The sequence below is a fragment of the Sinohyriopsis cumingii genome, unplaced genomic scaffold, assembly GCF_028554795.1.
Source record: "Sinohyriopsis cumingii isolate HCF-2022 unplaced genomic scaffold, ASM2855479v2 utg001862l, whole genome shotgun sequence".
Classification (NCBI taxonomy): domain Eukaryota; kingdom Metazoa; phylum Mollusca; class Bivalvia; order Unionida; family Unionidae; genus Sinohyriopsis; species Sinohyriopsis cumingii.
In genome coordinates this window covers 86,003-158,091 of record NW_028316073.1, presented here as the reverse complement: position 1 = coordinate 158,091, position 72,089 = coordinate 86,003, and the positions used below count along the sequence as shown (strand labels likewise).

The 72,089-nt window shown below is 36.7% G+C and overlaps 3 protein-coding genes and 1 pseudogene across 4 annotated transcripts; 2 read left to right on the top strand and 2 right to left on the bottom strand.

Moving 5' to 3' along the window:
* The first annotated feature begins 20,302 nt into the window (after positions 1-20,302).
* LOC149771438 (uncharacterized) lies at positions 20,303-61,719 on the top strand. Its single transcript, XM_089948453.1, has 5 exons — positions 20,303-20,528; positions 34,667-34,774; positions 35,483-35,549; positions 39,721-39,798; positions 60,327-61,719. Exon 5 carries the CDS (start codon positions 60,566-60,568, stop codon positions 61,310-61,312), a length of 747 nt encoding a protein of 248 aa, XP_089804579.1. The 5' UTR covers positions 20,303-20,528; positions 34,667-34,774; positions 35,483-35,549; positions 39,721-39,798; positions 60,327-60,565; the 3' UTR covers positions 61,313-61,719.
* On the top strand, positions 27,466-29,802 carry LOC149771440 (uncharacterized; annotated as a pseudogene). The gene is made up of 4 exons (XR_016418290.1): positions 27,466-27,717; positions 28,297-28,583; positions 28,614-28,775; positions 28,815-29,802. The product of XR_016418290.1 is annotated as an uncharacterized LOC149771440 (transcript).
* LOC149771439 (uncharacterized) lies at positions 37,678-61,613 on the bottom strand. The gene is made up of 5 exons (XM_089948455.1): positions 61,448-61,613; positions 59,958-60,211; positions 58,504-58,656; positions 50,720-50,885; positions 37,678-41,765 (listed from the first exon to the last, which is right to left on the bottom strand). The coding sequence occupies exons 1-3, from the start codon at positions 61,611-61,613 to the stop codon at positions 58,630-58,632; spliced, it is 447 nt and encodes a 148-aa protein (XP_089804581.1). The 3' UTR covers positions 37,678-41,765; positions 50,720-50,885; positions 58,504-58,629.
* Positions 61,484-64,703, bottom strand: LOC149771437 (uncharacterized). Its single transcript, XM_089948452.1, has 2 exons — positions 61,780-64,703; positions 61,484-61,584 (listed from the first exon to the last, which is right to left on the bottom strand). Exon 1 carries the CDS (start codon positions 64,240-64,242, stop codon positions 63,400-63,402), a length of 843 nt encoding a protein of 280 aa, XP_089804578.1. The 5' UTR covers positions 64,243-64,703; the 3' UTR covers positions 61,484-61,584; positions 61,780-63,399.
* Between the last annotated feature and the right edge of the window lie 7,386 nt (positions 64,704-72,089).

Sequence of the window (72,089 nt, the reverse complement as noted above, 5' to 3'; positions counted from 1 at the left end):
CACATAATAATGCTTACGGTACTCTTTGTAGTTCATATTACCGTCGTTACATTGTTTTCATGTATTTCTTTTTGTAATACCTATATTGAAAAGTACCATCCAAAGATAAATTAATGTATTACTCACCACTGGCTACAAATGGGACAGCCATCTTGTGTCCTGCAATACAAAATATGTGCTAATCAAGGACTGGTAATGAAATAATTGCTTTACAGATATCACTCTTTCTGAAAAGGTATTTTATATCTCTTTTATTTGGGAACTCTTCAAAGTCAAGGTGCATATGTTGCACATGATACCCAATTTCTGGGAGAATCCTGACTTTAGCATGCTAAACTGCTTTAAAGATATATTTTAAAAAGAACAATGAGTAGTATACATGTTGCTGGTATTAGAGAAATGTAAAATTTAATACCACTACATATATTTCCTAGAAATATATACAAATTAAGAAATACCTTGAAAAATTCAAATTCGATTAATTACACTTTACCGGAAGCTATACCATAGCTGTAATAATCAGAATCGGCGGTAATCTTTCTCCAGTCAGAATAGAGATATTCTTTAACCAATCAGAAGTTCCAACACAACTCAGACTACAAAGACTATTCGGGAAGACAAAATAATTTTGTTTTTGTTTTTCATGCCGTAAATAATGCAATAAACTACATATCATTGGTATCAACAGCTTTGAGAGAGAGATTTTCACAATTTTAGCATGAAAGCAAGCAATATTGATGACTAAGCGTTGTGTCTATTTGTTTACAAATTTAATGATTAATAATGTTAGAAAAGATGAAGATTTACAGAGTACTTGAAATGATGATCAAATCAATAGCGCTGAGAGCAAGGAGATTAGAACAGTATGGGAATCGATAAATTATAGAATTAGTACCCGATGAATATACCGATACTGCAATTTTATAGTATAACTTAAAGATCTCGTACATTTAACACGGTCAGTTTAGAATGATTCAATAAAAGTTGGGAGACAATTTACGGGAAACAAAATGCTTCTAAAGAACACATGGAGACTCAGTATGTAAAGTAGCTTGAGTGGAGATAACCAAAAGAACGGCAAAATTTAATATAAATCTGAAATCATTCAAACATCCAATTAGGATTAAAGAAACTAAATTTGTTCAAGATAAAATCATTTGTTGCAGAGGGTTCTTCTGTATGGGTGTTGATAACACCTCAAGACAAACAAGCATAAAAGATTCTCTGAATGCTTGTATCTGTTTCAAATGACTGAGTTACACAAGTGGAAAGTTAAAACTACAGGAACATAAAACCATTGATGATTTTTTTTTTCTAAACCTTACTCATACGAAAAACTGTGTGTAGTGGAAACATTTAAAAAACACAAAAAAGACCAGAATGTGAAAGGATTTCAATCACAATCAAGCCACAAAACGGGTTCACATTTAATATAATATAATTGATGTCTAAAATAGCACTGATCATAGATAGCTAAAGCCAACTCATGTTGAAGCAAGCGAGGAACAAAGTAACTCAGGCGTAGTTGATAAAGATATTTGCTCATTTGAGAGGTGGTACATTTGGAATTTAGGAGTATCCTATCCTTCCAACTTTAGACATATTGCAAAGCAGACAAGTAATTTTAGATCTTCATTTTATTATTACTGGATGATTTGAAGAAAGAGTATATAGAGACTATGTTTTGCAAGCTAAAGCCATCTCCATATAACATGCAAAGGATGACATTGTTATGCATATTTAATCTGTATTGTTTGTTGGCTTTCTTTTCCTCAATGAGTATATATTAGGTATAACTGTATTTTGTAATTGAACTTAATCTAAAATAAGTTACCGTATACCTAACAAGGTATATTGATTTTGTAAATAACATAATACTTAGCTAAACAACATAATACTAGATTAGAGATTGCAGTTAGGGTGTCTTATGATAGACACAGGGCTAACCAGAAATACCGAAGAAAAATACAATATTTACGAGGAATACGGCCCGTCCCCACTTTCAGAAAGAAGAAAATTTCGCAAACTGCATTTTTCACACAACCGTTTGCAGTGATTCACTATACTATTCAAAATACACTGCTTCTTATATTGGTTGAAGAAACGTCAAGATGCAAATCACGTAATCGACAAGACTTCTCTAGATTAAATGCCAGACTCGACATGACGAAAACAAATATTTCTGTAACTATTATATTCTTATATAGAATACCCGACCTGAAAATATTAAATAGGAAAGCTAGTTCATAAAATTAAAAAAGTGTATTATCCCGCTAAACAATAGCATTCATTCTTCTTGATGGTGATTGCAAATATTCAATTATTTATTCTAGGATAAGAACCAACTGTAGAGACCTCAAAAAAGGAACAGTATGACAATCAACTGATTGACAATCATTTATGCAAATGTTGGGTAGGAGCAGAAAGAGCCTAGTTTTACAGTTTCGTTAGTACTCAATGCACACTGCATAGGCAAAATCTAATTCCTTTTCTTAATGAAATTTTTTTCTCCAGTCCCTACAAAAGGTCTTATTTTTGGCTCAGATGAACTCGTAACTGAACAAATCTTGAGTATCTTTAAGTCCTTTAAAGGCACATTAAGGATACAGTGCGTTTTAACTAATGTTTCTTGTTTAGATTCTAAATATAAAGTGAAGTTTGTTATTATAAATATTGTTCTCTCAGACTGTATAATGACCAATTGATAGTTGATGTCAGTGCATTACACCCTAGATGCTTTTCTTCTCGGAGTTTGGGAACACTACTGTTTACTTCCCTTGGATATCTCTCTTCTTATTTTCAGTTTTACGACCCTTTATACTTTAATCATCCGCTCACCTTATTTCTTGTTGTTGCCTTCTATTTCTTTTTCCAATCGTCATGTTTCATTAGCTTCTACCACTATATTTGTATGCCGGTAAGACTAGTCAATGCGTGAGAACTAATTTAGTATATACGATATGTTTAATATCAAAGTCAGATAACACGGGGCAATGCTCTATAGATGTGTACACGTTCTGTTGTTAATCTTTTGGTGCCTTTCACAACATTGTATGTCTCAAGTCTAAGGGTGATAAAGAAAAAATGTACTGAACAATTATGTTCAATGATTAAATTGGTCATCTTGAACGATTAAAGTGTTTTCTTTTGTTTGTGTATATCTTTCTGCATGTTATCTTAGTATTGTTCATCTATGGTTGTTGCCATCATATAACTTGTGTTTGAAATTAGAAATATACCCATATTTGTTCAGAAACAGAAATGTAGTCAGCACACATAGAATGAACTGACAAATGTCTCAGTTAACATCGCCAGTACATTTAACTTGGATGAAATTCATCAATATCCAATAAAACGTAACAGGTAAACACCGAGTATTTTCATATTTGTCTCGAACTTGATGTTTCCTTTTAATGGATGTAAGCATTTTGCTTTGTATTGTTAATTAATCTGAAATAATTGTGGTATTTTATCTCTAGTGTCCAGTTATGTGATCTCGAGTTTCCTCTGTCCATTATATCTTGCTTTCTTTTCAGCAAACCAAAACCAAAACCAAATTTTAAAAAAAATAGCAATCAGAACAAGAAGAAAACAGTATGTATCTATGGTTAGGCAAGACCTTGAAACAATTAGTTTACAAAAGTCCAAGGATCCACGTAAGGCTAAACTTGGTAAACAACCTTAAAGAAAACAAACGAAATTCCTCCAAAACACTGCAGATATTACAAGAGCACGATGGAAAAAATCTTGAAGTTCAAACAGCAAAAATGAAAATTATTATTTTACAGAAGGGGGTGTAGCGGTTTTAAATACTTTGTTTATTTGGTATAAATCAAATTTATTTACGTTTTTAAACTCGATGAGATATAGAAAGATTACAAAAAGAGCTACGCAAAGCATAAAGAAATTATAAGAACATCAATAAGTCACAGTGATTTCAATACGTTGTATATTACAATCATCAACGGGTGTAACAATATCCAAGAGAAACTATGGAATCATAAATATAATAAATGATACAGAAACCAGACGTTGAATGATAGAAATAAAAATCTGTTCCAGGAAGGGAAGTGAAGACAATTTAAATTAAAGATAGGTTTGAAGAGAAAATCCGTGTTGTAGGGATGTTCTTTACAAAGGAACACAAACAGAACAAACTTGCAGTCATGGGTTTCACTTTTTCGCATATCGTTCTTTTGATGCAAATTTGTTACTGTGTAACTGCTGACACGTACAAGGCTGTGTTCGTGCACAAGACGTTTCCGGAACAAAAAACGTAAAGTTATATTATAATAGATGGTCTCCATGATAAAGAAATATATTCTGGTCTATCCAATTCATAACAAGTAATATTCTTTTAATTGCAGGGAATTTATTTTGCTTTTGGTTACCACAATTATTTCCGATGAACTCAAACCAATATATTATACAACAAAGCGAGCAAATATAAACTTGTATTGTTTTAATTCCTGGGGTGTTTTTCTAACTTTGAAATGCACATAAAAATAGCTAAAGTTGAAATGGCTGCAAATGATGAAAGTGGAGAAAGTAATTAAGTCACTCCGAGTAATAATTAAATAATGTATATCACAACTGCGACGGCCAGAGAGCATGAAGGAATCTGTTGTTTGTGACTTTTGAAACCTGATAATGTACTCCTTTCCGCCATTAGACAAAGAGCCTCAAAACATTCATCTTATGGCTATTGTTCGTGTTGTTTGGAGTCTCTGACTGGTTAGTGTCTGTCATAGTGAATCTGTTTCATACATTGTTAATGATCATTACGAGCTATTACGAAGGGAACATAACAAGTTAAATATCAGTATAAAAGATCAAGATGAAAACATTATAGGCTTTGACAGAATGAATGTAACATATGTGTATCTTGGATAATAACTAGTGAAATGATGACAGAGGACCCCACAACTTTGGTTTACACAATCATAAAAATAATTAATGATAAAGAAACCAGAGCATGAATGATTGGAAGAAAACAAACCTTGTTACAGGAAGGGAAGTGAAGGAAAACTAAACTAAGGACATGTTTGAAGAGTAAGTCCATGTTGCAGGAAAGTTCATTAAAAAGAAATAAAAATGAACAAACTTTCAGTCATGGGTTTCAGTTTCTCTCCTTAAGTTGTATGATGCAAATTTGTTACTGTGTAGTTGCCGACACGCAACAAGGCTGCATTCGTGCATATGCTGTTTCCTGAACAACAAAAGTAAAGTTATATTATAATAGAATGTCTCCATAAGAAATAGTGTGGTCTATCCAGTTCATGACAAATACTATCTGTGTTGTTGAACACTTTAACCTCTGAAGTTATATTTCAAACAGAAGTTAACAGTTATGGATACAACAATGTTACATCCCGATTTGCTGAATTTAAATTATAATCGATATGCTGAATACATCAATATATTATCCAAATTAAAAGGTTATGCTTGTACACGATTGTAGTCAACCTGTATACTGAACCTATGCAACTCGAAATATTGCTTTCAGTGTTGGTTCTAAATTCACTAGCATAAAGGCAAGATCCCTTCAAATTTATAAAAGATCTTTCATGGCATGCGGGATGCAATTTAATTCTACGGGACTGGGGTTCACTACAATTATATCATGTCATATGAGAATATTAGCAATCGTAATTGTTTCATGGATCTACAAAAATTTGAGCATACAGAAATCTTAAATAAAAATATGAATTTAGTTTAGAACAATTTTTATTGAAATTATTGCCTTCACCTAACCTTCCCGGATTTATATGTTTTAATTTAATTTGATATCAGGTTCCTTCGAGATCACGGATTTACCATGTTTGCTCGGGAAGTACATGCGAATTTTCGAAAAATATAATTTAGGAATTCTATCGAGGCCGCTTTGGACTTATCCTTCCGCCTAGTCTGTCATCTTGGATTTTAGTGGCGGTATACAGTTTTTTGTTGTGCATAAGGTTAGATTTTTAAACAAAAGGAATATCCCTTGTTTTCCTCACAAGTTATCCTGGCTGTTTAAAGAAAGACCTTATATATATATATATATATATATATATATATATATATATATATATATATATATATATATATATATATATATAAAGAATAAAAATAATATGGCGAATAACAGTCCATTCAAGCGCACTGGATCAAGCAAGGGATCACGTGTGTCAGGGATATATGGCTAACATAACTCCTTTATTTCGGTCAGGATTGACGGGTGTAATTTCGGTTATTGAATATTCAGCTAGGCCTTACTTTAGATGAGCACTTATAAAATAATTTTAAAAAAAACACTGCTACATCCGCTGGGTCATTGTCACTTCTTGGACTTCATAGTTAAAATGTAAAATCAAAAAGAGCCAGTAACCTTTTTTAGCATTTGATAAATTTGGTGATCCATTCTTTGCACTTTTAGAAGCTGATTTTGTCCAGTCTTGAAAAATTCCCTATTTTAATAACTTCTTAGAGTATTTTAGACTAGTTCAGGATGATCTTTCTAGCATATCAGAGCATTCCTTTTGGTCAGCTGTGTGGATAGAGCAGGTGCAGTTTCTACAATTACAAGATCTAACGAAATTTCAGCAACAGTACATGAAAGTAACATAGAGGTATTCCAGCATTTTCTCAAATCCACATTATGAAAATTCAAACAATTTCACCTTACAACTGCCCGTATCTCAAAAGTTCATAATATTTGTAGAGCGCCCCTTTTACCGCCCTCATTATTTAGTAATACCAACGGATTTTATAGTAAAGTAAAACTTAAATATCCGACATATTTGGTCCTGTCATATTTGGGATAACCTCTGATTTTATCGTTAAATATAATTCGGATATGAACATACTTTTACCGTTCAATTAATTCACAAATTTCGGACAGCCCATGAGATTATTATTAAATCACAATGAATTTGAGATTACATGCGATTTTAACAAAATTAGTTTGGATAACCTCGAAATGTATCGTTAAATCCTATGATGAGTTTAAGAAAATCTCGACCATTATGGGGGGGAGGGGCTTCTACAGATATTATGAACTCCTGAAAGAGTGACAGGTGTAGGGTGAAACTTTTTGCATTTGTAGCATGCACATTTGAGAGAATGTTGGCATACTTTTATGTTACGTTCATGAACTTTGGCTGAAATTTCATTGGATATTGTAATTATGGAAATTATACATGATCTAAGCACATAGCTCACTTGTGGTCTAAAGAAATTAGTCTGAAGTAATGTAAAATACACTCTTCATCAGTAGGGGAAAAGAATGTTGCCAGACATAACAGTACAAGTTTCCGAAAGTACAATCAATGAATTACCAAATACAAAAAACGTAAAAATAGTTTTAGAATTTTTTACAATTTATCTCTGAAGTCCAGGAAGTGAAAATGACCAAGCAGATTTAGCAGTGTTTTGATAAGCGCAAATCCCATGTAAGGCCAAGCTGTACACTCTATAACCCAAATTACAGCCATCAATCATCAAACCACAATAAAATGAATTTAAAGTTCTTTTAACAATACCAAAGGATATACAAGGTCTTTAATAATTAGCCAGCATAACCAGTGACGAAAAGCTGGGTAAACTCTTTCTTAAGCAATTTAACCCTATGCAAAATATAAAACTGTAGAGAGCCATCTTACAGCAAATATGGACATTTGTGCAATTAATTTTCTTATTTTCGTATAATCGTGTATGATGTTCTCAACAAAAGGGTACAGTGACATTGATGTTATGCATGACAACATGCTAATTATGCTTATTTTTCTCTATCTACCAAATATGTCAACTGGCAGTACTATGCATGCAATGGCCTTAATTATGGTGAAATGATAAGCCTTATAACACAGGAGAGTAGTCAACTTAAATCAAAAACTGAAAAACTGTTGCATTGAGCTAAAGAAAGAATATATATATATATATATATATATATATATATATATATATATATATATATATATATATATATATATATATATATTGACAATGTTTACATTTAAAATGAAATCAAGAAATAAACGATGACAAAGCAAATTTGCTTTCTTCCACATTCCAGAGTTTGAAAAATAAGCAAATATTTTACCCTTTGACCTTTGATCTCCATGAACCTAATCTGACACATTCATTTTCACAGTAAAATGTATTAATATGATCTCGAATAACTGTAGCAAGTTTCCTGTTCTTGTCTTTCAGCATAGCATTAGCTGCTCTATTGACAAAATACAATGTGCATTTTTAAAATAACTCACTTTCATCATGGGGTGGGGGTGGGATTGTAAGGGACTTTGCTACTAATGAATACTTCTCTGTGGGCAGAAAACATTATAATTTTTCAAAAGGACTATTTTGATGCTTGTGACTTATATATTTCACCTATACAACGAAAATTAAATAATACAATATTAATACCAATGTGGACTTTATGGGGGCACTCTAAAGATATTATGAACTTCTGAGAGAGTGGCATCTGTAAGGTGAATTTGTTTGCATTTTCAACATGCACGACAGAGAGAATGTCGGCATACTTCTATTTTAATTTCATGTCATGGGGCTGAAATATCATTGGATATTTTTACCTATCAAAATTTTACATGATCTAAGCACAGAGATGACCAAAATAGCTGCTGTCGTGTGTTCAAGAAATCAGCCTGAATTAGTCTAAAATTCAGTACTTATTAAAATAGGGAAGATGAATTTTACCAAACTAGACAGTGCAAGTTTCTGAAAGTTCAATCATGAATTATTAAATATATTAAATATATAAAATGTGAAAAATATCATTTTTCCTGTTTTTACAATTTACCTCTGAAATCCAGGAAGTGAGAAAGACCCAGCGGCGTTAGCAGATTTTTTTTTTTACAGATGCACATCTGAAGCAAGATGAAGTTACTTTATAACCCAGATTACGCCATCAATCATAGACCAATATAAAAGGAATTTAAAGTTCCTTTGAACAATATATATACTTTGCTACTAATTAACTGCACACAATTTAAGCACATAGCTGACCAAAATGACTAAAGTAGTTTAAAAATACACTATTGAGAGTGAGTGATGATATAATCAAACAGGCAAGTCTATGGATGCGATAAACACATGCGGAACGAATCCTGCTTTATATATATATATATATATATATATATATATATCTCTCTCTATATATATATATATATATATATATATATATATATATATATATATATATATATATATATATATATATCAGTTCTGCTGTATATTGATTTTCTTTACAGTGGGTTATATAGCTTCTGAAGTATATAAACATTTATCATTTTTTTATACACAAATAATTAGTCGGGAGGAAATTATTGATTTATAAAGTATACTGAAAATTCATGGAGGTTACAAAGGGCGGCGTACTGCTTCCAAAAGAATGGAATATCAAAAGCGTGTCAGGCATATTGAGATCGTTTCATAAAAGAGGCGCAAAAGATTTACGAAGTTTCCGAAACAAATTCAGGGCGCATTGATATGTTAGTGAATCTGGGAGTCACCTTAGAAATAGAACGAAACAAACTTGGGCAGTTTTTTGAGGCAAATAAAAATAAAAAGGAACTTCAGAATATCGTGAACGAAAGAGTACACCCTCAAAAGAAACATGATAACTCGCCCACTATTACCTGACGTTTTTGATGAGGTCAGTGACGATGTTTCAAAGCAGGCTAATTAGACATATGGGGCAAAAAGTATGTGAATGGTACCCCAACTCTATTTATTTTACAGAGCACATTACCAAGCTGCAAAAGAGAGGCGACACAAATATACGATGAAAGTTTTAGAGTTCTACTCAAGTGACCAAAACCACAATGAAGAAATCTGAAACACTTAACCCATATATCGCTGTTAATGTGTTTGCTTATGACAAAAGTTTTTATCCACTGGCACTATCTCTCCATGGACAGAACGGCCAAACCCAAATTAATTTGTTGTTGTTGAGTTAAAAAAAAAAGAATCAGGATCGGTACCACACTACGTATATATAAAAATCTTGGTCGGCTGCTTAACCAGCATAGCAAGCATCAGAGCAATAAATATCCATGCAGACCTTTCATGCATGTATTTTACACTCAAGAAGTCAACAATGTCAAATGTATTGCATCGCAGCGAAATAAGAAAGTCCCGTATATCATCTACGCGGATATTTAATGCCTGAATTCTGCGCAAACGAATACCCGTCAATCTTGCCCGTGAAAACAACGACAAGGACAAACATAAAAGGCTCATTGAGGACCCGGAAAAAGTCCGGAAGAACAATTTGTGATGGTGGACTTGTTGCCGTTCACAGTAAAATAAAACAAAACTAAAACTGACAAAAAAAATCTATATCTGATCGTCCGTGTTGGACTTGTTGAAGATGCACATGTACGAGTTTTACAATGACAAGATCAAACTGTTTTACCAGGATTTGGCTAGGTTGCTGTACACCGACACTGACTCACCGTTGATGCACATCACCAGCGATGATGAGTACACGGAAATGACACCATCTAGTTTGGTCACCGAATTTAATACCAGCGATTATCCAAAAGAACATCCGTTGTTTAGTAACACCAACAAGAAGGTGGTTGGCAAGTTTAAAAACAAATGCTCAAGTAAAACCGATCGGAGAGTATGTGAGACTGCGGCCCAAAATGTACTAGATGGTGATATGCTACATAAACATCAAAAAGTCCAAAGTTCTACACGGTTGACTATGCAGAAAGATCTCAGACATGAGCTGTGTTTGTAATTCTTTCGAGACCGTCGTAAATTCGCACATAAGACAAATATGATCAAATCCAAGAACCATCACATGGGCAAATACTGATATACCAAAGCGAGCTTGTTCCCACTGGATACCAAGAGTTGGGTTCTCGATGATGGCATCACCACTTACACGTTTGGTCATCCTGCTATTGCGATTAATACTAGATAGTGACGTGCCAAAACAAATCCTAGTGTCACTTCCGTGGCTAGAACGACTTGCAATTCCTCTCGCACAAGTAGAAAAATGGGAGGACAAGGTCCACCGCGTGGTGATGGTCCCAAGCGGTAATGTGTTGCTTGTTTTGGAGTTTCAATCCGTTGCGCAATGGTAAACACGTCTATGGGTCATACTGGTTCAGTAGCGCGCCGTTGTCGTCTGACTTCCAGTTCTCCAGGAGATACAAATAAAGAACAAGCTTGTCTCCGATCGGTTGTAAAGGTGCCGGCTGCGAAATAATTTTTTGAGTAACCGTGACGGTTTTTTGTCGAATCGTATTGACTGTTTTAATCCCGTCGTGCGTGTGACTTAGTTGTTCAAGGCTGTCATGATCAATGGAAATAGGGTTACCTATTCCTGAGACCATTCTTTTTTATCAACAATTTGTGTGCGTATTGGTGACCAAATAACAGTTCCCCAAGTGTACGATTGAAATGTTCCACAACTCTCTGGTCACGATCCACACTGACATGCCCGCCACATACACGCACACGGTGTTTGGTTAACAACGGAAACCACAGATCCAAGAAATCCTTTGTCAGGATCCACTTGTAACAATCGTGGTCATGTGAATGGTCCGTGTGCATAAATGTACTCGAGTGCATATGCGACACTGGCAGAATATTTGGACGTCAAAGGCTTCGCTTTTGTTGTATTGGCTGGCCATAATGATGGGAGCGCATTTGTAGGTGCGTAACATCCTTTGTTAATCACAAACATGATAACGTGCAAGAAAAAACGAATCTGCCACATGAACTTCATTTGGTGTTTGTATATCTAACCAACCTTGTGAAATCTTTGTAGCTACGGGCAAATAAATAAATAAATTTGCCATAGCGCTTGCTTGTCCAACCATGATCGAGCAATCCCATGAATAATCTTGGCCACAATGGCTAACTGCTCCACGGCAGCTTCACCGCTCAAATATCCACGCGGACTGTAGTATATTTTTTTTTAACATGCGGTTATTTGTGTCCATTGATGATACTGGTTTACTTTGGTCTGCTTCAAATGGACTCTGTCTACCACCACCCAATGCAATCTTGGCTTTCACACCTCCTTTGACAACCCATCGTGCGATTCGTTCTCCCAGTGTTGGATTAATCGCATTCAGGTCATGCATGAGATCTAAGTCGGTGCGTTGATGTTTATGAATATCATTGGATACTTTACAAGCAAGGCCATGTCGATAACACGCAGCATCAACGCGAACCTTGGCTTGATGTGAGAATCTAGTCGTAGATCAAAGCGCATACAAAGCCAACATTAACTGTAGCCAAAAGATGCTTTTCGCTCGGATATTTACTCCGTTGTGTCTCTGGTAACTTCATTAATGCAGCCGCGATATCACCATCACCATTAATGTTTTAAAAACTGGACCCTGTGCGTCCACGGTTGTTCCCAATGAAACTGGAAGTTACAAGAAACGTGAACGTTTTTCTTCCACATCGAGCACAAGTCCCTGTAAGCGCTACTAGGTCCATTACGTGTTAGGACTCGAATTGAATTTTGGGTACGTGCTTGGCATGGCATCTCAAGCAATATGAAGATATGATCGTATTAAACCGACGGACAATTATTCAGTGGCGTCACTCATAAGAAAATTTGCAGATGACTTTGGAAAAGTCAAAATTTGTTTCTGTCATCTATTTCTCCGCACAAGCAACACCTAAAGTGTCGAAACATAGCATCGGTGATGTGTTTCCAAACTCAGTTCCTGCACTGGCCATCGGCCGTGCTGGATAAGGTAAAACTCAATTGTTGTTGAATATGGTTTTACCATGGTAACTTGGAATCAGTTGTACGTGTTTGCGAAATCAGCTGATAATCAAACGTGTTATAATGTGTTCAAAGATGTCCAAGCAGCGTTAAGAAGTGGTAATAGCACCAAGACAATTTTGTCGTTCACAATCGATTTCTTTTCTACCATCTGTTACGGCCCTATCATTGACAATTTGGACACAAACAAAAACAATTTGGTTGTTTACGACGATATGATGCTTGAAAATTAAGTCAATCCCAAACAACTATTTTCAGGAGGCCTACAAAAAATACGGACTTAATTTATTGGACACAGGAATACGCCCATGTGTCAAAAGTGATCCGTGACAACTGCAACATGCTGATGAGATTTCGTGGCATTGATGCATTGGACTTGATGTGCAGCGGACCACACATGATATGAATTTCGTGACATGTTTGCGCGGATTGCATCGAACCCTTATATTTTTCTCACGATAGATTTGTTTGGCGGTCCATTGTATGCTTTTGCATTGTACGTTGGACTTAGACTTGTCCAAAATAAAGTACATTTTCTAGTTTGCCTGAATTAAAGATTTTGTATCATTCTGTAAACAACTAATACATGGCTAAACATTATCTATGTGCATGGGTTTAACATTATGATCATTATAAATAGAAGTAAACATATTTATTTAGGTCTGGGTAGAGGTTATTGAAATTCCCCAATAAATATACCTGGCCTACCTGACATATTCCATATCCTACATTATAATTTTAGTAATATAACTTCTAATCATAATTACCATTTTATATTGTAAACCTCTGGAACCTTCCAGATGTAATTTTCCATTAGGTTTTATTAGAAAATGTTATTTACCCTATGAGGTCAAGTAGGGGACTAATCTTGTCACTGGAAAAAATATTGATTTGGGGTTTAAGATCTTAGCAAAATCAATTGCATTATTGTTCTGTCCAAAAGTTCATTTGGTCTGAAATTATCTTTATTCAAATTGTTTATTAACAGGAAATACAGACTGCTCTACAAAAATAACATTCTTGGAAATAAAGACTTGAATTTATAATGACATTTCAAGTATGGATTATTGTGATCCAACAAAAGACTGTTGGCACATTAACATTATACGGACACCACACGCACATCAGGACTTTCAGCGTTTGATTTAATTTGGATTTCCAAGAAAGTTTATTCAGTATTTAAATTATTAAAATTATTAGGTCTTGTGTCTGTAATTCTGGGATTATTTTGGAATTTAATTCGCACTACCGTACGTTCTTTCTTCTTTTACATTTTCACTTTGTATGCTAGGGAAATAAATTATTTGTTGACTTTTACCAATCTTCAAATTCTCTTCTATTAATTATTTTAAGACCACAGAGTCGAGTTCCATTAAGAATATCTATCAGAACAAGGAAAGAAAGGAGATGGCCTTGAGGGTGCTTGCACCCCGTGGATACTGTATGACCCTAACGACCTCGCTGACCGATTGAAAATACTCTTGGGATCAGTGCGATTGACCGATTGGAAATATTCGTGGGATTAATTGCTGAGGACTATTATGCCCCCAAAGTTATCAATGAAGCCACATCGATTTGTGAGTGGTTTGTCACTAATGATCTGGTGCGCTGATGCAAGAACGTATTGAAGATATCCACGACATATAAATACAACACTAAAAATGAATTCTGACACGGTTGAAGCAATGTGTGTGGATCCGCTCCGCGTCTAACGTAAAATTCATGCATCAGTGCAACAGATGGTTGTAAATACAGACCAAAAATAACCTCGATGATCAAGATGTTATCCATAACACCAGAATTCAGTGTAACGTTTCTGCACCTTTGACCGCTGTGGACTCACGCACACTTGAAATCGTAATAGCCTTGCAGTGAATGTATTACAGTTGGCCTAATATCCGATATGAACTATTTCGTGGTCTGACCATGAACGATTCATTTATGTTTTCCGCAGACACTGGCACCAACTGGCATACTATAAAAGTTTCTTCAGGTGCCCACGACACAGGACCAATCAGTCAATGAAGAAATTCGACGAAGAATTTCAGTGGGAACTGGCAAGGGACTCCAAAATTTCAATACATGCCCATGAGCCCACAGTCAGTTATGTCATTGCCGTTGAATCTCAAACGTACGCGGTAGATATTACATGGTCGTCCATAAGGTCAGTATTAGTTTGGCCTGGCCACATTCTTGAGGAAAACAAATCCTATGTGAGATATCACATCGCACCCTACATTGTGAGAATTACCTCAACAACACAAGTTAATTTACCGTGTGGCACCGTCAGTGGCAGTTACGAAAGCAGCTCCGACACGACAAAACGTAGTTGTACAGGGTTATATTTTGTCTTGGTTTTCCCCCATCGTTGAACTAGGTGACATGATCTCGATTACGTCCGCAAAATCTGTGCCAGCATCGGATGGCACGTGATGGATCTGTGGAGTGAAGTATTAACGATACAACTCTGCATTATAGATCGACCTGACATTTAATAAGTATAAGAACAAACAATGGCAGTAGTGTAACCCGTTCGCGTTGTTAACGCGGAGAAACCCGTGTACATTACCTCTTAGATAACTGTGTTCGGTGACGTTGTTCGTGGATTATTTGTAGGCGTGCGAAAAGTGCTCGAAGTACCCATCGCTAATGAAGTTGCCATGCGAGCTGTGGATTGTGTTAAAAGTGCCGCTATGGATCAATTGAAACAACTGGGAAATCAGGCAGATCGAGATCGAATACGGAGATTAATAAAACGAGCACCAAAAACTGCCCCAGTGACATTGCCATCGACCGAATCAATCATTAACGAAGAAGCTAAACAGCGATTGTCAGATTCAGCAATTGCAAATATGGCCATGGGAACTGGATTAGCACGGAAACCCAATGATCTATAATTTTGCAATCCCCCAGTTCAAAGAGGTATTTGATATAGCCTTCGACATGGGAGCGTCCGTATCATTTGACTACTCCGGTACAAGCACGGTTGGATGGTCCCCATAAGTGGTAATCTTCTTGCTGAAGCGTTGCGTGCACTGCAGAGCTCAGAGACCCCGCAAACACTTATTGATATCACATTAAAGTATGTGTGATAGTATTATACAACCATGTATATCAACATTTACGACCTTCCTCTGCTCGACGAAACGGTACTGATATCGATCTGAGCCAGTCTGCCACCAATGCGGATTTGAATGAGTTTATGAGTCGTCTTGCTGTTGGTGTCAATCGGGGGGAGGGGGGCTTCTGATTTTTGAAGATAAATCTGGCACTGAAAAGCGTCAAATGTGGACGTTAGGATATTATTGTCAAGATGCATGGCTACTTTGTGGTAAAGAAACTGGTTGAGCCCATTGACAAAAAATGATACTGGTTTGTCAGTTGCTCATATCAAAGACTATGTTGATACTAAAACTACAACAAGGCAATACGTGGATCAGCAGATCTCTAAAGTGACCTCATCACGACGCATAGTAACTTCATGGTGCCAACTTATGGGAATATTAGTCAAAGAAGGAGAAAACCCAATTGAAACGGCAACTTTAGCAAATGGCCGACTTGTTTTCCGTTATGCTGTAAATAGTTTGGAGACATCTAAACCTCATATTGTAAAGGTTCGGAACAGATCTGTTTATCATATCTGGAAGTAAAGATGCGTAGGGTCGAATTAAAAAAATGACAAGCGTCATCTTGGTTATGTATCACTACTATTACATAACAGCATGCCGCCCGGTGATAATTTAAATTTTTACACATTCGCATTATCAGCATTATTTGTCACCGGAGATGAAATTCAGTTCGAAGAAATCAATATTTATCCGGACGGATGGTTAACCTCTTTGGCGTTTATGTAGATTAGATTTTGCATTAATATATACATAATGGATTCTGACCGCAGTGACGTGGTTGCGAAATTTACAGACAGTGTGCTGGCTCGGTTGTCAGCGCGGATGTTAAGATCAGCAGTTTCGCTCCACTTGTCGAAGAATATCTGCCTAACGGTAGTGTTACCAAACCCTTGTATGAACTATTTTAATATTTTTGCTAAGGGTCAAGTAGAAACTGCCATAGGAATCAGCCTGATGTGCCACTACCACCACAAATCAGCTTAGAATCATCACTCCAGGATTATTTCTGCAATGGCGAGGTGTCATTCACTGTTATATCCACACCCGTGAATTTGCACCAACGAATATTTTAAATCAACATTGACCGAACTGAGAAGAAAAATATCTCGACTGTTATTCGACAAGGACGTGTGACAGTTATTGGACAAAGAGAATCGTTAGATGTCAAAGGTTCTAGAGTAATCGGTGTGTTTTTGAATGAGAGGAGTGTCAAACCACCAGAACCGAAGATTTAAGAAATCTCGTGACAGAGATCTTTTATAACTGCATGTGCCAGTCGAAAATAAGAATTGGTTAGAAGTGCGCGTGCGTATTGCGCATGGGCCTGAGGAGACGGGATACGTTCTGACTACCGTGCATTTTAAGGTGGCGCTCTTACAGTTTTGTATTTTCCATAGGTTAGAATTTTATAGAAAATAATTTCCCGTGGTTTCCTTACTGGTTATACTGGCTGTTTAAAAAAGACGTCGTATATCTAAGATACTGTTTAAAGAACCTTCAATTCCCATTATTTTGGTATATGGTTGATAGGTGTAATATGGGTTATAGAGTATACAGCTTGGCCTTACTCCAGATATGCACCTTTCAAAAATCTGCTAGCTCCACTTGATCATTCTCCCTTCCTGAACTTCAGAGACAAATTGTTAAAAAAAGAGAGCCGATAACTGTTTTTACATTCTATATATTTAGTAATTCGTCCAATGCCCTTTTAGAAGCTGGTATTCTCTAATTGGATTAAATTAATTTTCCCTATTGTAATAGGTGCTAAGATACTGTACTATAGGCTAATTCAGGTGATACTTTTCAGCACAAGGGAGCATTCATTTTATTTAGCAGTGTGCTTAGATCATGTACAATTTCCATAAGTACAATATTCAAAGAAATGTCAGCCAAATTACATCAAAGTAGCATAGAGATATGTCACTATTCTCTCCACTGCGCATGTTTCATATGTAAAGAACTTCACCTTACATACGTCACTCTCTCAAAAGTACATAATAACTGGTAAGCGCCCCCTCAAATACGCGATTGTCTTATTAATAAGAGACCTTTGACAGACCCATAGTCTTACCGGCGTGCAAAAATTTTATTGAAGCAAAACAACAGGTGTGAGATGAGATTACCAAGAGAACTGCGTTGATTGTAAATTACAAAAGCGCATGTTTGATCATATACGTGCTATCTGTGGGTTTGCTGCGGCAACCACTGTGGGTTTTGGTGTGACTGGAATCACGACCACATTCACCGTTGTATGTGCACCAATCAGTATTGTTCTCGGGGCTATATAGTAGCCGGTGTCTCTGGTGGCGCGAGCAAATTAATTTCGATGCCACAGCATTACTGATTATGCATCTATTCCGAATAGATGGCTGACACACAAAGGAGTCTCAGTACGATCAGTATACTGTACTCGGTCGCAACTGAGTATAAATTAATCAATGCGGCCGAGTTTGAGACAGTTCTGGCTGAAACGAAACATCACAGACAACTCCAACCACAAATAAGAATCCGAGTTATTGACAATAAAAATCGAGTAAGAAAAAAATCTTCACACTGTGTGTATGTATTAATCGCTGTCATAGACTTGCATGTCTGAGTATATCATCACTCAGTCACTCACTCTCAATTAGTACGAAAGTTCGACTGTTTGACCCTTTTCAATAGCCTATAGAGCTAAGGACAGCCGTAGGGGACTCTAACCCTCATGGCTGACTCACTCGTGTCACGTGTGTGTTGACACCTCTAGCGACCCCTCAACAAAAATGTGATCAAATATATGTGGGCAGTGCGGGATAACTTATCATGGGGTGTTAGAGACGAAGACGGGTGTCCGGGGACACATAGTGTAGCTGGCGTAATTAGCATGGATATTTGTTGATGTAGTTTGTTTGTGGGAGGGGGGAATTGTGGCATATCTAAAGTAAGGCCAAGCTGTACACTTTACAACCCAAATTACACCTGTCAATCAAAAACCAAAATAAAGGGGAGTACAAGTTATGTTAACAATACATAAAATATACAAGACCTCTATAGTCAGTATAACCCTCGAGGAAAACTAGCGAAACTATTTTTCTTTAAAAATGTAAGTCAATGCAAAATACTAAACTGTAGAGTGCCACCATATATGGGCGGTAGCCCCATAGAGTCCGGGAACGAGATTAATTTCTTTTTATATGCTGTCAGTAAACCAGCCTTCAGAATGTTAACAAAGAAACTAATTGCCCTTACTATCAATCAATTGCCATAAAACGTTATTTCCTTTTTGCTATAAGGTGGCAGTACACATTTTTGCATATTGGCCCCTGTCAGATTTCTTACCTTAAGGGTATGATGTCACCTTTTCTGCTATTGTTGTGTAATAATTAAAGATATGGACATATTTATGAATTTGGTGTAACCAGGTAGTGTTGTTCTTGAAACTGATGTTAGGCATGTACACCTCATGTAGTCACTGCACAATATGTAGCCAGTGAAATACCAATAGTCGGCTAGGAAGCAGAGTTAGCTACTTATAGCAGTAGACACGTTGGTTCGAGGCAAGTAGAATACATCAAAAACTGATTGGATGAAAACTATTTTGAATTGCACCAAGCTATAAAGTACATAATGTTTTTTAAAATTATCAACCAGAAAATGGCTTGTGTTTGCACTGTGAGCACCACTTGTTCCCAGATGTGGTCATCCGGCATGAAAAATGCATGTATACATTTGGGGGTTGGGTGCAAAAACTTTTATTCTATGAAATTCCATTGACTTGTTAGATCAAGTGAATGATCTTCTTATGTATTGTTTATTATACCTATCCAAAAATATGGACTTTTTTATCTCACTCATGTATTTTATATTTTATGAATTTTTACATTAGGTAGGTGTATGCAACATTAAATTTGTGGATAAAAACTGTCGCCTGCCCCTAAGAGTTTATGATTTGATTGTTTAGAAACACAATTTTAATGCATAATTATAAAGAATGCAGCCAAAATGGCATAGCTCTCTCTCTCTCTCTCTCTCTCTCTCTGTATATATATATAATGAAATACTGTAATATAAATAATTATTGATTCCCTATTTTAAAAACTGCTAAAGATAGTGCACGTTAAACTAATTCAGGCTGATTTTTTTCTGCACAAGTTAGCAGTTATTTTAGTTATCTGTGTGCTTAGATCATGTACAATTTCCACAAGTACATTATCCAAAGAAATTTCAGCCACAGTACATGAAAGTAATATAGAGGTATACCAACATTTTCTCCATTCTGCCTGTTATAAATGTACACAACTTTACTTCACACCCGCCATTCTCACATTAGTTCAGATTTTATGTAGAACGGCCCTTGGACCGGTACCCTGGTCATGTGCGGAGCTTCAAGTGACTCCAGGGAACCAGACTATAGACTGGTATTCCGGTCTTGGGAGAGTCGCCTTGTTCCGCTTTGCGCTGATTGTCATAGTCGCTAAATAAATGACTTTGCTATGTGTCGATTTACTATTCAATTTTGGATATTATCCCTACGACGACTAGCTGAAAGTCTGTATGTTAAGAGTAACAAATTAGTTCCAAACATTTGGTCCAACTACTTTGTTCATTTTCCTGGCTTACTAAGGTCCTTCTGATATATGCCTTGATTATAATTTCAGGTAAGTAAAATTCTTTGTAATGATGTCTTAACACATGTTTTTGTAAAACTTAATATTGCTTTTTGGAGCACGTATATTGTCTAATCTTTAGCTTCGAAGGTGCATAGATTCACATGTTGTCAAGCTCTTAAATTTCGGAGGCAAGCAAATCTTGCATGCAGACCGCAATCTCATGGGGGCGCTCTACAGATATTAAAACTCTCTCTCGAGAGAGTGGTCGCTATAGAACTCACTGTACTAATTAAGTTCCAATAGTAAACCTATGCAAACACCATGATATTAAAAATTCAAGAACTTAACATTTTCGAGTGCTCATGATCAAACGTATCTTTATCAGTAACGATGAAACCTGGATGTCAGCTTCTGTGTAGAGGCATTTTCTGGACTTGCATGTGTTTGAAACATGTGCTTTCAATTCCACACCTATAGCACACAGGCACTTGATTCTGTGGAAACTAAAGCGTATGCTTACTATAGTGAGTATACGCATTAGTTTCCACAGAATCAAGTGCCTGTGACTAGCCTCTATAAGTGGGTGGGGGTAAGGCTAAGTTATTTTGTAGCAGTAATCATTCGCTTACTATTTGGATACATTCAGGATTTAAGGTAGGTTGCTAACAAGAAAGTTAGGATTTTCCATCAATAAATGTAAACAAAATTTGACCGTCACTTAAGCGTATTTAAAATGGCTCACTTATTGTCTGATTAGTCTATCTATCTATAAATACGTTGACAGAGTTTTCTCTGGCCCTTGCCTCCACCCCCACCCCCTTTTTGGGGGGATATCTGGACATTTATGTTGGAGTGTAGGGTCAGAGTCAATTACCTATCGAAACGTTGGAGTTCGCCGACATCATTTGGTGTCGGCATAGGGTAGACGCTTTCTAGCCGGCCTAGAAAAATTGAACAAGTTTTCATCGAGATATACCTGCATGAAATCGATAGGAATGTGATTTATTTTCTCAAAAATCGAGAGCATAGCATTCGTCATGTCTTTAATCCGCTGACAGACTAGACGAAAGTACGTCGTTACTGACATTTGACCTAGATCTCGCTATTTGCATTCCGAGTCACATGACTATACAAATCTCTCAAGCTATATGTCAGTGGCAGCAGAGGTCATATAGTCACGTGCTATCAACACTAAACCATTTATATTGTTGCTGTAGGAAAACAAATCGAACACATAACTGAAAGTCGTGTAATCTTTATAGAAAGGTAAAAGAACACAAACTTCTCAAAATATTTATTTTGAAAACAACGACGGGAAATCAGTAAATGTTGCAACTTGAAGAAAACAAGATCCAGTAAGCAGAGAGTAAATTTCAATGCGGGGATTGTGGACGTTTCGCCCCATGGATGTTTCGGCCCAGGACATTTCCCCCCACTTCAATGGACATTTCGCCCCATTTCAATGGACATTTCGCCCTACATGGTATATGGACGTTTCGGCCCAGGACATTTCGCCCCACATCAATGGAAATATCGGACATTTATAGAAATTCACAAGCATTACACCGATCTATGCTTTGCTGACGACGGGTAACTGGTTTTCTGCAGTAAATGAACGAAGACATTGTTCGATCTATTGATTTACCTGATATTAAAACAACTAGTACCAAGAAAAAAAAAAAGACTACAATTTATAGAGCCACTGATAAATTTCCATGCAAACACGTGCACGAGCTTCTGTACCAAACGATCTGTCGGACAATGCACTTGAAGAATCATAATTTTTATCCTAAAACTCGGATCTTGATATACTAAGATCAACGTTGTTTATTTATGTCATTGTTTTTGTTATTAGTGAACGCCATAACATCTGTGCTAAATTGTAATTTCCTTTTCATAAAAGCTTACATGACTTACTCAAAACCCTGGCTGCAGCTTAATTAACTTGATACCACATTTAGTAGATTATTTAAATATGAAGATCAGAGAAGTTACCTTTCTGTAATTAAGTCCTTTTAACACTTGCTGGAAGCAATAGTGAACGCCAGAACATTTTTTTTCTCTTTATGACACCAGACAGATGCACCCCTACTTATAAAAAAATAAAGTTGTTTTACATGTGTATGTTTTCTCCAAAGGTGTGTCGTTTGTTTACTTTATAAAAGATTTTTGAACAAAAAATTTCAAAATTTTGTCGGGGTATTTATGTATTTCCCTAGTGTAATCTATAGGGTTGTTCATCCTCGTCCAGTTTTTTTTCACCTTACTCGAAATCCCTCCCCATAATTTCAAGTTCACCTTAGCTAGAGGAAGGACAGCCACTAAATCAAATTATCCATGTTTCATTATTATATTTTCTTATTGGATACAATCCATACAATGATAATTTTTCATTGTTTCATTATTTTAAATTTAATTTGGGATTTTTATTTTAAATTTAATTTGGAATTTGGGCGAATAAATGATGTATTATATTTAAACGACAAATACACCATATTGTTTTGTATGATTGATGATGTGTGTCGTTTCTCGCATTACCATTATACTGAAACAGGCTGTACTCGAGTGAGAGTTCATACTTTATTTAATTGTACTTCTCCCGACTGGAGCAGACCATCTCTTTAACTATTTAGAATAATGCCAAAGAATTCAGATCACATTGGACACTTAATTATATTTTTGATCATTTTAAAGTAAAATGAAGAACGTGGTGTAATGCTGATGAATTTCTATAAATGTCCGTTATTTCCATTAATGTGGGGCGAAATGTCCTGGGCCAAAACGTCCATGGGGCGAAACGTCCATGTACTATGTGGGGTGAAATGTCCACTGAAGTGGGGCAAATGTCTTGGGTTGAAACGTCCAGGTACCCCAACAAGTAGTTTCTCTGCCTTTTTTTCTCTAACATTACTGATGGGGAGGGGACCAGAAGCGTGGGACACAATTTGGAATGAAGCTTTCAGCGTCCTTTCAGCTGCGACTATCAGCCACTCACAAGTAATTAATACATTTATTTCGACTGACCTTTGTATGCGGACATTTAAGTCAAATGCCTCGTATTTTGACCCATGGCCTTAATTTAAATCCTTCAGAACACTCACTTTTGTATTATTAATCCCATTCAGAACAGAACATCTTTGTATCCATTCGGTTGTTGACCCCATTTTTAACTTGCCAAGACCTGCACGGACAGCAGCAGCATCCCAAGGCAAGATTAACTTGCTCCATGAAGAACTCATCCCTTGGAAAAGTTGCCTCTTTGGAGAACTCATCCCAAGTCTCATGAGAAGTTGGTGATACTAATTTAGGTATGTCATGTAATGGTGATTACCCCTTTATTATAGTGCCTCATGAATTATTGTATTATGTAATTGAGAGTATAATTCAGCGTGATTAACATTCTCACTGAAATTTGAATATACCCCCACCCTCTTCTTTTTCTATAGCAAATGTTTGCTTAGGCCATTTATGTCAGACCATTATTATCAGTCATCGCAGAATAGCTGTTTGGGTGTTGTTAATGCTTTTTAGTACTGTCACCATTATGAGGCATTATATCAGACTTGTTTACCAAAAGCGAGATGATATGTCATCTGTTTGGTGTCCAAGATGGTAAGAAATTCAGTATAGCTCCATTTATTATATCATATATCAGATTATTTTATAGTTTCTAATTTCCCACAAAAGATTTTGCTTCATTCCTTCAAAAACAGACCTTTCATTGTAACTGTTTATTTTAAATGAACCTCATTATTTTCAGTTGAATTTAATCTTTGCTTCTTATTGTAATAATATCAAAATTGTATCTCCAAATACCCTTTTTAATAGAAACAAACCTGGGTAAGAATAACTTAGATATGTGGGGATTATCTGATCAGGTTCACTTCATCTGTTCATCCATTAACTTTGCTGATGTACCCCACCCACCAAATCAAATACGTCAAATGCTTAAAGAGTTGTAAAAGCCAGAGAAAGCCCTAATTAACTTTGGTTAAGAATTAATTAAAATAAAATAAACAATGCTTACAATTTTAAACTCGCTATTTGGAAGGGAACATTCTGTTAAAAGTACAGACATGATACTAACCATTTGTTTTCATCACTCACAATATGTCTGCCTATTCTGTGCATGGCTTTGAAAAGATGTAATTTGTATGTGTCAGGTTATAGTAATGGAATTCATTACTTTGGACTCATTCTTTCAACATATCAACTAAGGAACTAGGTCAGGTTTACAGTTAGTTTTAGAAAATTCAGTGTAACAACACCACTAAATGGCAGATAATAAGCACAAAAAACGATTTTAAAAATTTGAAAAGTTCAGCATTTTATAAATTTAATAAGTTATTAAGTTGAAGAGAAACAACAATGAATAGATCTAGTGTATTTATACCATATCCTTTATGACAGATTCAAATTATTGCAAAATTTGAAACAGAATACACACCTGGGAATTTCTTGACGATCTCGCTTGAGCAGCAAGTTGACAATAAAGTAGTTGTGGGACAACTTCTTGCAAAATTAGAAACTTGGATTAAGATGCAGTATTGTTCTGAGCTAAACATTTCTATCTTTTAAATAATTTTTTTTATCTGGATGATTCTAAATGGTAATTAATATGTTTTTTGGGTTACAAGTTGAAGGTCATGGGTCTTCATATTGACAGTGAGAAATCACATGTACATATGCATTTAGAATATAAATATGGGGTCTTTTTGTACATTTTATGAATATTACTTACCTAAATTAAAGGATAGTTGTTCTTTCTTGATACAAATTGGATTTTTCACCCAAAACAACACATGATCAAATCATCCAGTGTTTACAGAAATGATGTATCATTGTGTAGGAAAGTGATTATATATATATATATATATATATATATATATATATATATATATATATATATATATATATATGTATGTATACACACAAACACAGACACCACTTCTCCATGTGACAATTTTTCTCAAGGCGAGTTCTCTATGTACCTCAAAAATGGGATGGAAAAATTCAGAGGAAACCTTTTGACAAAATAAGTGATTTTCTTACCAAAAAGATATCTTAGACTTTTGTTAAACTGATCTGGTGCAAAAACTACATTTTTATTGAAACTTGTTTATTTAAGATTTTTAACAACTGAAGAAATATAATTACCCACATGTGTCTTTCCCTGAAATGTAATGTAACATTGCATTTATGCAGGCCTTGATTTATAGGAACATGACGTTGGATGAACAGAGCAGATATTACTCAATAAATGTTTTATTTAACATTTTTCATTGACTGCAAAGTTTTGACTTTCCTGTATAATCACCTGTGCAAGACCAACTTAATTATGATAATATTTTCAGAGACCTCAGTTTGTCTTCTTTACATTAATACCAAAATAGATCCCTATCACAAGAAATAAAATGTTTATAAGTCACTTAAAATTTGCTGCCTACATTTATTTAACCTGTTGAGAATTACTTCGTGTTAAATGGTAGACTCTCTCCTTTTTCTCGTTGATGGCCATTTTATTAGAAGACTTGTGCTTTTAAAGCTTTGAAGAAACAATGACAAAATGGGGCAAAAGATTTAATGGAAAATCAAACCTTGTTTAATTATGAATAGACATGTATCCAGTTTGTTTGGTATTGAAAGATGATGCAGGCAGTAGAGTTACACTCCCCACACATTTTTCTCTTGCAGTGATTTTAGACCATACGATAAGAAGCAAGTGAAAATATTCGGGGGAATAAATATAGGTAACATGACATATGATATTTCTTTGTATGCTGACGAGATATATTACTTGCCCTCGATGATTGAATTAAAAGTGTAATGTCTGTGCTACGTCCTGTATATCAACATTGCTTATTTTCTGATCTTAGTAGAAATACTGAAAAAATAGAGATGTAGTTTGGATAGGTAGTATAACAGGTAGCAACAAGCAATAATGTCCCCCAACATAATGTCAATCAGTCCTGTACTGAGTTTGCCACCTTAGGTATAAAGTTTTTTTCAGCTGTTGTTGTTGTTGTCGGGTTTAACGCCATTTTTTTCAGCACAAGATAGGCTATATATGGCGGCCAGTATTAATGGTGGAGGAAGAACCCGGGAAAACCCCGGAAAGAACCACCGACCCATGAGAAGCTACTGGCAAGCTTTCTGACATATCACATTGGCTGAGTCTTAGACTCGAACCGCCGCAGACAGAGGTGAGATGGTAGTGATCCGTAACGAAGAGCGCTTTAGACCACTTGGCCACTCGGGGCCCCCGGTTTTTAAGTAACTTGGAACCAATTACAAACCTTAATTATCAATGTAAAATTCCTCAAATTAAGAATGTGGTCATTCTGTGGAACAATTGTTTGAAAATGTATTTGGAAGGATACAAAATTTATATGTAAACTGAATCAAGTTTTTATTGCCATTACCAAATAAATATAATAGTTTTGTAGTGAACTAATTACATTCTTTTAGAAGTTTGTTTGGCATGAGTGGAAGGAAAAATAATACATGTTGATGTGAGGGATTTACATGATTATGGACGCTTGTAACTGAAAATATTGCATATATTGCATACAGTGTTGCTTGCAAATGCATTTCTTGGAAGCATGAGAATTTACCCAAGAAGCAGTATGCTTGATATGTTACATAGAGAGATAATTTATCATTTTATGGGATTGTCACAGAAGTATGATTTTGTAAAAGATGGTTTATTTGATGCAAAGAATTGTAGTTCAAAAGTATAAATATTATTCAAAGTAAAATTGAGAAATATAAATAGCATTAGAAAGAAAGAAAAAATGAGTGATAATAGAATTAATATAAAAGGGAGATATAAGAAAGAAGTACTTACTTGTGGTTGATAGCGTAGAGATGTATATAGTGGTCTTTGGAGAAATGAGAGTGTATAGAGGAAGGCTTTAGGAGGTTATTAGTAGGGTAGATGAGATAGTGGTATTGGAAATAGATTTGTGGTAGAGGTTTGTGTTATGGATTAGTTTTGGCGAATAGCCCCCATGGTAGCAGATAGTGGGTTGGTGTTTTGTTCGACGCGGAATTTAGAAGCTTAAGTTGCGATCTGGACACAGCGACCATGTGTGACGTGATCATTCCCACAGTGCGGCAGAAGCACGGCGAACAGACTGTACAGTTGTCGGAGGAAAGACAGCGCATATGGCTGTCAAATATTGGACGTTCTGACATAAAGATCAGCAATTTGTATGCTCAGACCATTTTGTGAGTGGTAAGTTCAATGAACTTTGGAGACTTTTGTTATTCATATAGTATTATATAAAGATAGCGGTTCCACCCCACGATTTGCTTTGTTCCCTTAGTCAAGTTGATAGGAAATAATAATCAGAACTTAATTTTTTTTGGGCTGAGGCTGTTGAATATCTGTTTACAAAATTTATCTATTTTCTTTGTTAGAATATGTATATTTGTATGTAGGTATACAGCCTTGCGTGTAATTAATTTGTACGTACATTTGAACATTTTGTACATTGTATTGTATGTAAATGACAAGCCACTGTTTCTTAATATGTTAATGCAAACCGTCACTAAATCAAATCTCAATGTCTGTCAGCAGCATCTTGATACATTTTAATGATGTTAACCTTTTGTGTTATATTATAAATGGGATGTAATGGTAAAGTCCATGAGATTGAAATATGGTTTTATATTTAGGTGATAAATATATTTGTAGATACACAAGCTGAAACAAAGAACTGAATGGTATACTAATTGTGTCACCAAATCAAAGACTGTTAACATAGTATTATTTTCATTTTCAGAAATTAATATATTATAAATTGCTTTGCAGGTAAACCTGCTGACCTGTATGACAAGACGAATGTTGACTGGGTACCGACCTTGAAGCTTGATCATGTCAAAGTCTTGCCATCTCCATCAGCTGCCACTGACAGATACAATAGAGTATTGGGTCGCGTCAAGAAACGTAAGAGACATGATGCTGCTGAAACCTTTGTGTCACTCCAAGATATATTGGTTGATGACCAAGCATGTTTGACAGAAGAATCTGTGGATTTCAACACAAGGGAGATCCAAACTGATTTAATGGGTCATAATATGGAGGCGATGCAACAAGAGTTGAGAAGACTGACTATATAAAACATGGAGCTGAAGTCGGAAATAGCTAGCCGTAAGATGACCGCAGAGAGTTTGGAGGGCAATGATGACAAAGTCAACTATCTGACTGGTTTGCCCACGCACCACATCTTATTGCAAGTCTTTTCGCTCATTTCATCATACTTGATAGAGACTCATTTATCATCTTTAACATAACAAAGTTTCAACAACTGATGCTAGCATTAATGAAAGTACGACTGTGTGCAAAATGAATTTCTTGGGATAATATTCCAGTGCGGACAGACAACAGTGTCGAGAACATTTTTGAATACGCTCCATGTGTTGACTCGTTTACAGCCTCTTATCAGATGGCCTGAGAGAGAGGAGATCAAGAAGACTATGCCCATGGAATTCAGACGTTACCTGAATGGTAAAGTCATAGTAATAATCGACTGTTTTGAAGTCTTTATTGAAACTCCTTCAAATGCAGAAGCTAAAACTATGACTTGGTCTTCGTACAAACATCATAATACAGTTAAATTTTTAATTGGTATAACTCCACAAGGTACCATATCTTTCCTTTCCCAAGCATGGTGCGGCAGAGCGAGCGACAAGTTTGTCACAGAAAACAGCGGTTTTCTAAATAAACTGCTACCTGGAGATGTTGTTATGGCAGATCGAGGTTTTGATGTAAAAGACAGCATAGGAGTTATGATGGCCCCTGTCAAGATGCCAGCTTTTACTAAAGGAAAAAAGCAAATGCCAGCTTTAGAGCTCGAGGAGTCAAGAAAATTAGCTCACCTTCGCATTCATGTGGAACGAGTAATAGGACTCGTGCGACAGAAGTATACCTTTTTGTCTGGAACTGTGCCTATTGATCATTTGCAAACCACTGATGACAAAGGGTTGACAACTATTGATAAAGTTGCCATAGTGTGTGCTGCATTAACAAACTTGTCACCAAATATAGTAGCATTTGACTAAAAGTGATCATGCTATTGTCTAGGAATGTGGGATGTTGATGTATATGTAATTAAGAAGGGATGTTTATTAATCTATAATACATGAGAAAGATCTATTGATATTTACTGTTTTCCTTGAAATAGTGCAGTGAGAGAGAGAAAGTGTATGCAGTGAGAGAAAGAAAGTGAGTATTGAAGAAATCAAAGCTGTTTATTGTGTTTTTGTCTACAGACATTTTCAGTTTAAATAATAAATCAATAAATACATTGCATTGTAAGATATGTATTGATATTTACTTTTGTCCTTGAAACTGAAAATTGTATCATAAATTGTAGAATTGGCATCAACTCTCTACATCTCTTTATATCGCATATATGCACTAATCATAATACAATACTGACAGATCAAAACACAAGACTTGTTTGCATTATGGCTCTTGAATACATAAAAAACATTGTCAAACACACAAGCATGTACCATTATAAAAATCTCTCTCTCTCTCTCTCATAAATGCAATAATCATAGTTTTTGTAATTATTATAAAAATGAAGCACACAAGACTTGTTTGCTTTTAGGCTTTTGCGTAGATACAACACTTTCGAGTCACTTGACTTTGCTAACCCTACTCTTGCTACATGATTTTATGCATTCAGGGCAATACCATTTTCCTTTTGACTTTGATACAATGCCTACACAGTCAAAATGAAACCACTGAAATTGGCAATTTCGATTATCACAGGCAACCATCTGTCCATATTCCTGATCCTGGCAGAAGCACCATACAGGCTCTGATGGCAGGTGTGATGCATTGCTTGGTTCTGGTGTTGTCGCTTTACTATTCTGTAGTGGCAAACATGTAGGCTCTGATGGCTGGTGTATTGCACTGCTTGGTCCAGGTGTTACCCCATTATTATTTTGAAGCGGTAAGCGTGTATAACATCTGGCCAACAATTCTGGCAGAACTCCAACTCTGAAAACATGGAGTGCTTTTGGAAGCATATCTTCCCAAAACGCATGGCATTTCTCAATCCTCTCAATATGAATTGATTGTCTTGTCCAGACTACAAAGACTGCATACTTTGTATCACATACAAACAATTGGCATTGAACTTGGTAATAATGCTCATGTCTTCTGTCTCGAGTTAGCCCACCATTGCAATCTCTCACAAGGAATGATTTTTCAGTGTCAGCTTTACTCAGGTCCATGTCTCTCATTGTATACGGGCACTTGATCTCTAAAGATCCAACTCCACAACAGTCGCATGATGTGATGCCATCTGGTGATGCTCCAATCTCTGGATGAGTAATGTGAATTACAAGACCAGACGAACGAACCATGAAATTTGTATGATTTTTCTTCATAGCTTCTATGTATTGATGCTTGGCTTTTGGCTCATATGTCAATCCCCAACTGGTCTGAATTGACTTGAATTTTCTCAGGTCAGGATAACATATGTTTTTAATCAGGTGAGGTGCTGGCTGTGTTGAGTTTGTATGACAAACTGCAAACTTCTGAATTTGAATGTGACATATACGTGCAGTCTCGATATAAATTGCAGAAATGTGCCGAAGAAACGTTTCTTTATTTTACTTTTCATGTATTAGTTACACTGGTGGGGTATCGTTCTTTTGTATTCATGTAACATTTATTTTACCGCATCCCAGCGCACCGTGTATAGATGGCTGCATTTTATTTATTATTTTTATTTTTGGGTGATCGTGTTTGTGCCATACCAAAATCCATTTTCATTTAGAACAAACTATATTCAGTATTTTCCTAAGTTTTGCTGTTGAAAATGCCGCCCATTTAGGAAAAGCGATGACAAGATTTTTTTTAAGGATGCAGCCATTTCAGACATGTTAATCATGCAGGATTTTGGACCAGCACACTTTTTTTTAACTTTAAGACCGATTACCTGTCGTATGAAGTATTCAAGTGAGCAACTATATATCGATGTTACTATCTGTTCAAACGGTGAGGCGATAGCACGGCCTTATGGCTACTATATTATTAGATCAGGACGATTTTTATTTATTTATTTTACTAGTAATGCGTTGTAAGATACGGAAGCCGGTTAGTGCCACGTTGAAATCAAGTTTTTCTCTCGTAATTACGACATACTATCTCATAATTACGACTTAATATCTCGTAATTACGACTTAGAATCTTGTAATTACGAGTTAGCTATCTCGTAGGTACGACTTAACATCGACCGGAAAGATAATAATTCACGTGGTCGAAAGTTTCTTGTGATTTAGGATGGACTGTACAAGAATATGCAGGTTTTATTTTCGTGTGGAATTCACTGCATCACGCACCAGCTAGAAATATGGTATTTAACGTCTTAGTTTTGTCTCTTGATTCTGAGAGCGAGAATGAGTTTAAACCAGATGGGCTGTGGAAGGAAAGGGGGTGGGTGACACGGTACCTCTTTGTCTATCTATCAACAAAGTCGTGTATATGTCTAGCGAACGAACTATTATACTTTCTATCTGCCTCCAGGTCTGTTAGCATAAATATATGTCATACAACTATACAAAAAGATGCATGGCTGATTATGATGCAATTAAACATACATATGAAACCATCTATGGGTCACTGAATTAAAACAAAAATATCACAGTGTGATTACATTTTATTTTGACAAAATGTATTCTTGTGCATTATTTGTCCTGGCATACTATGTACAAATTGTTGTTAAACATGAATAATAATGATCTATTTGGAACGGTCTTGTCTACTGCGTCAGTTTTTAAATGTTAAAACGGCATGATTTATATCTCATAGAGAAAAATATCAGCATAAATTTTTAGCCAATAAGGTACGTTCGAGAGAGAGGGTGGGGGAGGGAGAGGTTCTCTTGAACTTTTATTTCAGTATACAACTTTTTACACGGAACTATAGATGCACGAATGTCACTTGCACATATTTACAAATGCCAGTCTGATCATACTTTTATAGGGAATTGCATACAGATATCGGTATTTTGCTACTTATGTTTTTCTCTGGATGTATACGATCGATTGAAATTTATCTTCCACCACTTTTAAATGATGTTATAAAATATAGGAAGTATGTGTGAGCATTAATTTTTAAAAAATATTACCCAAGTAGTCAGGACTATATGCATAATCTAATATGTGTGTGTGTGTGTGAGAGAGAGAGAGAGAGAGAAAGTCAACTTTTTGAAAGAGAATTTTTAACTTTATTTAGTTCATGGGAATGTACATAGCAAGTAAATTATTTTTTTTAATGATTGATTCATTTCTTTATCGATTAAATCATGTTAATTGATACAGTTTTAATGAGAAGAACAACCGTACCAAAATTGCTTTAAAAATAATATTTAAGTTCTGTAATACTTCATCAGTTCAATTTTCGAACCTAAACATATCTTATATCCCAATACCATTTTCAGAGTTTAAAAAGCGTACGTAGAACCGCCTATGCCATCTGTAAATTATAAAAGATAGCTGCTGCACCATTTGCAAATAGTTGAAAATTGCATTTTCTTGTACCTTCTACATAATGCGGATACAGCAGTAAGCTTGTATGGTATACGTTTTGTTTACAGTATCGTGAATCAAGCATCTTATTTTTTTGTTTGTTGTTAAAAAAATGTTATTGTTTTTATTTTAATAATTGTCATCATTGTTTAATTTGTCAACATGAAAACACTGTCTTCCACCCATTCCCACAGGGGCTCGTTACAAAGAAAATCAAGGGATGGGGGTTCTAACCTGTAATAATATTATTATAACGAGTCCCTGTGCCCATTCCTAACTATTCCTATTACTGACATTACCTTTACACCATCTCTCTCTATTTCTCTCTCTCTCGGTGGCCCCAAGTGGTCTAAAGCGCTCACCATTACGGATCACTGCCATCTCACCTCTATCTGCGTCGGTTCGAGTCTCGGATTCGGCTAATGTGGTTATGTGAGAAAGCTTGCCAGTAGCTTCTCGTGGGTCGTTGGTTCTTTCCGGGGGTTTTCCGGGTTCTTCCTCCACCATTAATACTGGCCGTCATGTATAGCCTATCTTGTGCTGAAAAATGGCGTTAAACCATACAACAACAATAACTCTCTCTCTCTCTCTCTCTCACAAACACGTTTTAGATTATGTACATTAATATGGAAACTTGAGATCCCCACTCTCTCGCATAATGTGATCGAACTGGGTCTATTCATGTGTCATGACCTATGGTCATGTCACATAAGACAATTTCATGATTCAACTTTAAGGTTATTGTCATTTTTCATGGTTGGACATCATGCCGGTCTCACATCTGCCTGTCACAGCAGCCATCTTGATATTTTTATTACCACACCTGATGAATGTAAAATGATCGATGTGGGGTTTTGACCAGAAATACATTCTTAAAAAATACAATTTCCGACATATTTTAAATAAACTAAACTTGTGTGCTTCTTTTTAATAGCATTGCATGTGTGCAAATTTGGATTGAGTTTTATTTTAAATAAAAAAATGTCATTGGTGTGGCTACCTTAGGCCTACAAGTACCTGAATCCAGCTCTGCCACCAACCATTAGGAATCGCTCCCCATTTAGTGAGAAATAGGTTAGTGTCATGTCTCTCAGTTGCACAGTAACAATTTGACTGAATTAAATATTTCAGTGGAAAAAAAGTCACCTAGACTGTATACATCATCTGAATATTCTTACTTAAAAAGAATGAGAATTGTACAAGAACAAATTTTTGTAATAATATAAACAACTCCTGTGTTCGTACTACCGTGATTGACAGGTCAGCCCCAGTAGGAGTTAAATCCACCCATTTCTCCCTGAAAGATCACTACAATCACATTTTTTTCAATAGTTCATGGTAATTTTAGGTAAAATAGATGAATTCAAAATTTCATTTGTATTCATAATAAGCAAATTATATCACAAATCTATAGTGACATTGAAAACAAGTCTAAAACTATTCATCTAATATTGTATGTATATTCAACATAGTTCTGAAGGCATAGTTTGAAAATATTTCATATATCTAGGCAATAAAGTTGTATCCTTTAAACCTTTCACTTTTTGAAAGAAAATACTTATTTTATACAGATCATGTTAAAATATCTATTTGTTGAATATGTAACACATATATCCTAACTTATTTTATTTCAGAGGGATTACATGACCTTTAACTTTGTTTGGAGAAACATGAAGAAATGTCATGGAATAGGAGTTCTATCAGAAAATCAACAGCTTATAACATTCATGTGCATTAAATAGGTATGTATTCATGACCAAAATTCACAGTAAAATTGATTTAAACAATTTCTGGATGTACATTGAGATCATGTACATGTATTTAATTTTTATATGTCTGCTAATGAGTTAATCGTTTGGCTGTATCTGTATCGAATTCTGTAGTCTTCTTTAGGTCCAGAGGTCTGCATAACTTACCCTTTCCAGTACTCAAAACAATCCAACAATTTCACCAGTTTCAAACAACTCTAAATATACTCAATTTGCATTCATTCATTTCTGGAACAATTTATTTTCAATAAACTTCACTCAGCAATTTAAAAAATAAAATCAATTTCTTGTAGTTAACAGATGCAGAATAAACTGTCAGTGTCAACATCAAGACAGTGTAGGGCTTACAACATTTCAATTTGCACAGTTTTGAAATAATTTTAAATGGACCTATCCAGAGTCATTGTAATTTTCGATTCAGTCCTCATTTTTTGGGAGATAAAAATATCTGACTTGTTCAACTACATTGTAGGTATGGAGATTACTCTCAGATCAATACTTAATTTTAATTCTCCTATTTTCACCATAAAGTAAAAATGTTTGCTCTGGAAAATTAATATATTTCATTCAGTCTCACTTTCAGCTCATTTGCATAATCTGTTTTTTATTTCTGACTTTCCAACTGCTGTTTCTATCGGGGTCCAAAGATGAGGTATATATGCAGAGTTATCTCCCTTTCAGAGGCCTTTAAAGATGGCGTGTCCAATGGATTCGTGAACTGCAAACCTGTAGGACATCATTACCAAAGGTACATAGTCATTCCAATCTTTTTGATGATCAAATACAGAAACTGAGAGCAAATTCATTATTGTGTGATTGTCATTTTCAATCACGACATGTGCTTCAGTCTTGCAGCAGTAGTTTGTTTTTTCAATACCCAGAAACCGATGTATTTCTTGAAATAAATTACTTTAAAAATTAGATCTCTGAGCTGTGTGTATGAGCAAATAGTACCCCAAATGTGGATATGAAGTTGTCAATCATCGCTTTAGTTGCCTTCTGTGCTTTAATATTTGAAGCTTTTTATCTTTTATTTTTTGGTAAAGGACCCATACAATCAATTGCAGCTGTTCTTTCCATGGGTATTCCTGCATTGTATTATTTAAAGGTGGGTGGCATTTGTTTTCTTTTGAGGTATTTTTATTGAACCACAAATTGTATAATTCTGGCACCATTTCTCTACAGCTCTTCTTAAGGCACACCTGAAGAATCTTTACATTATTTTATGACGGGTTTTTAGGTTATAGCAGTATGTGAAATGCAAACACTATTAATCTTCTGGATTAATACAAATGTTTGAGGCTTTTGGGTATCACAGTTTGATATGTGATTCCTCTCCCATCATAACTTTCCCATTTTCTATATAAAATTGTTAGGGAACTGAGATTCCCACCTGTACCAGAAGTACTTAATCTCTATGTCATATTTAGCAATATCAGCCCAACCAAGTTTATTCATACTTTTCAACCATTCAAGTAGTTTTTAAAATTGGATCTTATAATTGTATCTTTGCTAAAATACTGAGATCCAGATTTTTTAGATCTAATTTCTCCAGATCAATTTACGTAACATTATTACTTTGGGAATTACACGCATCATTTGAGTCAATTTTCTCCGAATTAGGATTTGATAAATCAGGTGCACATTTATTCTGTTTGTATCTGATATTAGCTTGCTCTGATTCAGTGATAATCTCTTTCAACTTATTACAGTACCTTTTTTTCACCTTCACTTAATTTGTAAGTGCTATATTTTGACTCAGCTTATACTATTCCAGAGATCTTGGAAACGCTTAATTACACGTATTTGGACGCCAATTTTTGATCTGGGATGCAGAAAATCACTGAGGTTTGAGTCCTCCATACGCATGTAATAGGCGTGTGGCAAAATTCAAAGACTTGCCAGTCCTGCTTCAGCCACCTGCTTTGTGGGAAAATGTGTTGATCAGTTAGCTGTGCTGATATTTACAATGACATAAATCAGTGACTGAAAGAGCCTTGATGTACATACATGTTGCCATTGTAAGAGTACATCAAAAAGAACTTGATGCAATAGCTGGGCGGCAAGTTCAAAGGCTTTGACTAGGGGCTGGGTGGGAGAATGTACTTATATTTACAGTAATTGAATTCAGAGTCAGAAATACAGAGATGTGCATGTGGTCATCTATAAAAGTACATCAAATAAACAACTTTAGCTTTCGTTATTGTGTTCATTTCCGAATGCATTGGAATAAGTAGTGCACGTGACCTCAGAAGCAAAACATGTTGAGACTTAGACAAAAAGCCATTCTTAAATTTGGATAAGTATTTTGGGGTTAAATGGCAAACTTATGAAGATTGTAATGGCATTCAGAAGAGTTGTTGTTGTTGAGTTTAATTATAGTGGCGTGCGCACAATTGTGCATGTGTCACTTTTTTCTGACTGCACCGCAGCCTGCTAGTTGACCATGGGGAAGGGAATGGTGCCACCTCCTCCAGGTTTTTATGGGTTCAAGGAACCCTGATAGTTTGGCCTCAATCTATAAAGGTCCCTTACAATTGAATGGCTGGCTGTCATTAGTGAGAAAGAGATCTCGGGAACAGTCCTGGTTGCTTCACATCGCTGGTTTCTTGTTGCATTTGCCTGGTGTTTCTTGTTTTTTTTGTTGTTTTTTTGGTTGTTTTTCAAAATGTTCTAAAAAGGGGGGGGGGGCTGTTCTATGCTGTTTATAGAAATCATGTATGAAGAGAGATTTTCAAGGTTAGTATGGTATTACTAGTCAAGGTGTTTAGGGTGTTCTTCCTACGTTAAGTTATTTATAAGTTTTTAAATATTGCCTCTTTAAGTTATTTATTTATTAATGTTTTTAGATTGAATATTATTTATACTTTATTAAGCAAGAGACCAGAGTTCTAGCCGATTATACGGTGCGTTAAGGACATCTAGGACCGGAGTCCTAGCTGATTACTCGGTTCATTAAGGACATCTAGGACCGGAGTCCTAGCTGATTACTCGGTTCGTTAAGGACATCTAGGACATCCGATTTTGCGGTTTCCTTTGTTTTTGGTAGGTGCTTCGTAAGTGAATTATTTATTAATATTTTTATAAAACTGAATGATATGTTATGGGTTTCTATGTGGGGTCGTCTTAATTTATTTAGCTAGTTACTGGGTCTTTTGGTTTTGTGGGGATAGTAATTATATTTTGTTCCTAAGTCCTGCCGAGTCTATGAATTTATTTATATTTTTATATGCTGATTGTTTACTTTTATTAGAGTTGATTGTTTATTTATATTAGAGTCCATAAGTAACTCTGGGTATGTGTGTGGTGATCCAATCCCCTTTTGGTTTTTGATAAATATTTTCCTAGAGGGTTGATATTTTGGGCATATATTGAATACTGAATACATGGTGTAGATCTTCATTGGTGTGGTAGTTAATGGTTGCTGGTTTGGGTCCTATAAACCTTCCAAAACTGCTTGCTAGTTTAGTTTTTCCAGTTATTATCCTGTTTATGGTTTTCTGTTCTAAATAGGTACCCTTATGTAGCTGTATGTTCCTATCTACGGTTGTTAGGGTTTCATGGTGCTTTTAACCTTTTGTGGAGGAGTTCCAAAAATCTTGCCATTTTTGGTCTATATATGTTTGTGCGAAGCTTAGTGCTTCTGTAGAGCTATAGTTAAGCTTGATAGAGTTTTGATGTCCTAGTTTGGCTTGTACAACTTTGTCTGCTGTTTCGTTGCCAGAGATTACAATGTGCAACGCTCGACTATTTGATGTGCTGTGGTGATATCGTCGATTAATTGGCATGCTCTGTTGAGGAATTGTTCCCTAGAGTGTGTATTGCGATTTTGGATTGATTTGATAACGCTTAGGGAATCGTATATAATGACTGCTTTAGGTATTTGGTTATTTTTGATCCATTGTAGTGATTCAAGTATAGCCCAGAATTCAGTGGTGTAAATGGAGCAGTAGTCAGGTAATCTGGATCCCATTTGTATATTGAAAGTATGTGATGCCTAGCTTAGTGTTTGGAATAAATCCTTACCTGGATTGACAGATATTAGTATCACTCTGATGGACGGACATTAGCTATTTAAGAGGTACATTGACTGACCATACTTTTTTAAAATGCCCCTCGCCTTTAGCCCGGTTAGTTCTAGTTTCATAGCAAATGTATTCATTAAGACATCAGTAGCTAGGCCTAGTTTTGGTATCTATTACGTTGATCAGAATCGGTGATCTGGATATTTATTAACTGCCTCTTGTACACTATTTCGTCATAAAATTAGTTCGAAACTGTAAGTGTACCAGTAAGCCTAACAGGAAATAATGGCGGACTTCGCTAATTCTGGTATGTACCAGTTTATTAGATTGTCTGTTTTCATAAATCATCGGGAAGATATTTTCAGAAAAATATGCAAATCATTGAAAGCAAAGCCAAGGTATTATTTTTAACTTTAAAATGCAAATTATATGGGTCAGAAACGTATGGAACAATGCTATGTTATGGAATTTGCAATATGCGCTTTAAGGTCTAAGCTCTTTTCTGACTTGACACGTATTTGCAAAAATACGGGGAAAAAACAGCAAAGCAGATACTATTTAACCATTGCCTAAAATTACTGCAAGGACGCAGACAAATAAATAAACCATAAATTTGCAATCCTATCAATGGACTGTTGTAATGAAGCTATATCAAAGTGAGTGATTATATTACGAAAACCTCTCCATCTAAAAATAGATGCACTCACGTCTGTGTTGATTCGGTAGGAAAGAAGGGACTGCAACGTTTGATGGTGGGACTCCTATTTTTACCAAAATGGGATTCCTGGACTCCTAGTTTTAAAATCCTAGCGAGACCTCTGTATTCTGCTTCTGAGGTACATTTTGGAGCAGATCTTTTTAATCATTCCTTTCAATTTCTGTTCTTTTGCATAGGTGTTCTACCAGGATTGAACTCGTGCAAAAGATAAGGACGAAAAATTGTTGCCATTGGATCTGAGACTACACGGAGAAGTAAGAGCATATAAAGGATCATAATACTGAGCAAGTTCTTTGTACACATCTCATTTACAGAACTTGGCTCTGTCAAATCAGTATCCCAAAGTTTAATTCATCCTTGTATGTTACACTATTGATATCAACCATTTTTTATTTTCTCATTTAGGAAGAAGTAAATAGTCATTCCTATTTCTATCCTAATATCAGTCTTTAGTATTCAGTTAAAATTTGAGAGGATTTATTTACTTAAATTATTCATTCGAATTATAAAGTGCTCAATTTTGGACTAAAATATTACTTTAGGATTATTGTGAATGCATTAAAAACGTCTTTGATAATATGATTATAATACATCAAGACTGTTAGCACATAATAACATTCAAGATTGGAATTCACCTGGAACACCACTGGAATTCATTTTGGAACATTATATTTTGGACTTATCTGTAGAATGTTTAAAGACTATTAATTTAATTCACAACACTGCAAGTTTCTCTTAAATTTTCATTCTATAACTTAGAGAATTAAATTATTTGTTGAAATTTACTAAACTTGTTGGTTTACTTTTCCTGTTCCTGAGGTTAAGACCATAGAGATATAACACATGGTCTTCATGACAATGCATCAGCATTATAATGAATCTAGTCATGGTCATATTTTTATATGCAGTTACTAATAAATGAGGTAATCATGATTTATAATAACCTTTTAGATCTGCAAGATTAAAAAATAAGCTCAACTATGCTTTCTTTGTTGTTCTGAATAAAAAAAATGATAACACACTTCCATGCATCTTCCTGATACATGACAGAAGGTAGTGCCTGTGATATAAATGTTTATAGCATAATCATACTAGTACTGAAGAGCCACATGAACACCCCTCTTGAAATGGAATGACACTGAATGCCCGATCCACATTAACACCCCTCTTGAAATGGAGCAGCATTGGATGACCAAGCCACATTAACATCCCTCTTCAAATGGAGCAGTGTTGGATGACCGATCCACATTAACACCCCTCTTCCAATGACAAAGCATTGAATGACCAAGCCACATTAACACCCCTCTTCAAAAGGCACAGCACTGAATGACCTGTCCACATCAACACCCCTCTTAAAATGGAGAGACATTGAATGACCGATCCAAAATAACACTCCTCTTTAAATGGCACAGCACTGAATGACCGTAGCATAGCACTGTGTTCTCCCAGCACCAACACCTTTAATGAGATCCTTAAGAACAAATATGTTGTTCACTTTCTGCATAGTTGCCATAACAGTTAGCATGAGGGTTTGCAAAACAACCCAGTCAAACCCTCATGGCAAGTGATTCTGGAAGCAAGATCTGTGTTATCTTTCAGTCGTAAACTTTGCACTCTGCTGTGTATTTTGGCTGCAGATGAATGGTACTGATCATTTCAGTTGATTGAAAAGGGTCTTCTTGACCAATTCCATCCAGGAATTCACATAAATGAAATATACCAGTTACAAAACTGTGAAGCATAATTGTAAAGTTCATCCCGCTAGTTTTGATTGGAGTTTCCCACTCTTAAAAATTGTTGTGTTCCAGGCAGCATGACCCTGTCTATCAAGCCCATATGTAGGAACTTGGACTGCTGTGTCGTCATCCATGTTCAAGAGAACAGGGAATCTTTGCACTCTCTTCTAAAACAGAATAAAAGAATCATCAACAAACAGACCCACCATTGGACAGAATATTGGCTGCCTGTTCTTATCCTGTATAGTGGAAACATTGGGATGTTTTGAATTGTGGGTCTGTCTCTTGTGTTTATCACTGCCATTTTGGTTATGCAGAGGTTATGAAAAAATCCTCCACCAACTATGTGTACAGAATCCTCGTGTTCCTGAAACTTTCCCTTTACCTGTATATTGACATTTGTCCTTTCAAGTATGACTTTCAAGTTTTGGTAAACGTCCTTCTTCTTGAGTGGAATTAGTCTCGTAGAACCTCTTCACCATTTTCTAAAAGAAGAAAAATCCAAGAAACGTTGCAGATAAATTATTTTAAGTATCTGAATACTGCATGAGACACGATAAAATCAGCGTGGTTTGCTTTTCGAGCTTCCAGTTTGATAATATTGAATTCAAATGTAGTACAATTGCTGTATTGACAAAAGTATAATGCACATTTAAAAAAAAAGGTTAAATACCCAGTTTGAGTTACACATTAAGAAATTATGTAATGATTGTTCCCCCAAAATGTTACACAAACATGCACACACACAAAGAAAAATAATCAAATGAATTGTATTAATCCATGTACCTTATATTCCATCATTTTATGTAGATTAATAAGAAACCCAACTTCTTCAAACACATAGATAATAAATACACACACAAAATCAGTCCAGAACAAAGGAACTGAGGACCAAAGCAACAATAGAAGCCCACCAAGCTGAAACAAAGAACAAAGGACTTGGAACAAAGGAATCCCGCCAAACAAAGAATAAGGTTAAAAACATTCACTAAACCTGTTGGTATACAATAATTCTGGGCTATTTTAAACAAATAATAACTTTCTAACTACTCCATTCCACTTCTATTCTTCTTTACTACATAAAATAATAACTCTTCTTTGGCGCCATTATCCTGAAACTATCGCTAGATACCATCCTAGCGAACACTTAGACCGAGTCCTTGCATATTTTAAGCACCAAAAATCACTGCAAGATTCCCAGTTATTAGATAACGCCAACTGCTATTTACTAATCTATCAATTATCAACTAACCAATATTCTACCTTTTCTGATTATTCCGAAAACAGGTGTTAGGCCGCACACTAGCATTCACATGGACCGTGTCCTTACATATTTCTAAGCACAAAGAAAAAACACTGTAAGATTCATAGTTATCGGATAATCTAACACCTCTAAATACCACTATTTTTCCAACCTTACTCTACTAATAACCTAACCCTTCTCAGTACTAGGAAACACTAGTAAATACCTGGGCAGAATCCTAGCAAGTCTGTTAGCTCTTACAATATTTGCGGAGACTTTACCATGATCACATGCTCTCCACAATTAGGAACAAACTCAGAATCCATAACAACCCCAATATGATTACAAAAACCAACTAAACTAGAACCAAAGCAGGTACTTCAAAATACAGAAAAATCAAATAGGGCAACCAAAGTAAAAACTAAACACAACACCCACCCCAATAACCCAAAAGGAAGTAATCCATAATAGCCAAACATCTGGCCCATCAGGAATCACAATCAAAAGGGGAACTAAATCCCGACAACAACCAAATAACTCTATTAAATCAGACAACCTCCCCACTAAGAACAGCCACAAGAAATAAAAAAACCCACCCGCCACACAAAAAACACAATAAAAAAAATTCAAACAAACAGTGTCCACCCAAAACCACAAAAACAAGTAATACACAAAAGCCAAACTCCAGGACCCTCAGGGACCCACCTCAAACAAACCCTAACCATATTGGAAACAAAAACACAGAGACAACCCACCCACAACACCATCAAGACAAACCAAAATACCACTCACTAGAACACACACTATACATCAGCAGCAAGTCCAACCAACTGTTAAACTTCAGCACTAACAGCATCATGTCAGCCCTACTAAGGGTACAACAGGGACAGTTTAGACTATTAAGGCCAAAAACTAACTACTTAATCATCCACTGCAGCACCCGCAGTCAAGTAGAAAAACTAGTACAAACTGAAAACATAGGGCACATTAAAATCAAAATAGAAAGGCACTACAAGATGCAGAAAAAACCACGCAACCCTGCATCTTCTAAATTAACACCCATCAAACCAACAAATAAAACAAACCCTTGTAATGAACCTACCCAACCAACCCCACAAACAAACTTTACGGGAGTACTAACACTGAAAGGTCACAACAATGACCTAAACAATTAAGTATTATTCAAAAAAACTAAACGAAAATGGAACTAAAGTCCAAAACATCTACAGACTTAAAAAATACAGAGGATAAAACACCTCAAAAGCTGTATTAGAATCCACTGAACCACTAGCACCATTGGTCAAGGTAGGCCCATACGGGGTGAGACAGAGACTCGAACCCTTTATTAACAAACCTAGGTTTTGCAAAACATGTCAACATTGGAGACACTATGCCCTCAAATGTTGATACAAACAAAGATATCAACACTGTGGTGGCCAACACAAGGGCACGTCACTCACACAACCAAAAATTCCCTAACTGCTGGGATCCTCACCATCTCAAAGCAGCAGAATGTCCCTACACAATTAAAGAAAGGATGATCCTTACCAGGGATCGTCCTGGGCTTCGCCAATGTCGCAAATTGCGATTTATTTCCTTATTGGTGACAAAAATATCCCATCTGGCGATTTTTTTGGCGACATACTTTTTGGTTATTTAATTTGTACATACAATCATGGATTTGGACTGGATAAATTAAAAGCGAGAACGAAAGGAAGCCACAAACTTGACTAAGCAATGCATTGGAATCAATCTGTTACACAAACGATCCTTTGTTCGTATTGACAACCCCATCTTTACAGTGCATTGTTACGTCATAATCTGCTTATGCTGACATCTGGGCTGAGTACTGTATGCTGCGATACAGTCAATCATGCTACCGCACTATACCTACAACTGACCGACTTCTGAAGACGCGAATAGAACAGATACAATTAAATTGTATGGCTAATCCTTCTGTCTTTTTTTTTTGTTTTCTTTATACATATACCAATACAATAGTTTTGCTAAACCTTCAGAGAAAACTTATAACCTTTGAAGTACCGACTGTGTATAAATACAAAGCAAATGGAAAAAATCTCAATCACAATTATATCTGTCGCCAGTGCAGCATTTTACTCATTGATCTTTTCCTTTCGCCATCAATTCCGTGTTACGGCTGCAGAGACTTAAACTCCGCAACAAGAAATAGCAAAAAAAAAAAACAACAAAAGTTTTGCATAATTAATAATAATTATTTATTTCTCAAAATACAGGAGTGAAAGAATCCCTAAATTGGGTGTGAATTTATGCTTATATATACGGTCCAATATTGCCAGGTGTTGACTCGTGTAAGTTTCATTCGTGGGAATGGAGATCCTATTTTCCTTGTCGAGAAAATTTATACCGCATTCAGTGATCATTCTTGGGATTTAGGAAGCAATTCACTACAAGCTTTGGGATGCTAGCTAAGGGGGGGGGGGGCTGCTGGAGACTACTGGTGTCACCTGTCAGCACTGTAGACTGTGAACGTGGATTCAGTAAGATGAACTTCATAAAAACTGACATCAGAAATAAGCTCTGCATCTCATCTCTCGAGAATTTAATGAGAATCAGCATGTACAAATGTGAAAAATTAGACTTTGAAACTGCATTCAACAAGTGGGCAACTCTAAAATCGCGACAGATCTTCATGTAACAGTTTGTAACATTTTGTTAATGCTTGTTGTAATTAAAGTATTAACTAACACATCTTTTGTAATTTTCATTGCCTGTTACATTAATAGACTAAATTAACACTTGGAAAAATGTACACTACTTGTTTTGGCGACACTTTTTGAAAATTGGCGACAAAATATTGAGGTTGGCGATTTTTTTGGCGACAGCTTTTTAAAAGCCAGGACCATCCCTGCTTACTCTAATGAACAACAAACATCTTACATACCTTGCAGACAAAAATATAGTAAACAAAACAAAAATACCCACCAAACAACCTGAGGCTAGCGAAACACAAAATAACCAAAATCAGACTATACTAAGCAGACACTCCACCCCCAAAAAACAAAACCATAACTAACCAATATTCAACAAACATAAAATCAAACCATTCACAGGAAAAACCTAAACCAAATCAGCATGTAGCCAATCTAGCTGAAACAAAAAAAATAAACCCACCATCCAATGATAGCAAAACCCATCCTCTTAGACATACTAAAGAAACTATCTGAATTAGATAGCATCAACCCACCTAACCTAGCAACCAAAATAACAACAATAAACCCAATAATAATTAAGCATTTCAAATCCACACTTGCAATTACTCCCTTGACCATCAATATAGCAGAAAAATCTAACACCAACAATGGATAATACAACCAAAAAAGAACTTATAATCTGGCAATGGAACTGTAGGGGATTAATTAAAAGCCTCCCAGAGCTACTTTTTCAAATTAATAAATCAATCAACAAACCAGATATCATTTGCCTCCAAGAAACACACCTATCAGAAAACCTAAAACGTTTACGTAAGATCCCAGGGTACTCACCAGGCATATTCAAACACTGTAATAATGGACAAAGGGGAGGAGGCCTGGCAATATTTTTTACTAGAAACATTAACAAACTCAGAAACCCTACCAGTTCCAATTGCCAATGAACCCAACAAAACGCTTGAAATACAATCTATCCTAATAAGTAATGGAACAAATACTACTAAAATTACAAACATATATGACCCAGGAGGCAATAACCAACAAGTAAACTACCACCAAATCACCACAAACCCAACAAACAACTTAATCATCTGTGGTAACTTCAAAGCACACAATGAATTATGGGGAGAAAATAGGAATGACAAAAGAGGAAGCTGGTTGAAGATTGGCTAACAAAATATAATCTAGTCATCCTCAATGACAGGTCAAAAAACAGATTAAATCCTGAGGATGGATCCCTTTCAGCCATTGACCTAACCATATGCACACCAAACTTGCATAAATAACTAAACAGTGTGTAGACCAAGAAAATACATTAGACAGTGACCACTTCCCCATCATCATCACCATCCATATTACAACCCAACATAACCACAATACAGCTAGTTTATGCATAACAAAAACTTTAAGATCCCCAACTAAAAAATCAATACCCTGGTGGAGTGACCTATGCAACACAGCACATAATGAAAAAAAGAACACTCAATAAATATAAACACACAGGAAACTCCTTGGACTTTGTCCACTACAAAGATAGGGGGAAAAAATCTAAAACACATCATAAAATTAGCTAAAGAAAAATCATGGCAAACTTTTTGTACTAAATTAAACCTAAAATCAAATTCCAAACAAGTCTGGGATAAAATAAAATCTATAAGAGGAAAATCAACCTACTCCCCCAAACTAATAGGTGCTACCACCAAGAAAAGGTCGATATGCTTGCTAGTCACTTTTCCAAAATGAGCAGAAACAAGAACCATTCAAACTATTTTCAAGACCAAAGAAATATGGCTGACAACACCCTTCAACCCATATTTCAAGACGTGAAGCCAAGAAACAGACTTAACAGCGAAACCACCTTATACGAATGGGAAATAGCGTTAGGGTCAAAGAAAGAAACATCACCTGGAAAAGATCAAAGCGGGTATATAATATAAAAAAATCTACCCAGCAATATAACAACAACCATTATTAAGCCACTCAACCAAATCTGGAATAATGGAAAACTACCCAATAGCTGGAAACAAGCCATCATTATTCCCATCCCCAAACCAGGCAAAGAACCTAACAACATATCATATCGAACCATCTCCCTAACCAATAATATATGGAAACTATACTCTCAAACAGATTAAAACATCACCTCGTTCCACCACTGACCAACAACTACGATTAGAAACGGACTTTAAACTAGCATTCATCTCCATGAGAAAACAGACAGAAACCTCATAACGGTCTTTCTTGACCTAGAAAAAGCTTTTGACCTAGTCTGGACAAACAGATTGATTGCAAAACTCAACAACTTCGGAATTACTGGACACATGTTTAACTGGATTGTGAACTTTCTGGCAGGTCGTAAAATTATGACCAGAGTAGGAAACACCCACACCAAAGAATTCTCCCTTGAAAATGGAACACCACAAGGGAGCGTACTCAGCCCTTAACCTAGCCTCCATTAAAGTTAATATCTCACAATTCGCCGACAACAGTGGCATCTTGAGAGCGGGAAACGCCGCCAGCAAACCAGTCATTACAGAAATACAAAAAAGTTTAGATAGCACAGGGAGATGGGTAGATAAATGGGGGTTTAAAATATCACATGAAATAATATTTACCCCAAAACAAACTAACAAATTAAACTACCCTAACCTCTATCTACAAAACCAACTGATCAAATATGTTACAGTAGTAAGATTCCTAGAAACGTATTTCGACAGCCACCTAACCTGGGAACACCATACAGATATCCTTATACAAAGCTGCAATAAAGACAAGCCTCTTAAGGAACATCAAAGGTATTACATGGGGATAGAACCAAGAAACCTTACTTACCATCTACTGTATAAAGCCCCTGTAGGATCCAAATCAGACTATGGTTGTCAAGTGTATAACTCAGCAAAACAACCACTCCTAAACAAACTAGATGCCATTCAAAGAAAAGCCTTAATCATTTGCACAAGCACACTCCCCTCCACCTCATCGGACGAGCTTCAAGTCCTCGCTGGGGAACTACCACTAAAACTGAGACTACAAGAAATGTTACTCAGATACTCCACTCGATTAGCTAACCATCCAAACACGCATCCCACTAAAATTGCCATTAGCAGATTTAACATCACTTTTAGCCACAAACTAGTTCTAAACGTACCAGGTGGCAAAGTAATCCTAAAACTTAGGGAACAACTTCCAACACTTGAACAACAGGCATAATACACCAAACCACCTGACCAAACACCTTGGACACAAACCAAACCAAGGGTAAACACCATGGCCACAGAATACGGAAACAAATTGGAACAAGAAAATAAACTAAAATCCATAACCGCAAATGACATACAGGACAACTACCCTGGTTTCACTAAAATATACACAGACAGGTACAAAACAGCTGAGCCACCCAGAATAGCAGCTGCAATAGTAATCCCTAAATTTAACATCCAAATAGGAACCAGGTTACCAGACCATTGCTCTATATACACTACTGAATTCTGGATAATTACTGAATCACTTCATTGAATCAAAAACAATAACATCCAAAAAACAGTCATTATTAGCGACTCCTGTAGAATTATCCACAAGAGATCAAATAGTCATGTTTATGTGGGTGCCATCACATACAGGAATCCCTGGCAATGAACAGGCTGATAAAGTCACAAAACGTGTTAGGAGACCCAAACCCAGCCACACTTAGATATAGCATCACAGAAGCCCAATGCTTCAAAAAAACCTATATCAATCAAGAATGGCAGGAACACTGGAATTCCACCCCTAAAGGTAGGACACTTCACTCCATCCTAAAAACAGTTAACAGGTCCATTAAACCACCCAAATGTAACAGTGTTGACCAAAAAGTAATTAACTGAATAATGAAAGGTAAAACCAAATTATCAGGCAGTTTTGGCAAATACACAGGCCCCAAACATGTAAACATAAACTGCTACCACTGTCACACAGTAGAAGACCTGCAACATATATTCAATGATTGCACTAAATTCAAACTAGCAAGAACCAATTTCCAAAAAGCAATTGGATCCCCTAATACCTTTCCAGAAATTCTAGTTTTGAAAAACCCTAACATTCAATTAACATCCCATAACACATTAAAAATCCTAGAAAAAACAGCTTAAAAAAGGATATAACCAGCCCCAAATAACCTTGTCAGGCAGTTAACAAGCGATGGGCAACTTTGACACATCTAAGGAGACCTGATTTTTTAGCAAAGAAACCCGTCTCCAGTTAACAAATATCAGATAACCTCCTCCACTAAACTTATCTCCATACGGCAAAGACATGTATCTAAATAAAATGTGATGTGTGTGATTTTGATTTTTAACGTAGCTTTAACAATTTTTCAGTCATATCGCTACAATGTCTGCAATGTGGCAGTTTATAGTGATGTCTAGCACTGGGGCATCATGCCGCAGACATGTAGCATGATGTCCCACCCAGTCACATTATCCTGACACCGGACCAACGAGTCCTAACACTAACCTCTTAATGCTGAGCGCCAAGCGAGGCAGCTGTTAGTACCATTTGTGTAAGTCTTTGGTATGACTCGGCCGGGGATCGAACACACGACCTCCTGCATCCGAGGCGGACGCTCTAACCACTATGCCACCGGAGCAGTTCTTAATAAAATAAAACTTAGCCTGGAAATAAAATAATAGCTCCATCAATAAAACTATAACAAAATAAATCAAACAACCCTAAAAAAAAACATCAGGAACAATTAAATACAATAACCCTTAATCTTCAGTTATCTATTTAAATATTTTAATTTATAATAAAATAATTAAAAAAATTTAAAAAATTAAATTTAAATTTACACTTAAATTTAAAAAATAAAAAAAAAATTCTGCCTATATTCATGCTCTACTAATGTTAAACAGCACAGAATATTTTTCCAAATTCTAAAAAAAAAAATTCAGGATATAAATTTCAAAATTCCTGCATAGCGGAACCTTGGATCAACCTGAAAACAATGGACAGTAGCCTGCCTTCCCGCACTTCTCCCTTGCCACGGACAGACACCAATTATCAGCATGCATAAATGTTTCCAAATAAACACATAGTGAGTGAGCACAATTCCCATTCATCCCATCAAGTGAAACATCATTATTTCTAAAACATGAGAGTGTGTTGGGTCCATTCCAACTCATGTCAGCCCTCCTTTCAGGCAGTTAGGGACCTAATTATATGGACCCACAGCCTGAGGCTAAATTAACAGTGCTCCTTAAGCACATAAATGCCTGGGGGATGAGGCACTGATTCCTTCCCCCAGGAACAATTAACAGGCCGCAGTGCGGTCATAAACCCGAGGTACATGCACTTAATGTGCGCACACCTCGTTAATTCAATAATAGATAGACACACACACTCTTATGTATCACACATTTAAATTTCAAAATTGAAACCTCTGATAATGGCTACCCCTTGAAACCAAAACCCTCACCAAAACTTTTTAGTCACAAGGATTTTCTGCCTCAAGGTTTCACTATACAGTTACCTCTAAGAAATCTTATTCCATGTTGAACAACTCTGATGATAGGTCTAAAATGCTCATCATTGTTCATGATTGTGTGCTCCAGGTGTGAGATCCTGTGCTCATGTCATCTTCACACGCACTAGCTGGTCACCCCCAAGGATAAAGGCTGATGCCCCAAACTCATCCACTGCAATGTAAAATACCAGCAATTGGATATAGTCATTTTTTATTTAGCTTCCAGTTCCACGTAGACATAAATATGTCTGTGTGAAAAAGTGATATTATTCAAAGCTTTTCCAAATTTGTAATTCCTTGCTGAGGCTGGCCCGAAATAATGTTTCAAAAATCATTCATTGTTATGGGACAGATTCGGGCACAGACCAAAGCCTTCTGTCCCTGTTGCTGTATTTACTATTTGACTTTCTTTTTTATTCTTAATATTTTTATGTAAATATAAAGATTACTAGTAAAATACTGCCAACAGTGACAGAAGACTTTGGTCTATGGGAATTGGCTCTACATTGATCTCTGGGAAAAATACACAAACTTTATCATACCTGAAGTTATGGGATAGTTGTACTTCTCTACCTATCTCGCTATCAATATTCATGAAACAAGTATATTTTACTGAATATGGTTGGGTGCATGAATATTTTAAATTTGAAGTCAGCCATATCATACCAGATGTCATATGTAAAGACCCTGTCATGAAGGCACAGCACATGTATTTAAAACTTGATACAACAATTTGAAAGCTTTATTCAGCTTATAGTATGTTGTGGTTTCAATGCTGGCATTCAAATGCTGCTGTTTGTTTTAGCAAACTTTATTTGGATAACTGGTTTCTAAACTGACTGCAAAAACAGTATTGTGAATCATACATTAATCTCATCCCTCATGTTTAATAGTCCTATATGTAGTCACTAATAGGGCATTGTTGATTATTCACCATGGGTCTAATTGACCTTTACATCAGGTCATGGTATGTGCTCCTGAACTAGGCATGCTATGCAGAAAACTTTTTCATTTTCAATGTTTTCAATTTGCCAAGACCATTTACCTTTAGACCCCTACATTTAAAGGTTTCTTAACCTAAGTGTATGCCATTCACAAAGTTTGGTCATGGATATACTGTAGAGAAAATTATTGTGCAAAACCATTTTTCAGTGACCTTTACCTTTGACCTTTTAACTCCAAAATCATCAGCCTCTTTACTCAAGTACAAGTCACTCAGAAAACTTGGCTGAGGTCTGTATTATACTAATAATGTTATTAAGAAGAAACCATTTATCTTCTTTATCTACCAATGACCGTGACTTTTGGCCATTTTACTCCACAGTTTATAGCCTGCTTCCTTAGCAGTTTGATAACAATATTCTTTAGAGAACATGTCACAACATAATGCTATATGACAAGTGTATAAACAGCATGAATCAATATGCAAACATAAAATCAATGCAACACATAGTGAATATGTGATGTGATGTGTGATTTTAATTTTTAACGTAGCTTTAACATTTTTTCAGTCATATCGCTATGATGTCTACGATGTGGCAGTTTATAGTGATGCTGCAGACATGTAGCATGATGTCCCACCCAGTCACATTATCCTGACACCGAGCCAACCAGTCCTAACACTAACCTCTTAATGCTGAGCGCCAAGTGAGGCAGCTGTTAGCACCATTTTTGTAAGTCTTTGTTATGACTTGGCCGGGGATCGAACCCACGACCTCCTGCATCCGAGGCGGACGCTCTAACCACTAGGCCACCAGAGCGGTCATAGTGAATATAAAACAACCAAAAATGAATTCGTATTTAAAATGTATGCTGAAATATCAGTAACTATGGCTCATCACATCTCAACTTTTTCAAAGCACATTTTTAGCTCTTGCGTAAGCTACTCCAGTATTTACATGCAACCCTCATAATAGTTGGTGTCTTGAAGAAAATGAATGACTAAGTAAGCACCAAATTATATATTGAAATAACAAAACATTTCTACATTGATTTGAAAAGTTATGTGAATGTAAACTGCTGACTAGTCAGATTTTCTCATTTTGATTTTAGTACCATGCTTTCCAAATGTTTGCTGTCCTGTCTATAAGGACAAGTAAGTTGATGGTATGTCAGATCGGTCCGTGAAACTCACCAAAATATCTTGTAAGCTTACTGGACCAGTAACCTGAAAACACTACTTGTCCTGTCCATAACCAACTGGTCCCACTTTATATCTTACAAGAAGACAATGTCAATGACTCAGTGGTAGTATGAAGTGATCTTGTATCTCATTGGTTTACCTGGTTACCAGTCAGGAGGCCATATTTATTAATGCTAGATGACTGTCAGCACATAGTAAAGCTTCATCTATAATCCAAACTTTCAAACAACAAGCCTTGATTAAATATAAAGAAAGCCCAACTTCACATACTGACCCACTACTTCATAAAGATGGCCCAGAAAATGCCAGGGATCGTCCTGGGCTTCGCCAATGTCGCAAATTGCGATTTTTTTTCCTTATTGGCGACAAAAATATCCCTTCTGGCGATTTTTTTGGCGACATACTTTTTGGTTATTTAATTTGTACATACAATCATGGATTTGGACTGAATAAATTTAAAGCCAGAATGAAAGGAAGCCACAAACTTGACTAAGCAATGCATTGGAATCAATCTGTTACACAAACGATCCTTTGTTCTTATTGACAACCCTATCTTTACAGTGCATTGTTACATCATAATCTGCTTATGCTGACATCTGGGCTGAGTATTGTATGCTGCGATACAGTCAATCATGCTACCGCACTATACCTACAACTGACCGACTTCTGAAGACGCGAATAGAACAGATACAATTAATTGTATGGCTAATCCTTCTGTTTTTTTTATACATATACCAATACAATAGTTTTGCTGAACCTTCATAGAAAACTGATAACCTTTGAAGTACCGACTACTGTGTATAAATACAAAGCAAATGGAAAAAAATCTCAATCGCAATTACATCTGTCACCAGTGCAGCATTTTACTCATTGATCTTTTCCTTTTGCCATCAGTTCCGTGTTACGGCTGCAGAGACTTCAACTCCGCAACAAGAAATAGCAAAAAAAAAAAACAGTTTTGCATAATTAATAATAATTATTTATTTCTCAAAATACAGGAGTGAAAGAATCCCTAAATTGGGTGTGAATTTATGCTTATATATACGGTCCAATATTGCCAGGTGTTGACTCGTGTAAGTTTCATTCATGGGAATGGAGATCCTATTTTTCTTGTCGAGAAAATTTATACAGCATTCAGTGATCATTCTTGGGATTTAGGAAGCAATTCGCTACAAGCTTTGTGAAGCTAGCCATAAAAGGGGGGGGGGCTGCTGAGAGACTACTGGTGTCACCTGTCAGCACTGAGGACTGTGAATGTGGATTCAGTAAGATGAACCTCATAAAAACTGACATCAGAAATAAGCTCTGCATCTCATCTCTCGAGAATTTAATGAGAATCAGCATGTACAGATGTGAAAAATTAGACTTTGAAACTGCATTCAACAAGTGGGCAGCCCTAAAATCGCGACGGATCTTCATGTAACACTTTGTAACATTTTGTTAATGCTTGTTGTAATTAAAGTATTAACTAATCCATCTTTTGTAATTTTCATTGCCTGTTACATAAATAGACTAAATTAACACTTGGAAAAATGTACACTACTTTTTTTGGGCGACACTTTTTGAAAATTGGCGACAAAATATTGAGCTTGGCGATTTTTTTGGCGACAGCTTTTTAAAAGCCAGGACCATCCCTGAAATGCAATCAGATATTTTTAATCTTGGCCTAGGCATTCATAGTCCTGGCTAAAATAATTGTAGTTTAGTCTATTCTGCAAGCATGCTTTGGATAATTCAGTCTTACAAAGGAATACTTGTGCTTAAAACATTAACATATGCTAGCAAGTAAGTATAAAAAAATGACATTTTTCCAAAAACTCTTCCAAAAGTGGATTTGGCCCAGGCCCTGAATATCTTTCACAACATTCCATTGACTACAAAGTTGGCATATGTGACATGTGTCAAATGTGATTAAAGGATGATAAATATAATTATATTTGTAATATTCAAAAGGAGTTAGCATTTTTTTATTTTGAACATACAGCAACTTTAGCAATTTTAGTCATATCACTATGATGTCTGTGGTGTGGCAGTTTATAGTGATGTGTAACTCTTGGACATTATGCCGCAAACATGCAGCATCATGTCCCACCCAGTCACATTATCCTAATGCCAGCCCAACCAGTCCCAACTTTAACCTCTTAATGCTGATTGCCAAGTGAGGCAACTGCTAGTACCATTTTATATCTTTGCATGACCTGGCCCGGGTTCAAAGCTGCAACCTCCTGCATCTGAGGCAGGCAATTTAACTACTTAGGCTACAGAAACAGTATAATTATATTCAAAATTACCTTGTGACAAAATAAAATAGTTTAGAAAAAAATATTTATAAAAATTATCTGTCATGTAAAATGAAAACATGTTATTTGCTTGAAATGAATGAATATATTTCATCAAGTGGATGAAAAACTGATCCTTTGTTAAGAGTGGCCAAGAAATGAGTGAAAACTTAATTTTTTTACCCACTCATAGCAAAGCAAATTTTCTTATTTTATGCTCAGACTCACTGACTAGGAATATGCACAACACATCAATGTAGCAGATTTCTTCCTGGATCCCATGCTATGTCAGCAGTTTACTATTTGTATTCTGTTGGGTTTTGTGAATCTATATGCAGAAAATATAAAGAGTACAAATTCTCTTTCCCAAACAAAGTAAAATAGCACATACAAAAAAAAAACCACCTTGTCGTTTCTGAATACAGCCATAATTACTGCATCAAGCATCTAAGAATGACTTTATAATTCCAGATCATGATGTTATATTATTTCACTCCATTGAATTATCAAGATTATTTCCCTCAGAAAATTAAATAATTCTTGGCCTATCATAAAGTAAATGCTGTTAATACCACTAAATTGATTACTCAGGAATTTCCACATAATTTCTTAGTGATGAAAACTACTGAAGTAATGATGCAGTGAAAAAGTACCATGATACGTACCAACAAAATACTGTGGTAAACCACCAATACTGCACACCTCTATTGTATATTGTACTGTATACTAAAATTACTAAATGAAACTTATATCCCATTATAGAGACTCTATGGTCTTAAAATAAGTAATAGAAAAGGGCAAAAACTAACAAGTTTTGTAAAATTAAACAAATTATTTATTTATTTATTTATTAGTACCAAGTGAAAATGTAAAAACAACTTACAGTATTGTGAATTAATACCCAAAGAAACATAGAATTTCTAACATAAGTCCCAATGAATAAAGTTCTGGATAAAATTTAGTAGCATTCCAAATAATTTCCATGCTGAAGGTGTTGATGTGCCTGTAGTCTCTAATGTACTAATATACCAATGACCTGAATTATAATGATGTGCCAACAGTCTCATATTTATTCACATTAACATAACCCAATGTTTCCATGCCTGAATTCTCAGTTAACGTCTTTCCAAGAATATTGTAATGGGCAAGAAATCTAGTCTCTATTTAAAAAAAGTTTCAAATTAAGTTCATTAATCGTAAAGCTTTTGATAGTAAAGCAGGGTGAGTGGTAGTACTATTATTTGTACCTCTACTTCGTAGGCGGGGGTTATCACACAGGGGCTCATTACAAAGAAAATTAGGATAGGAGTACTCAGTATCCATCAATGTACTGGGGGCTGAGGGGTATGACAAGTAACAATATTGTTACACAGGTGCTCAACTTGAGGTTAAGGAAAAGAAACAATAATCTGAAGGAAATACAGAGTGACAAAAATACCTCAGATTACCCACATGACCTGTTCTGACACAGGACCTTTTCTATCATACTATATATCATACCATATAAGAGAGAAGGTACATAACTTCCAAATACATGGTTCCACCCATGACCTTTGATTTCCTTCTGCTATTTCTGTCTTTAAAGGCACACAACCATACTCTATGGCTAGTTTTACTCCTGAGATATTTTTCTATTCATCAAGCCATCATTGACTTTTCTGTGTTGTACCAAACTGCAGTTACGGGCTCCGAAACATGCAAATTTTGACTGCTGAGACAAGTATGAGCAGAATTTTTCCCTGCGGCTGCTACCCAGCAAAAGGCAGAACTTTCCTTCCCAAGCACAGAACTCTACAGAATCCAGCTGGAGGTATAAAGGGGGTAGGGTCCAGTTTTTATATACAAATTTAATGCAGCAATCAGCAACATAGTATAAAACAATCATAATCAAAATCAAATATACAAGTGAGGTCAAAATTTTCCATATTTTTGGATACCTATATTAAAACAAAGCATAAGAATATTACCCACTTGACCAGAGAAGTCTATGGCACTTCATAGCAGAAGAAGTTTATGCACCCCAACCCCAAATTTATACCTGCATTTTTCATGTCCAAAGGTCATTTTTGACACCATGTGATGCTCACAGTGCAAACACAAGCCCTTTTCCTAGATGACAATTCTGCAAAACAGTGTACTGAACAGGATGATGCAATTGAAAATAGTTGTTATGCGAGCTGTTTTTGAGATATTCTACTTGCCCCAAACTCATGTGTTTACTGCTATGGGAGGCTAGCTTTTCTTCCTAGCCAACTATTGGTATTTCACTATCAACATACTGCAGAGTAACTATGGAAGGTGTACATGCCTGACATCAATTTCAAGAGCAACACAAGCCTAAAAACCTAGTTCACAAATGTATCCATATCTTTAAATAATAAACAACAACAGATGAAAAAATCACACCATAGCTTTAAGTTAAGAAATTTGCCAGGGGCCAATTTACGAAACTGGACCCTGCCAGCTTAAGAATTTGGCTGAAAATGGTTTATGTCAAAAGTTGTGTACATATCACCTATTTAGACACTATCTAGTAAAATGGTATAAAGGAAAACTTCTTGTGCGCAGAACTAAAAATGATATTTCGCTTTTAGAAAGTAACTACTTTACGGCAAAAACCACTGCATTATTTACATTGTTGAGTTATGACTGACTGCATTTCTTGAAAGATCTCAAATTGTTTGCAACCTACAATGCTTTTGGTCTTTCTTTACCGCCATAGCATTAGGACAGAATCAACATTACTTTGAAATGTTTCATGAATGTCAAGAAGAGATTTGGAAGTTATAAACTTTTAGGACGGAATGAGAGAAATGCTATATTAGATGTCAGTGACAGAAGTGAAAAGTTTCTATAAACCCTTCTAGCAAACTTAAAGAAATCACACATTTAAGTAAATAATGTGCCTTAGAAGTAATTTTAGACTAATATAAAACAAGCAGTTCCTAAACTTTCATTACCATTCTGGAGATGCTAATAGCAGCAGTGTGTGTGTTTGGGGGTGGTTGTTGTTTAATCACAACAAGTCTAGCTAATCTGAAGAGATCAAAGTTCAATCAATTAACATTAGACCATGCTGGAATATTGATATACTAATGAGAGGCTCCCTGTTAAACTTACAAAGTGATATATCAAATAAATTATTGATACATAGCCACTGAAAGTGACTACACATATACAATTACTCAATACAATTTAACAGAAATTTCTTCACAAAGACCAATTCACTTACAACTGACTTTAATGATTTCTGGAGTTTACAAAATCATAGCAAATAATAAGATAAGGTATAAAACAAATATTTACTGTGGAAAATTAAGTGCAAGGTAAAATTCCTTTTACTTGCTTTGCTTTTAATAAGCACGTACCATAAAACAACTCCTGTGGAAGCTAAATCTGTCTGTCAAAGTCACTCTCTTGTGCACTTAGATCAGAATGAGTATCTGGACGAGATTGAAGCTATTGTTTCTTTCAGCATGACTGACCGATTAATCCTAATCTTTTACCGTGCAAACTGAGACCTGCAAAAACAAAAGAAACAAGTGATATTGATGTACTTTTAACAATCAGTGAAAACTTAAGAATTTCAGGAGAAACTGTATGTGTATTGTCAAATGAATGAAACTGCCACTCAATTTTAATCTTGTCACCCTTTTCTAGTTGAAACTAGAAATTTCAAGATATATATGTAACATTGAAACATTTCCTATTATCACCCAAGTGTGAGATATGTATCTCTTATGTCAACTACACAGTGGGGTCATGAAGGTAGAAACTATGTCGGTGTGCTAAAACTTTCATTCTTCTCACCAAAATATAGCAAGCAATATGCCACATGCATCAACATTTCTAAGACCGCTCCATTGGTGACATTCAACATTCACAACAGTATATTTATGTTTAATTCCTTTGAAGTCTATCTGCTTCTGCGGAGTTAAATTACTTTTAAGAATGCATGTTGACATGTTATGCAATTGTTTCTGTGTGTCTGTATTGAAATGTGAATATTCATAAAAATAGGGGTGCAAACCTTGACAACTACAGAAAGAGCAAGAAAATACATTATGGTCACCATTTTGTTCCCCTATTTAGTAAATTAAGTCAAAAATATGCTACTTTGTCATTATGTAAACAGTTCTCACATTGAGGTACAAAACACAGTTACCTCCCTCTCCAAACAGAATTACATACAACACTAAGTGATATATGGAAAAAGGAAGGAAATATAATGAAGCTAATGCATAAAAAATATTTAAATACACACAAAGAAACAGAAAAGTATAATAGATGTGGCTGACTGCACCAATAAAAATTATCAGTTGTCCTTAAGGGGGTAGGGGCCAGTTTTTATGTACAAATTTAATGCCGCAATCAGCAACATAATATAAAAAAAATCATAAAAAAATCAAATACACAAGTGAGGTCACATTTTTCCATATTTCTGGATCCCTATATTAAAACAAAGCATAAGAATATTATCCACTTTACCAGAGAAGTCAATGGCACTTCATAGCATAAGTTTATGCTCCCCAACCCCAAATTGCGTCAGCAATAGTCCAGTCCCATACAGAAAATGGACACTTCACTTCCAGAACTCCAGACTGCCGACCTTTACATATCTTTCCATCTGGTGATGCACCAAGAATGAAAATAATGGGTTCACAATGAACCCACTGTCATGTACATGATTCTTTGTCTTCTTCATGTACATATCTTTTGTCATCTTTTCACTGGAAATACCATAACTTATGGCAGCTGATTTAAATAGCTTTAGCTTAAAAATATTATTCAAGAATTTATCTGTCATACATGTCTTTCTTACCATAAATCTTCCAAAGTTGGATGCAGTTATTCTGTTTTCTCTCTCTTTGTACCACTGGTAAAAAACATTCTGGTTCCTTGTGTTCCTTTCTATTGATATGGCTTCTTTTGGCAACAAAGATAGATTAGACCACTTGTCAGTGTTTTCCAACAAAGAAGAAGGTATTTTAATATTTGTTTTTTGGGGGGAAAGTCCAGATCTCCGCAGTCTGTATGCTTCTGTCCCGGAACATCTACAGCTTTTATTAATGGGATCTGAAAGTGGACAGTTGAATAACTGGCATAAATGACTAAGCAAATTGAAAATTTAGGTTGTACAAATTTTCTTATACATTAAAGAATTTCTGAATGATAAACTTTCTACTTTCAGGTGTATCAACATTGGATCTCCTTGCTTTGGTTGCAGAGAACAGAGCTTTGACAGAGAAACTTTCTCAGCAAGTACTTATTAATGAAGAACTGAGGCGTGAAAGTACAAGAGTGGAGCAAAAACATGAGAAAACATGTCTAAGGGAGCTAACATTGAATAATTGTACAGTAGCAACAGTGAGGGATAGCCATAAGAAAGATAACTTTAAATACTACACCGGATTTATTTATGAACAATTTATGAACATTTTCAAATTCCTTGTGCCAGATGAATTTGAAATACCTCTTAGCTTCCCAAGGACTATAACCAGCATTCAGAACATGCCTTTGGAAGATCAACTGCTGCTGACACTAATTAAGTTACGCTTGAATTCTGACTTCAAACATTTAGCCAATTTGTTCTATGTATCACAACAGAATATTGGTGCCATTTTCCAAGCATGGATCAACTACAAGTTTTACAGGTTTGGATCAGTTCCTATCTGGCCTGACAGAGAAGTGTTGTTACAACAAATGCCAGTGAAATTAAAGGAGGACTTTTCAACAACCTTTGTAATTTTAGATGGTACTGAACTCAAAGTGGAAAGGCCTAGCGCCCTGAGAAGTCAGAGTCAGTGTTATTCTGACTACAAGTCAGCAACAACCCTTAAAGGCCTTGCTGGAATTGATCCAAGAGGTTCTTTCATTTTTATATCTATGTTGTTTTCTGGCTCAATTTCAGACAAAGAAATTACTACACAGTGGGGTTTGCTAACATTATTGCAACAGTTGCTGGACTGTGGAAAACTGAAAAGAGGTGATGGGGTGATGGTAGATAAAGGATTTTTAATTCAAGATGAAATTGAAGAACTTCGGATAAAACTCATAATACCCCGATCTGCACCAGGTGGAGGTCAGATGTCAGCAGCAGATGTAGCAACAACTAAGAAAATTGCCACACACCGTGTCCATGTGGAACGAGCAATCTCAAGGGCTAAAGAGTTTTAAATTATCGACAATAGATTGGACTTTATTTGCATGTGTGAATCAGGTTTGGTTTTGTTGCTGTTTCTTGACTGGCTTTATGCCATTACTCATTCAAGACTGACACAAGGCTATAGAGCAGAATGAACAAGAACTTACATGATAACCCAGAGGACTCCCTATATTCTGTGGGCCCTGTCTGTATTGTATTATCAGGGGTAGCCACAAGATATGATAATGGACAATTCTTTACATCTAGTAGAAATGATATGTCTGTTTTCCGCAGTTGTATCTTCCTATAACCACAAAAATGCATATTCAGCATTGTAAATGATTGCTTAAATGCATTGACACAATCATGTTCTTGATTGAAGGAAAGATTTTCCCTTGTATAATTATTAGGAAATAAATATATAAAAAATATACAAGAATTTTTAATTTCTGTTGCTTATATGAGTTTTATATGCACCAAAAACAACAAATGTAAAAACCTATTGTCTTCAAACAATGCAGTAAGTGGCTTCTACTTTCTGTTTATTTTTCATGGTTTAGCGATGACCATAGTCAAGACTGGCTCAGCTTGTATCTTTGCACCTCTCGGTTTGTCCCATTGCTGAGGCAAACTTGTGCATGATGGTTGTGCAGGTATGTCTTTAAATCCTTCCATAATCCAGTCTTTGAGGGTCATTAGTAGTGCGAGAACATGGGAACACTTACCAGATACTCTGAAAACGTCACAATAAGAAAAAATGAATCTGCTAGTCTGACAAAATTAAATCAAAGGTACACATATACAATATGGGGCACACACATGAAGGTCATTTTATACATAAAAAGAACTATATATACAATGTCTATTGCAGTCTAATTCATGCTCCTTTTGTAATTTTACCACTTCAACAATAGTAAGAATAAATGTTAATATATGTATCAGTGAAAATGAAACATTTATTTGCCAAATGCTAAACAAATCTGCAACTCTACATACTACACAGGTCTGTAAAGTACAGACTTTACAATAATGTACATGCACACAACATACATGCATACTGCCAAGGGACCAGTTACCGCCACTTTATCCAGGTTTCTCAACGTGTTCTTAATAATCAGAAATATTTGAATCTTTTAATTCTATCCAATTAATCTCGAGCTATTTTACGAATATTTCAAAAGAAAAATGTAATGAAAAACTTACAGTCATGCCTTACAGAATATCGTAAAGTAACCATAATAACGAGTCCCTTCTTTCGCAGTGACAGTACCAGTTACCGCCAGTACCGTTACTGACGATTAGAAATAGAGATATGATTTATTTCTGCATAATAACAAGAAAACATTCATATTTCATGCCGCAGAATTCACTTTCTTCAAAAGGAAAATTCTACTTCACGTACAACTAGCAACCAAAGCAACCGATAGTCAGCACCTCGGTAGTTTTGATGGAAACCGACATTACGAATCGCGCATGCGTCACAATGACGACCAGCATCATAATAGGGTTTGTATCAAAACCATATCTTATTTAAAACTTAAAGTCGATATCGTATACACCACTTACAGTAATTATTTGCTTTGTACGTATAACTTCTTAAAAACTTAAACTTTTCTTCATCATTTAAGAATTACATCTTCAGTATCAGTTATTGGAATGCTTAAAACAGCTTTACATATATATATATATATAGAGAGAGAGAGAGAGAGAGAGAGGGTTGTATACATTTGTAGGTTTCACATACCTATAAATTCTATATTCCAAAGGGTCCCTCTCTTTCCTCCTGTAGTTTACAAACAAGTTAACAAAAAATAACAAATGAACATTAAAATGAACATTTAAATTGTCAATTAAAACATGTATTAAATGTGCATTTCCTTCAATTTAATTTGATTTTGTAGAGCAATAGGTACAAATAAAGTAAGTTTCATCAACATCTTCCTCATCTGTTAAACCAACACAGGCCAGGTGGTACCATTTCTCACATAAGTCACAGCAAATCCAATTTACATTTGACTTATCATCAATAGTAGGTGGATCGGCCTCGTTACACATGCCACATACATCGTTCTTTTTTTTCATGATTGATGATTTTCTTCCATTTCCATAGTATTTTACTTTATGTTCTTTCTCTACTTCTCTGTTTCTTTCTTTCCTCTCTTTGTATTCTCCTGCATTCAATATCTTTTCTTCTTCTTTCTTCTTCTTCAGTTTTGTTAAGAAGATGCTGATAAAATTTATCACTAGTTATCACTCTTGCCTCAGTGATGCATCTTCTTTTTGCTGTTTGGGGCTTTGCAGGTACTGGGGGGAAAAGATCAGACAAAGCTTCGGGAATAATGCCTTCCTTCACTAATGGATTACCACCTAAGTAAGATCCACACTTGTCACAAGAAAAATTGGATGCAGATGATGAAGTTGTAATCAAAGATGTTGAATGTTTTACTTCTATACATGTGGAAGTATTCAGATCTGGAGATTTTAATGCAACAGTTTGGGATGATGTCAATGGGAACTGGCTAGAGTTGACTTTGTAGATGAACTGTGACGGCATAACTTGCGTTTTGTCAATTGCATCTGGATTCAGAGGATAAAGGCCAGACTTCTTAAAACTATCCTTAATTCTGGCTGGAGAGCACACATTATCAATTGCATACGACAAAATTACTGGAAACTTAGCTTTATTGATAGTTTGATGTTGATTAATGAATCCAAGATTCAGAGCAATGGAACTGAATTTCATCTTTAGAGGCCCCATGATTCCAACATCTAAAGGTTGCAAAATGTGTGTACTGTGTGGAGGAAGTCCAATCAGCTCAATATGGTTTTCTCTGGCCAGTTTAACTACATCCAGGTTGATATGGCTGTCATGGTTATCCATAACCTGTAACACTGGGCGATCTTTCCCACAATTTGGAATTAACAGGTCTTTAAACCATGTCAGAAAAAGATAGCTGTCCATGTATCCAGACTCTGATGTTCCAAACAGCCAGTTACCTGAAACACCATCTTTATAGGCTGTATGGGGGAAAGTATAGCACTGAATAAGCTGATCTATAATACAGAAACATTATTACCAAAACCAGAATACACAAGATACTCCTGTTTAAAAAGCAGTCTCCATATAAAAATATATAATCGAAAAGGTTCTGATACTTACCTTCATTTACAGCTGCATAGAGCTTTAGTCACTCGTTTCTTACATTTGCCATGATAGTTTTATGCGGTTCTTCGTTCTTGCGCTGACACCTAAATATTCTGCATTTTACTTTAATTTCTTCATTCCCAATACGAAAAAGCTTCACATCATCAACGTAGGAGCCGTTACTAAATGCTCTCGCTTTCTGTCTCTGTCTCAATGTTGTTTCATATGGCAAATATTGCTCACCAATGTCGTCTGGTATATCTCCCAGTGTTATCACGCCCGCCATTTTCACAGAATGTTTGTCCGGAGGTTAAGAGGTTGTCAAGTCACGTGTTCGGTAGGCGGGAGTAGTTAAGTGGGCCACCATAGGGACAATGGGACTTACCATTAAAAACACCCCTGGGCAACTCTAGGGACAATGGAAATTTAACATGGAGAAAAACGCTGGGCCACTTTAGGGACAATGGGAATTTAACATAGAGTTTGGGTCTGTCTAGGGACAAGGGAAATTAACATGGGAATAGAGTTTGGGTTTGTCTAGGGACAAGGGGAATTGAATATGGGATTTTTTTATTTTTTTTTTAAAGTTTTTTTAAATTTAAATTTAAATTTAAATTTAGAAAAGGGGTAGGCAATGGAAAGGCTATCTCTTTTCGAGAAATATGGCTGGCCCTGAAAAGGGCCTTTGGGTTTATGTTAATGTATTCATTAACATAAATGGTACCGCATTGGTCTTCTTCTTGTCCTTAGGCTACGTATCACTGTTGGTCCGTAAATCAGCACTCTTTTCAGGCATCCTTGTCTTTCGACGTAGATCCTACGTATCCACAGGCTGGTGTTTGTCCTGTGGACAACGGCCCACTTGGATCGGACATACATGGGTATGTCCGTCCGGAACATCATGGAAGACACAAGCGTAGAAGATTGCACATCGGTCCACATCTTGAAGCGACGAGAACAGGTGAATCAATGCACTGAACTGCGCTTATTTATAGGTAGAGGCAGGATTGAAACGGATTGAGTTCATTCACCAATCCAAACACGCGTTACAAAATTCAGTCAGCCCGCATCCAATCCGAAGAGAGTAGTCTGTGACGTCAGTTGGTCTATATAGATTCGCTAGCGCTTGTGTGCAGTCAATCTATGCGACAGTGATTCAACATGACGGAAACTCAGAAAACTATCCATTGGGGTGCACCAGCAGGGGAGACTGCCCAAGGGAATCCGGACTTACTTTCAGAAGAGGTACATTGGGATTTTGTGGATTTTCTTACCTCGCAAGAATTTGTTCCGGAACCTTCGTTACCTTCTTCATTACCGCAAGTGGAGAATTTTAGACAGAGACAGAAAGAAGAATTGGAGAAATTTATGCAACGACAAAAGGAAGCGGAACAAGCTTTTCTCCTACAGCAACAGCAACAGCAACAAGAAGAGGTAAGAAAAAAACAACAGCAACAACAGCAAGAAGAAGTAGCAGCAAAGAAACAAGAGGGTGAAAATCAAATGGCTACGGTACTGTTGGACATTTTAGCGGAGTTAAGAAGTCTGAAACAAATGTATCAGACTTCTTTATCACGACCGAAGAGAATACGACCTTCCCGAGCTAAACACGCCAACCCTGTGACTAAGCCTGTCGTACCACCCTTAGTGATTTCAACCCAATCATCAGAAGTAGGCCTTGGCCGTGGCAAAGGCTTAAGGCAGTTAAAGTTGATTGGTTAAACTCACTCCTACACCATAAAGAAAAAAGGCCCTTTTCAGGGCCACCCACATTTCTCGAAAAGAAATACAATTTCAATTTGCCAATAACTCAAAAATAAACCCACCCATTTTACCCTTATAGTACGTGTCTGTGTATGAGTGCGTGAGTGTAGCTTCTGATTTTAAAATCAAAACTCAAAAACACTTACCTTATATCATTCATGTATTCTTTTATCCATTTTTTTACAATCCAATTCACAATTCACCACAGAACACTTTAAAAAGTTCGTACACTTCTTCTTTTTCATTATTTAGTCTCTCTGTTTTTTGAATTTTTCACCGTTTTTTCCTCATTTTCTTCCCTTCTTCTTTTCTTCTCCTGTTTCTTTGCCTCTTTTAAATAGAATTGTCTTCTTTCTTCCTCTTCTTCCTCTGAAGAATCCCTCTCTTCTTCCGAAGAATCCCTCTCTTCTTTTAAAGAATCCTTCTTTTCTTCTGACTCCTCTTGTTTCTTTTTTGGGCAATCTGGAGACCAATGTCCTTTTTCTTTACAATAATAACAGGTATCTTGACTTTTGTCTTTTTTAGCCCCTGTTTTTGTTCTTTTTTGACGGTCTGGACACTCTGAAGACCAATACCCTTTCTTCTGACAGATATAGCAAGTATCTTGACTTTTATCTCGAAAGGAAGGAGAGTAGTCCGTCGGCTGGTCTGAAGAGAATTTTCTAATGACCCTCGCAAAGCTCTGACGAAACGTTCCATCTGGGTAGTCTCTTCCATCGTTGTGCTCAGCTTGAGAGTGAAATGAATAGTGAAAGGACAAGACACACACCCTTTTTATATACGCTGGTTTGCCAAGACTATAAATTAGTCTATGGTGTTTAAACTTGAGTCATTTGACGTTTTGCACTCAAGATGAAACGATCCCATTTATTCGAGAAGAAAGAAGAAGAAGAAAGTAAGAGGCAGAAACGTGATCTATCGCCTCGTACCAGGGCTGAAATCTTGGCACAGATTCATGCCAGTGATTTTGAAGAGGACATGAGTGAACCAGAATTTGAAACCTCTAAACCAAGTTCGTCACCCTTAGTCAACCCTGAAAAATACTATTCCATTCGAGAGACGGAAAAGCGCTCCTCTAGAAAATTTAGAACCACGGCTTACACCTACACGGTGAAGTTTAAAGATTTCAAGGCCGACGTACCCTTGGAGAAAGCAGAAGGGTTCATCACCGAGATGTGGGATTCTTTGCTCACCGCACTCAAGCGACAATGTCAACCCAAAGAAGACGATCGCTTGACACTATCCATAGATCACGACGGTTTGAAATCCCCTGTTTGGATCGAGTTTAGCAGACCTGCAGAACTAACCCCTTCCAAAATCATGGACAAGATTCAACACGTACAACAATCTAATGACCAGTTTGACATCACCGATGGTAAAGCCACACTGAAAATGGCCCACGTCTCTCTTCCTCAAGGGACAGGACGCAAAAAGATGTTATTGGTGAACGAGCTTCGCAGCATTAAGCGTAGTCTTGTCCAAATTCACAATACTCATGACCAGATGTGTTTAGCCCGTGCCATCGTGGTGGGACGAACCTATGCCAACAAGAACGACACGACAGAATGGAAAAGAACCTGGGAGAACATTCGAAAATCGAACCGAACCAAACAACGAAACGAAGCAGAACTCCTGTTGCAACAAGCTGGCCTGTCCAAAGACACACCCTGTGGCATTCCTGAGATGCAAAAATTGCAAGATGCCCTAGCTCCACGCTACACCTTGAAAGTGCACCCTCAAGAAATGCGCGGGTCTCTGTTGTTTCGAGGCCAAGACTTTAAGGACGGAAAATACATTCATGTTTATCATCACGATGACCATTTCGATACCATTACCAGTATCACCGGATTCCTGGGATACAGATATTACTGTGAGAAATGTGACTATGGTTATAATAATCGAGAGCAACACAAGCATTGTGGATGGAAATGCCCAGGATGTTTGGCCTCTCCACCCTGTCTGAGCGAAGAACCAGTGCCTTGTTCGACTTGTCTGCGCACGTTTGTCAGCCCTACCTGTTACCAACAACATTTGAAAACACAAGGTTCACAGAAGAAATGTGCTTGTCAACTCCTGAGATTGTGCCCTACGTGTAGACAAGGCATACGTACCAACAATGCCAAGGCACACGTATGTCGAGGAAAGAAAAAATGTCACATTTGTCACCACATCGTGGACTTGGAACACGAATGTTACGTGCAAAAATACCAACCCCCACCAGAGAAAGAGGACGGTCACAAGAAGAAAGGCAATTTCATCTTTTTCGATTTCGAATGCATGCAAGAGACTGGCATTCACATCCCTAATTTCTGCGTGGCTCATCGAGCGTGCGAGAAGTGCATTCAAGAACCTATCTTCAGTCATTGCCCTCACGGCAGCAAGATTCCTGGAGGACGTGAAAAAATCTTTCGGGGACCAAACACGTTAGCCGATTTTGCCCAATGGGTCTTAGACCCCATCGACAAGACGTGGAGCCAAGAGGACATCGAACGTTACGGAGATTGTCATCGTCATGCCACGGTGATGGCTCACAATTTCTCCGGATACGATGGACAGTTTCTTTTGAGGTACTATACGGAACATGGCACCGAACGTCCTAGAGTGATTTTGAACGGAGCCAAAATCATTTTCATGCAAGTGGGACAAGTACAGTTTAAAGATTCGATGAGTTACTTGGCCATGCCTTTGAGCCGAATGCCTAAAACGTTTGGAATGACAGAAATGGCTAAAGGGTACTTTCCACACTTTTTCAATGCGGAAGCCAATCAACATGCTGTTCTACCCCATTTGCCTGAGGCTCACTATTACGACCCCGACAACATGCGTACCGAACAACGAGAAGCTTTCTACGCTTGGTACCAAGCTCACGCCTCGGACCCTTTCGACTTTCAGGAAGAAATGCTAAAGTATTGTCGTTCCGACGTGGACATTTTACGGCGTTGCTGTGGAAAATTTCGAGAACTGTTCATGGAACACGGAGGGGTCGATCCTTTGAAAGAAGCTTGCACCATTGCCAAAGCGTGTTCCTTAGTGTACCGCCAACGATTCATGCCTGAAAAGACCGTGGCTGTCATCAGTCCTCAAACGACTGACTATGTCAAGCGTCAATACTCGGTCAAAGCCCTACGTTGGTTACATTACTTGTGCGACAAGGAAGACAAATGGATTCAGCATGCCCGCAACGGAGGAGGCGAAAAGACCATCGGAACGTATTCGGTAGATGGCTGGGACTTAGAAAACCCCAAGATCGTGTACGAGTTTAACGGTTGCTTATTTCACGGATGTCCCGTCTGTTACCCTGACCGTGACACTAAAAATCAGTTTTTGCAACGAACCATGGAAGACTTGTACCAGGACACTTGTCAGCGACGTCTAAAGTTAGAACAGGAAGGATACCAAGTGGTGGAAATGTGGGAACACGAGTACGATCACCGTTTGAAAACCGATCCCGAGTTTAAACGCCTCGTGGAAAGTTACCAGTTCATGGACCCGCTGAACCCGAGGGATAGTTTGTACGGAGGAAGGACCAATGCCACCTGTTTGCTGTACCAAGCCGACGAAGAGAAAGGAGAAGAAATCAAATACTTGGACGTGTGTTCGCTGTATCCCTACGTGTGCAAATATTGTCGCTTTCCTGTAGGGCACCCGCAATTGTTCACGGAACACATCGACCTGAAAAACATTCGACAATACGAAGGCTTGATCAAGTGTAAAGTTTTGCCTCCCACGAACCTATACCATCCCGTCTTACCTCACCATTGTCAAGGCAAACTGATGTTTCCATTGTGCCGTACTTGTGCCGAAACGTGCAACCAGGACCAACCTTGCCATCACAGCCAGGAAGAACGTGCCTTGACGGGAACCTGGGTCAGCGTGGAATTGTTCAAAGCTCTGGACATGGGATACCAACTGTTGGAAGTGTACGAAATTTGCCACTTTCCCAAGACACAACAGTACCACAAGGGTGACCCTACTCAGAAAGGCATTTTCGCCGACTACGTGGATGCCTTTTTGAAACTGAAACAAGAAGCCAGCGGCTATCCTTCCTGGTGTCACACTCCCGAAGACCAAATACAATTCAAAGAGAAATACTGCGCACAAGAAGGCATCTCTTTAGACCACATCGAAAAAAACGAAGGCAGGCGATCGTTTGCCAAAGTGATGTTAAATTGCTTGTGGGGTAAAATGGCACAACGACCGTGTTTACCCAAGACGGAATATTTGACAGAACCTTCCCGCTACTTCCAGATGATTCACGACAAAACCAAATACATGAAACACGTGGATGTCGTTCGAGAGGATTTGATCTTGGTCAATTACGAAGAAGATCTGGACTTTGTACAAGACGACCCTTTTGGAAACGTCATCATTGCGGCTTACGTGACAGCTCATGCTCGCTTAAAATTGTACGAAGCTTTAGAACTGTTAGAAGAACGCGTCCTGTACTTTGACACGGACAGTTGAATTTACATCCATCACCCGATTCAACAGCACCCTGACATCGAAGGAGACCGTTTAGGAGCCTGGACAGACGAGCATCCCGACGACAAGATTCTAAGTTTCGTCATTGGTGGTCCCAAAAATTACGGCTACGAATACCGGGACAAACAAGGAGAAGTGCACACGACGTGCAAAGTGAAAGGACTGACTCTGAATCATCGTACCAGTCGAGTGGTCAACTTTGGGGTATTGAAAGGAGCCTTGCAATCGGGAGAGGATGGAAACTTTAAAGTGACCACCTATCAACCGAACAAGATTGTACGTTTACCCACTCACCACATCGTCAGTCGACCCTTGGAAAAAGTCTATCAAATTGTATACCAGAAGCGAGTGCGACTTCCCAATCACTTCACCTTACCGTACGGTCACGTTGGTATTGGTCTGTATATGAAAAGGAACCCTAGGCAAGATCGATAGTTCGTTGTTCATTGAAGTAACTTACCATGTCGTTGACGAAGAAGAAACCAGACTGGTTAGGAGTCAAATATTGGACATCACCGAGACCAGGGTTTTGAGGCTTGGACACAAGAGGTGGCCCAGTATGCACGAGAGTTATTCAAGGAAAAATGTTACTTTTCAACCTGTGTTAGTGACGGTGCCAGAAGAACCCGTCACCCAGGACAGGACTGTCGTGGACAGGCCTGAAAGACCCTTTCGGGAGGACACTTGTGTGACCTTACCCCTACTATAGAACTGGTTAGAACTTTACCCAAAACATGTTGTACAGACACTTGTGTTTATTCCACGTTCATGGTTATCATGTGCCTTTTATTCTTGTACTTAAGCCTTTGGCTTTTATGCATTTTTGTCTTTCGTATTCATGTTTGAAACATTCGATAAACGTGTTCTGAAAAAGTATATAAACTCTTGTCTTGTTTGTTTTTTTCGTGTCACAAGTGACATTTCTCACACCATGGCTACCTCTGCTGTCTCTGCTCCCTCTTCCTCTACTGTCAAAGTCATCGACGAACACTTAGATCGTGCCAGTTGGGAGGCTTTGTATCTTCGCCATCCCTTTAACATGCTCATTGCTGGACCTAGCGGTTCAGGCAAAACCGAATTCGTCAAACGTTTGATCGAACATAAACATCATTTGATCGATCGACCCCCTCAACGAATCGTGTGGTGTTACAAAGAGTGGCAATCGGCGTACAGCCTCTTGCGAGAAAGTCAAGGCGATTCCATCGTGTTTGTGGAAGGCATTCCTAAAGAAGACGACGGCATCGTCTCTGACTCCCGTCTAACCCATTTGGTCATTTTCGACGACATGTTAGGAGAAGACGAAGAAGAAATTAAACTGTGGTTCACGCGCAAAGGGCATCACCGTAATGCCAGTGTCGTTTACATCACCCAAAATTTGTTTCAACAAAGTAAAGCCCATCGCACCATCAGTCTCAATG

What these genes read in the sequence shown, in the direction of transcription:
- LOC149771438 (XM_089948453.1), top strand. Translation starts at nt 60,566, where the DNA reads ATGAACATTTTCAAATTCCTTGTGCCAGATGAATTTGAAATACCTCTT.
- LOC149771437 (XM_089948452.1), bottom strand. Translation starts at nt 64,242, where the DNA reads ATGGACAGCTATCTTTTTCTGACATGGTTTAAAGACCTGTTAATTCCA.
- LOC149771439 (XM_089948455.1), bottom strand. Translation starts at nt 61,613, where the DNA reads ATGCTGAATATGCATTTTTGTGGTTATAGGAAGATACAACTGCGGAAA. An exon ending in GGAGTCCTCTGGGTTATCAT is followed by an intron (nt 60,212 to 61,447) that starts GTAAGTTCTTGT and finishes GTCCACTTTCAG; the next exon opens with ATCCCATTAATAAAAGCTGT. An exon ending in CCAACTTTGGAAGATTTATG is followed by an intron (nt 58,657 to 59,957) that starts GTAAGAAAGACA and finishes TTGTTTTTGCAG; the next exon opens with GTCTCAGTTTGCACGGTAAA.